Source organism: Carassius auratus, chromosome 7 (assembly GCF_003368295.1).
Source record: "Carassius auratus strain Wakin chromosome 7, ASM336829v1, whole genome shotgun sequence".
NCBI classification, from domain to species: Eukaryota; Metazoa; Chordata; class Actinopteri; order Cypriniformes; family Cyprinidae; genus Carassius; species Carassius auratus.
The window spans coordinates 33,945,717-34,017,805 of record NC_039249.1 but is presented as its reverse complement, the minus strand read 5'-3'; the positions used below and the strand labels follow the sequence as shown (position 1 = coordinate 34,017,805).

Genomic DNA, 72,089 nt, shown 5'->3' with positions numbered 1-72,089 from the left:
CTCCCTGAAGGTGGGCTCCCACATATTGTGGTGGTCAGGTAGTAGGCTTTACTAGGCCTCCCTGAGGGTTTAATCCCACATACTGTGGTTACTAGGTGGCAGGCCCCACAGGCCTCCCTGGAGTTGAATTCCTGCTTCTTTGAACTGTCAGGTAGTAGGCCTCATAAGGCCTCCCTGAAGGCAAAGCCCCAAAGACAGTCAACTGGACTGCCAGTCTGGCTCACTATCAGCTATGGTTTTCAGGTAGTAGGCCTCTCCAGGCCTCATTGAAAGTAAGCTTTCCTGCACTGTGTTTATCAGGTAGTAGGCCTCACTAGGCCTCCCTGAAGTTGAGCTCCCAAATACTGTGGTTGTCAGGTAGTAGGCCTCACCAGGCCTCCCTGGAGTTGAGTTCCAAATGACTTTCAGTTTCCACTTAAGGTGGTTATCTGGTAACAGGTAGTTGGCCTCTCTAGGCCTCTCTGTAGGTGAACTCCCACATATTGTGGTTATCAGATAGCAGGCTTCACCAGGCCTCTCTGAAGGTGAGCTCCCACATACTGTGAGCTCCCACATACTGTGGTTGTCAGGTAGTAGGCTTCTCCAGGTCTCCCTGGGAGTAGTTTCACGGTGATGCTGGGTTTCGTAAGCTAGTGGCCACTTACTTTCAGTTTAGCAGTCCTTATCAGGCAGCTACCGGAGGTGAGTTTGAGCCCTGGCTCGTCTCAAGTTTTTATTCTCTGCTACGGGTTCCCTCCTGGAACCTTTTTATCCTGCTACAGCCTGGTTGCCTACCAGATAGATCTTATGCTCCCCTCACTGAGGGTCAATGTGAGTATGTGGTCTCCTGAGTCTGGTCAGTCGGTCGTAGGCCTCTCATGAGGCCTCCCAGTTAGATCAGTCCTTAGGCCCTCACAGACCTCCTCAGTGTTTTTTGAAACACAAACACTGGGTAGATCCGTGGATCGAGTAGAGAAACTCCCCTCGCTGGCAAGGGTTGTAAAGCACTATGCTGAGTCATACTCTCCAGGATATCCCGTCTCTGAGATCCGGGCCGAGTGGTTCACTGCCTGCTCCGCAGTTCCTCGGGCTGGATGCCTTCCTAAAGGCAAGTGTCCAGAGGCTCTGTCTTCGGACAGACAGGAAGTGGCCAGTCTGTAGTGTCTTATGTAGTGACACCAGGTCAGGCCTGCCTGGTGGCATTTCAGGTGGCATTCCCCTGAATAGTGACTGGCTGGGGTTCCCTCGGGTTCCCTAGCCACATTCCCTAGAAGGGACCCCTTCTAAGAAGTTGAAGTTGTGGTCCTAGGCCCTTGAGCAGGCCCAGGTAGACCTTTCACTAAACTATGTTTATGGAGGTTTTCTGTGGTATCATATAGCTTGGGCTATGACCGTAGGGAGTGCTGTCACTGACAGCCCTGTGTGACCTGAGGGTGAGTGGTTCTAGCGTTCATTGAATTGCTGGTTCTGACAGTTGTCACTGCCATTGGTCATGCACTCCCTTTAGCATGGCGGCGTGGGTATTTCGTTCCCCATAGCGTCGTTGACGTATTGTCAAAGTTCCCTTCGAAAGGGAACGTCTCAGGTTACAAATGTATCCTTGGTTCCCTGAGAACAGGGAACGAGACAATACGTCTCCCAGCCATGCCTCAGGGTCTGCCTGCCAAACAGTCCCTTCAGACGAAAGGATATTGTCATGGTTTCAAGGCGCCCTTTTTATATCCAGGTCGCACGCTCATCATTCAAGCTGATGATTCACGGCTGTCGCCGGTCAGCATGATTGCTGTGAGTGGATATTTGATTTCAGACACCTGTCACACCTGAGGCGTTCCCCATAGCGTCGTTGACGTATTGTCGAAGTTCCCTGTTCTCAGGGAACCAAGGTTACATTTGTAACCTGAGACGTTTTACTGTGGTATAGTAATAGCACATTAATCACCAAATTAACTATAGTTGTACCACTGTAATGGTAGTGTTTTAATGTGCTTTTATATGACTTATTTCACAGTAATCACATTTACTGTACCATGCTTGTAATACCTTTTTAATGTAAAAAAAAGAAAAAAAAAAAAGAAAACATTTTTCCCATCTTGCAGTTCAATTCATATTTGTTTATATCTTAAATATTTTGCTCACAGATCACTATTAACATTCTGTATATAATTCTGTTTTATTTTCTTTCCCCTTGTATTAATTTTTTAGCTGAAAAGACGTAAAGTAAGCAGTCTCCCCAGTGGTGTTTGTGGAGAGGTATTCCTTCAGAAATGGAGAAGACAGAAAGCTGCAGAGGCAGGTTGGTCTGTGATAGTTTGTCCCTTTTATCAAACATTCCTGTTGTTATCATTTGCACAGCATTTTGTTGTTTCTTAAACTGTTGTACGGTCCAAATACCCACACTTGCCATCTTTGCACATTTCCTTTATTTGGCCCAAGTGAGCATGAAGATCACAATGTGTGTCGATCTTAACATGACAAAGTTCGTTTCAACTTTGTATTTTAAAAGAAACTTCTAAATGTCTTTTCAATAGTCCCTAATAATACATTTTAATGCGCTTTTCTAGAACCCAAAGCGCTAAAATTAGCGCCCTATTAACCCTATTAAAGATGACAATTTATTTTGTGGTGCTTCTAATTAAGTGATAAAAAGAAGTTACAAATGATGTACAAAATAATTATACTTTTCTGTGCACCAAGAAAACATGCAGCACTTTGTTTTACTACTAAATTAGTCTCAATTTCTAATTATTATAATTAATATTTCACAAACATTGGAAAGTTGCGTGACCTCCTGTGAGATCTCTGCAAAAAGTCTCACATTAATTCCAAAACATGATGCATGATGGGATACACTAAGCGTTGTATAGCGCTCCGGAGCAGTATTGGAGAGGTTTAGTGTGTGTTAAGGACACTGTGCTTTGGCATTATTAAGACCGGGGACAGTCTCATAGTCACGTACACACACTCTCAAGTAAATAAGACCTCAAGTGTGGGTATCTGGAAAGGGGAAAAGTCTTTAAAATGATCCCTAAATACAGTCGCACATCAAAGTCTTAATAATTCACTAATTCAATTTAACACTTGTATGATATTTTACAAGCCCCTGGACAATCTCATCTGACACTATCACAATATTGGAAAATCAGTTGCCCCACACAGTCAGAAAGTTTATATTGTTCATTGGCTTCTCATTAAATTACTTTAAATAAGCCCCATCAGTTCATGTTCCCAATATACGTGATCTCCATGACTAGATATTGCTATTAATGACTTGCTTTTAATAATGGATGCATTTAACATTTAATTATACAGCATCTTTGCAGATTATGCTTTCATGGTCTGAAAAAAACACAGTAATGTTGCATTTAATTACATAATATTTCTATCCTTTCTGTCTTACAGGATTGTTTCCAGATAACACTGTAGTTCTCCGTCATGCACAAGGATTCACCTCTTTAACCCCCCCCCCACACACACACACACAGAAATGGTTCCTGGATCAGTGACTCAAGACTTTGCAGTGGTTTGATTTCTGCAGAAGATGTAACTTTGTTTTAATTAACCTTATAATGAATACATTGTGACCTTCCAGAAACCCATATACTGTACTGTATACAGAACCAGTGATGACAACAATAGTTAAAAAATAGCATTTATCATATTGATAAAGCATTGTGTTCTCTTTTTCAAGCTTCATACAGTAAACTTTACTTCTGGTGCTTTTATCATAAAAAAGCTTCAGTTCTCATCAGGAGTTTTAGTAAAGGACATATTCATGCACAGCAATCCCCTAGTTCCAGTCATGAAGTGAATGATGTTATTGTTAAAGTTATATTTCTGCATTTTTATGTAGCAGGTGTTTGTTTTCCTGAACACTTTATCTTTCTTCCATTGTTCGGACAATCAGTGTTTACTTGATGATTGAGTTTTATAGATTATATTGCACACTTGACATGCATGTCTTCATGATGTTTTTTTGTGAGTTTGAAACATTTACATTGTGTTGTATCACTTTTGGTCAATAGAATCTTTTAAGAAAATGTATATTTTTACGGTGTTCTCTGAAAGATATATACCATATTTATAATGTTTTGTTTTTTAATAAAATAATTTGCACACTGAAAATTGTTAACGTTTACAACATAACTGCCTTTTTTTTCTTCATAGTTTTATTTCTCAAAAACGAGCTTGGTGACAGTGCAGTAATATGCGCACTTTGTCTTTAAATGAGTTTGACATATCAATAAATACTGGAAAACTCTTACAAAATTATGTATGTTCATTATGCTTTATTTCAGTTTTTATTCCTAGAGATTAATTGGTAAAGCAAGGCAAATCACAGAAACAAATTTAAATAATTTAATAACTTAATAATTTCACTCTTTACTTTTTATTAGTAAATGCTCTTGTCTTTGGTCAGGAAAAAATGTATCTTTTAAATTGAATGAAATGAATCTATTGGTTAGATAAGATACAACTGTGACTGTGCAGTTCACATCACGTGTTGTACACACACATGTACACATCGATATTGCCAAATTGTTGTCAAGCTGAATAACAATAATTTCTGTATTTGCATTATTGTTGGAAGAAGGTGTAGACGTTAATAAAACACTATCTAATAGGTGGCAAATTTAATTTATTGTTAACCAATCTATCCCTTTAGCCGAAAAACGGAAAACAGCGTTCATGAATGACAATAAATGGTTAAGGAAGTGTGATGACGCTGCTCAGCTTTGATGTCATTGGCTGTGAATGTCTCTTGTCACCGCAGGACTGTCTGTGGTTGGATTATCTTTTAACCCATATTAAACAGCGGATCATGTTACAAAAGTATGTTTTGCTGCTATTATCACATTAGTAAATATATTAAGTCAACATTGGGTGTTTCTATGTTGAGAAAAATCACCTTTTTACCGAGATCCTAACACTAACCCTAAGAATAACTTCAATGAACTACAAAAAACAGCGCTTAGTATTCCCTTTCCATAGATAGAACGATGGAGGCTTATGGGTAATGTAGTTTAAAAAGTTTTATTAACGAAATGAAATAAATAATATATTGAATGGTAAACTAGACATATAAATATGTTCACTGTGTAAACCACTGTGATATATTTGAGAGGCATGGTGAAATTTAGTATTTTAGAGTATGCAATATGTAAAATGCCTTTATGCCACCTTTCCATTTATTTCTGAAAACTGTGCCCAACATTATTTTATCAGCATAGCATAAGTAATAATCCTGCTGATTTTCGCTTTGATACGTTAATTGGACTCTGATTTACAGCCATTTGAAATGTACAGTTTTTGGCTCTTCCGGGGGGTGCTACTGGGCCCATGGGGGTAGAAGGGCAGTAAAACCTACATATATGTATTCTCCTCATCATGGACAACAAACTGAGCTGAGTCACATTTATATCTGACAGTTTTCACAGTCCTCTGTTTTCTAATTCTTACATCATTGCTATTATACCTTTTGACAGGACATTGTGAGTCCATCTGATGAAACATGGAAAAATTAGAAAGAAATGATTTAATAATGAAAATAATAGATTATTTATTTGATTTTTGAAGTAAACATCAATAAATATAATGGATGAACCCAACATGCCATTATCTATTCCCCATTGTTAAGCAGTAATCAAGGACAATGTATACACTTTGTGATACTTCACTATTACACAAGGACAAATTCATTCATATATATATATATATATATATATATATATATATATATATATATATATATATATATATATATATATTACTAATAACTAATTAGCAGAAATCAGCGTAAAAATGTCCTCTCACCCCTGTATCTTGCTGCTCAGGTGCTGGACATCAGTAATGTGCGTGCTCTTGGTTTGAATGGAGTACAAGATCCACATTGATCATTCCTGCTACATTCTCAGTTATCCCTCAAGTGTTTGTAACTATAAAGCCCATGGCACCATCTTGTAATGCAAAATAATTAATCTCGTTAACTCCCTTTCTTTCACAAAACAATTGGCATTTGTTACTAAATATAAACAATAATAACTTTCTGGTGTACTGATGTCCCAGATGTCATTAATCTGATCAAATATTTGTATGTCTTAAGTAAAAAATAATCCCAATAATGATTATGTAGTTTTTCCAAGTCTAAAATAAACACATGTGAGCCTACCTAGTAAAATGATGTATTTAACAAGAATCTTCAGAACACAATATTCGTCATATTCATTTTATTGAAGCATAGACTATAAAGATGATAAAGTAGCATCAAGACAAATAAGATTCAAGGAAAATAATTATTCATAATCAAAAATACATTAACCTCATATATAAATCAGTTCACACAGATGAGTGATGAAATGTCCTTAAAAGTCACAGTCCCATCCAGTCAACTGTGATACAGATCATGTCATACATATAAGACATTTGATACTGTTCCAGAAAATAATGATTCCTTATCAACACATCTAAACTGGTTTAATCGTGATCTTCTCTCGTGTCTGGAAACAGCTTTTGGTTGATATCCAGCACTGATGTGGTGTAGCTTGTTCTCAGCCAGAAGATTAGATTAGATTAGATTCAACTTTATTGTCATTATGCAGAGTACAAGTACAGAGCTAATGAAATGCAGTTAGCATCTAACCAGAAGTGCAAGAATATAGTGTTTTATATACATAAAAGTGCAGAGTAAGTAAAGCTATGATATACAGAATTTACAGTGGAGTTGCTATATACAATATTGATCAGAGTATATACAGAATATAAATATGAATGTAATGCAGGGATTGTATGTACATTATGAACAGAGCAAAGAAGGATTATATATACATTATGAGTAGCAGGAACTTGAGAACTGTGCAAAAGTATAGTTTAACAATCTATTATATGCAAAATAACAGTAGTGGAATTATATTTATTGTAGAAATAGTTTACTGTGCTTGTACAGTAACAGCTTTAGACAGTTTATAGTGTAATGGATTTAACCATGTGCAGTCTGTGCAAAATATGAGTAGTGCAATACATGTATGTAAAGTACTGTGACCAGTGCAGTAAAAGAGCAGGTGCAGGTTAGATTGGTGGTGCGGTGTTCAGGAGTGTCACAGCCTCGGGGAAGAAGCTCTTCCTGAGTCTACTAGTTCGAGAGCGTAGGCTCCTGTAACGCCTGCCGGATGGAAGGAGGGTGAAAGGTCCATGGTTAGGGTGAGAGGCATCCTTGATGATGTTTCTTGCCCTACCCAGACAGCGCTTCTGATAAATGTTCTCTATGGAGGTTAACTGGGTGCCAGTGAGATCTCTCAGTCCTAAGATCCCAGACCTGGTCAAAGTGAAACAAACAATCCAGATGAAGTTGTTTAATGGACAGAGAGCTCATCTTATGTTCTGTGTGATTTTAGCAGGGTGAGCAACTATGACCCTTGTAGTACTGTACACTTACCATTCTTCAAGCTGTTTTAAGATCTTTTGAGAAGCTTTTTCTTTGAAGACAATTTACCACATCCTCTTCTTTCAGTCCTTTCAAGAGCATCACTTGGTCAAAACCCCTCATTTGGTTGATGAGATCATCTGTACAAAGTAAAATTGTTAAAATACTGCAATAAACAATTTCATTATGCAAGAATTTAGAAAAAGTTACAGAGGCAAAGGTCTTGCTCATGAGACTGCATTAGCATGTGTAGTTCTCAGAGACTCTAGAATTCATCTATTGTTGCAGTAAATGTGTTTTCTTCCTCTAGAGTCTTTCTCCAGAGCTAATGACTTCTCTCACAAATGTGTTTTAGTCTGTGCAGGCTTTGCTCAAACCAATCAACTATCAATTCACAATTTATAACACAACATTCACAAAACAGTGAGATAATGTCAATTGGTGTTTATATCAATTAAACCACTTTTATGACACTTGTATGCTTTTAAGAATAACAGGTGGTGTTTTTTAAAAACTTTAGATTAAAAATGTTCCAGTCAAACTTTGCTAACATGCTATAATTATTATAGCTGTATCAAATAAAATAAAATAAATATAAAAACATTGGAAAGAATAGTTACGGCTGACATGACCAGTCCTGTGAGAGATCATCATAAAGTCCTGTAACACAGCATTGCTTCAACACACACATACCAGAGGACTTCTGTTTGTTTGAGCACAAGATGACCATCTTCATTTCTCATCCTGAGCAAATCATTTCCTTGGTCTTCCTTCTCTTCTGTGAAACATGATAATCTTACTCTGTGTGCAATGAGCAATATTGCTCATTAAACATATAATTAAGTTAATTTAAAGTAAGATTCAGACCAGAGCATTTGATGAGTAAACAAATGTACCTGGGAAGAGCTGATCGTGGCAAGAGTCGCTGAGACTCAGTAATAGCGCTTTTAGTTTTTAGGAAGGTTTGTGAGGGTTGGCTCCCCAAAAACTTCTGAAAAAGAAGAACAGCATTATCTGCAAACAATCCTGTAAGACAGAAAGAAAGGAAATATTATTTCATTACATGCAACTTATACATTACTATATACTTTAACTTATACATTACTTACATACATTATTTTTTAGACCATGAAAGCATTAGTGAATTATTAAGACTTTGATGTGCGACTGTATTTAGGGATCATTTTAAAGACTTTTCCCCTTTCCAGATACCCACACTTGAGGTCTTATTCACTTGAGAGTGTGTGTACGTGACTATGAGACTGTCCCCGGTCTTAATAATGCCAAAGCACGGTGTCCTTAACACACACTAAACCTCTCCAATACTGCTCCGGAGCGCTATACAACGCTTAGTGTATCCCATCATGCATCATGTTTTGGAATTAATGTGAGACTTTTTGCAGAGATCTCACAGGAGGTCACGCAACTTTCCAATGTTTGTGAAATATTAATTATAATAATTAGAAATTGAGACTAATTTAGTAGTAAAACAAAGTGTTGCATGTTTTCTTGGTGCACAGAAAAGTATATTTATTTTGTACATCATTTGTAACTTCTTTTTATCACTTAATTAGAAGCACCACAAAATAAATTGTCATCTTTAATAGGGTTAATAGGGCGCTAATTTTAGCGCTTTGGGTTCTAGAAAAGCGCATTAAAATGTATTATTAGGGACTATTGAAAAGACATTTAGAAGTTTATTTTAAAATACAAACTTGAAACGAACTTTGTCATGTTAAGATCGATACACATTGTGATCTTCATGCTCACTTGGGCCAAATAAAGGAAATGTGCAAAAATGGCAAGTGTGGGTATTTGGACCGTACAACAGTTTAAGAAACAACAAAATGCTGTGCAAATGATAACAACAGGAATGTTTGATAAAAGGGACAAACTATCACAGACCAACCTGCCTCTGCAGCTTTCTGTCTTCTCCATTTCTGAAGGAATACCTCTCCACAAACACCACTGGGGAGACTGCTTACTTTACGTCTTTTCAGCTAAAAAATTAATACAAGGGGAAAGAAAATAAAACAGAATTATATACAGAATGTTAATAGTGATCTGTGAGCAAAATATTTAAGATATAAACAAATATGAATTGAACTTCAAGATGGGAAAAATGTTTTTTTTTTTTTTTTTTTTTTACATTAAAAAGGTATTACAAGCATGGTACAGTAAATGTGATTACTGTGAAATAAGTCATATAAAAGCACATTAAAACACTACCATTACAGTGGTACAACTATAGTTAATTTGGTGATTAATGTGCTATTACTATACCACAGTAAAACTACAGTTACTGTGGTAAAAAAAAAAAAAACATGGTAAATGTCTTGTTTACTGGGTTTTACCTACTTTTGTAGGTGTCATGGTTATTGATTTTACTACAAATACAACTTACATCTTTGAACCTGAAATGAATATAAAACGGATCCCAGGTCTGTGGCACGTCACGTCACGTGACCGATAGAGTTTAACCAGTTAGCAGCTGTGTTCATTTAACTAGTTAAACACAATGCAACTCAAAGACAGCCTCGGATGACCGATGTAATACAGAGAGTAAACATAAGGCGCTCATCTGATTAATAAAGAAGACAGAATACGTTTTATGACAGGCATTAAAAGAGCATATTTACTACTACTCACCATAGACTGCACTCAAAAAAATTATTTTTCACATTTGTTCACTTTACCTGAACAATTCATGTTGAATTAATGCCATTTTGGCTATTTTTCAGTTCAACATGATTGTGTCATGTTAAACTGACTTAAAACTGTGACTCGTTGGTTTAACATAAAGTTTTCATTTTGAAAGAACATGTTTCAATCAAGTACCTCAAAATAAGTTTTACACAGGACTGGATATGGGGAGAGAAAATGTTGAAATAAAGTGTTATTTTATGCAGTTTTTAGTAAAATGTGATAATAAGGAGACTTTTTCATGTCTAATGCTCTATTATATGGGCATTTTAAAAGACTTTATATTGGTGTATTTTGTGCGAGTTACCATTGTGGTGAAGTGTGGAGCTTGTGGTTGGGTTGAGGACCTGCCAAGTTAGCTAAAATTATAAAAATAGGGAAGTTGCGGCCCAATGGTTAGAGTCGAACTGGCAATCGAAAAGTTGTGAGTTTGAGTCCCGGGCCTGCAGGAATTGTGTGTGGGGGGAGGGCATGTACAGTGCTCTCTCCACCTTCAATACCACGACTTAGGTGTCCTTGAGCAAGGCATCGAACCCCCAACTGCTCCCTGGGTACCGTAGCATAAATGGCTGCCCACTGCTCCGAGAGTGTGTGTGTGTTCACTGCTCTGTGTGTGTGCACTTTGGATGGGTTAAATGCAGAGCACAAATTTTGAGTATGGGTCACCATACTTGGCTGAATGTCACGTCACTTTCACTTTAGTCACTTTCAATTACAACAATAAAGGTTTGAAAATGTAACATGTTTTGTCCATTTATTCAATAGAATTAAGAAAATGTAAGGTGCTTATATAAAGCAAGTAACAATAAGTTATTGAAAATGAGTAAAGTTTATGTATTATAAAATCACAATTCATCAGTTTTCATAAAATGTATTTAATTCATTTACGTTAACTGAACATGAAAAGGTGAAGCTTAAACAAATATTAACTTTTGCGTTGGATTTATGTGATTACATTGGATGGAAAATTGACATCTAATTGAATTAAATAAGTTTTAACTTTTGGGGTTAAATATTTTTTTGAGTGTGTATAACTCACCCAACCTGCGGCTCTTGCAAACTGATGGAAAGTATCGCGATGTGTGCTGAATGAGACTTCTTGAACGTGATTTCAAAGCGATAAACATCTCATGTCAGTGACGCTAGAGCGTCTATGCGCTAGAGGCGCTTGACCACGCTTCAGTTTTTGACGCTTTGGGGTTGACGCACAGCGCGTGATGCGCATGGTGGGAGGGGCGGCGCTGTTTATTAATTATTTATTATTATTATTTAGGTCTTTCTGTGTTTATTTGCTGTTTATTAATATTTTTAAAACTATAACGCTAAATCTATCAACATTTATTTAGATGTTATCATGTATTCATTCATTTCTTTATTTTAATTATATTATTTCGGTCTTATTACAGGTGAAATATTACAGTAAGCCAGAACACGGGCCGAGCGGGGCTCATTCTAAACCCATTAGCGGACATTCATATCACAGAATCTGACAGCGATCAGAGGCTCATCAGCGACAGCATTTTTAAGAAGCCTTTACAATAGCCTTAATAAAAACTTTTAACTTTAGAGTCTAAAGTAAAAAAATAAAAAATAAATTTAAAAAAAAATAAATCTGTAGGCCTATCGCTAATAAATAATTTATTTATTTATTTTTATATATTTTTTTGTTCTTTTTATTTAAACTAAATTGTTTCTTAATGTGAAAATGTGTTACAGTTATGTGTCAAGGACTTGATATTGAATTCTGTAATAAAAATAAAATAAAATCTAGGCCTATGAAAAAAATAAAAATCAATGAAAAAGTAAAAAAAGAACCATTGCGCATTTTACAGCTAAAAAAGTTTTAATGTGTTTTTGTCACCAGCAATACAGTATGTTGCTCAGTTTTGTACAGTAAGTTAAGCTCCGATTTTTTTTTCAAGTTTCAGTGAGTTTCTTCTGTTTTCCTGTGAAAAATAAAATAATAATAATAATAATTAACCAGAAAATATTGTGCTGATGCACGAAAGATGCCTCCAGTTGAAATGCATTAGTTTAAAAAAACGTGCTGCAATCACGAAAATAATGAAATTAACGTGCCTGCCACGAATAAATAGATTAAATTACGTGGCAAAATCACGAACTGCCGTGAGACTGGGTTTCCGTGTGTGGACCACGGAAGATGAGTGTCACTGACTTGCGTTAGAGTTATCCGTGATCTCAGCACAGACTCACTCCGTGCTTGTATCACAGATTTTAGTTAGGCTAACAGGATCAAAGTGAATTTGTATGATGGCAGGACAATGCAATAGTTACAATAACAGTCAGGTTGGTCATGGTATTTGGTGTTGAAAAAAATAAATACTTCAAATGTTGCGTTTCCAGATGAGATAGCACGTCCATTGAGTGAGGTCTGTACTCCATCACTGAAACGATCCGTGTTCGACCACGGAAGATGAGTGCCATTGACTTGCGTTAGAGCACAGACTCACTCCGTGCTCCTATCACAGATTTTAGTTCTGACTATAGCCAAAATGTGTGTAAAACGCCATCAAACTGGATTTTATGATGACAGGACGAGAAAAAATGCCAAGTTAATTACATGCCATTGCAACAGTGTCGACGAAAAGCTTGTAAGTTCCTAAACAAGTGAGTGAGGTCAGGTTGTGGAGGTCCGTGCCATCACGGGACTTTCTAACTGAAACAAACGTAATTTTTATGATGACAGGACAATGCAATAACTACAACAGCTGTCTGGTTAATGTCATTATGGCATTTGATGTTGGAAAAGAAACAAACACTTCAAATGTTGCGTTTCCAAATGAGAAAGCACGTCCGTTCAGCGAGTTCTGTACTCCGTCATTGAAACGGGTATCCGTGTGTGGATCACGGGAGGACAGTGTCATTGACTTGCGTTGGAGAAATATCCGTGGCCTGGTCACGGAATTTGGGGCAATTCCGTGATGGCTTCTTCACGGATTTTGAGTTAAGGACCCGTGGACATTTCACGGAATTCTGTGAGACCAGGTTGTTAGCACAGTGGCTAAGTTAACAAATTACCAGACGCCACATGATTCAAATATTCCACCAATGTTAAATAGTAATGACTTTATGAATTTCTTCACTGATAAAATAGATAACATTAGAAATACCATAGCGAATGTAGATTCTACAACATCTAACACTTCAGTTTCATCCATCGCACCCAAAGATAAACTGCAATGCTTTACAACCATAGGACAGGAAGAGCTAAATAAACTTATCACTGTATCTAAACCAACAACATGTTTATTAGATCCTGTACCCACTAAATGCACGCTCTAAGATGGTTTAGATCCTACCTGTCCGATCGCTACCATTTTGTTTACTTAAATGGGGAGTCATCTCATTTATCATCAGTAAAATATGGAGTGCCACAAGGATCCGTCCTAGGTCCCCTTCTATTTTCAATATATATGTTGCCCCTTGGTAATATTATTAGAAAATACGGAATTAGCTTCCACTGTTATGCTGATGATACTCAATCTAATGTAACAATATCATAAACTCGTCGTTATCTTTAGGACACGTCCCAAAACCATTCAAGCTGGCGGTTATCAAGCCTCTTATTAAGAAACCAAAACTAGATCCTAGTATACTGGCAAATTATAGGCCTATTTCAAATCTTCAATTTATGTCTAAAATTTTAGAAAAAGTTGTGTCTGCTCAATTGAGCACCTTCCTGCATAAAAATGATCTGTATGAAGAATTTCAGTCAGGTTTTAGGCCCCACCATAGCACAGAAACTGCACTTGTTAAAATTACAATTGACCTGCTCCTTGTGTCAGACCAAGGCTGCATCTCATTTCTAGTCTTACTTGATCTTAGTGCTGCGTTCGACACCATAGATCATGACATACTCTTAGATAGATTACAAAACTATACAGGTATTCAAGGGCACGCTCTAAGATGGTTTAGATCCTACCTGTCCGATCGCTACCATTTTGTTTACTTAAATGGGGAGTCATCTCATTTATCATCAGTAAAATATGGAGTGCCACAAGGATCCGTCCTAGGTCCCCTTCTATTTTCAATATATATGTTGCCCCTTGGTAATATTATTAGAAAATACGGAATTAGCTTCCACTGTTATGCTGATGATACTCAGCTATATATCTCAACGAGACCAGATGAAACTTCCCAATTATCTAAGCTAACAGAGTGTGTTAAAAATGTAAAAGATTGGATGACACACAATTTTCTCCAATTAAATTCGGATAAGACAGAGATACTAATTATTAGACCAAAAAACACTACACAGAATCTTGTAGATTACAATCTGCAACTAGACGGATGTACTGTTACTTCCTCTATAGTCAGAAATCTGGGTGTTATATTAGACAGCAATTTGTCTTTTGAAAATCATATTTCCAATGTTACAAAAACTGCATTCTTCCATCTTAGAAACATTGCCAAGCTACGAAACATGTTATCTGTTTCTGATGCAGAAAAGCTAGTTCATGCATTCATGACCTCTAGACTGGACTATTGTAATGCACTTCTAGGTGGTTGTCCTGCTTCGTCAATAAACAAGCTACAGGTAGTCCAAAATGCAGCAGCTAGAGTCCTTACGAGGTCAAGAAAATATGATCATATTACCCCAATTTTACAGTCTCTGCACTGGCTACCTATTAAGTTCCGTATCAGTTACAAATTATCATTACTTACCTATAAGGCCCTAAATGGTTTAGCTCCAGCGTACCTAACTAGCCTTCTACCACGTTACAACCCATCACGCACCCTAAGGTCAAAAAACGCTGGACTTTTGGTCGTTCCTAGGATAGCAAAGTCCACTTAAGGAGGTAGAGCTTTCTCACATTTGGCTCCCAAACTCTGGAATAGCCTTCCTGATAATGTTCGGGGTTCAGACACACTCTCTCTGTTTAAATCTAGATTAAAAACACATCTCTTTCGCCAAGCATTCGAATAATGTATCTTTTTAATTGTGAGTGTAGTTGCATCTGATCAAAGGTGCATTTTCATTCATTAGCTTGGGTTAAACTAATTTTACTTTGTTGGATCAGCAGCTATGCAAATGATGTCTGTATTTTGTTTCTATGTTTCGCCACGGGATTTACATCCCGTGGTAACTAGGATTTACACAAGTTCCAGTCTGGATCCAGAACACCTGAGAAGAGATGATGCTGACCCTCAGAGGACCTCAGATGATGCTAACCCTGAATCAACAAACAGAACTAACAATTATTGCTAAATGTGTGAGTGAATCATATAATAACTTAATTAATATTGATAGTTCATCGTCTAACTGACTACGTCTTTTATTATTATTATTTTTATTTTTTCTAAAATCCTGTCAAATGTGCACAAACTACTAGCTACTACTAAATATTGTAGAAACATAATTTTCTGTAAAGTTGCTTTGTAACAATTTGTTTTGTAAAAAGCGCTATACAAATAAACTTGAATTGAATTGAATTGAAAAAAAAAATTTTTGGGGTGAAAATACTAATGAGCCTAAGACTTTTGCACAGTACTGTATTTTAAAAATGACATTGTTGCTACTTTATAAAGAATGAGCATACAGTCATTCACAGAACTGATTAAAGACAGTGACAGACAGCACTCATGTTAACTAAATATCAGAGTGAGTGACAGAGATACAGTAGACACATTATGTGTGGTTTTGTATTAAATAATGACCCAGATTGTGAAATACATTTATTAGACTTAGATTAAGGGAAGCACAACTTGGGAAATGAGAGCATCAAAGGTGAAAGCTATGGATTTATTTTAAATTTTTGTAATGTTCTTTAATATTATACATAGTTTTTTTTTGTGTTTTTTTTTTTTTTTTTAAGTATCATTTCAGGTACCGTTTAGGTGTCGGTACCGTTTTAAAAGTATCGAAAAGGCACTGGACCCTACTTAAAAGTTATTATTTCTCACTGGCTAGTTTACCAAATGGGTGCTTTCTCTCTGTCCTCCACAAATTAAGCTACTGTAGGTAGATCGGTAGCGAGACGTTTTAATAAATTATTGTTTGTGATTGACAATGTTGTGATAAGTAGGCTATGCCAACTTTGTAACTCGTTCCAGCACTAAAATCCCTTGCAGTAGCTCTGCTAATATATTCATTTAAAAAATGGCTATCCTTGTACAGCTATGATCATCTGTTTCTCCATCTTAGCTTTCAGTATTGTTCCGGGAAAGAATGTGCATGACCAGCGGTGCACTTACTGCGACCTGAAAAGTTTAGATGTTTCTTATTTAATTTTCTACCTGTTAGATTGTGTTTTATTTACATCTACACCTAAATAGTCTTAAACGTACCCTTTACAATAACAAAATACTAATTATTGTTGTACAGTATAGGGGCTGCAAGACTACTGATTTCTACTAGTCTATTTTTTTTTATAAAAAATGCTTGAGTTACTCGGCTACTCGTGGTTCATGCTGTTGTAAATGAAAACACATTAAATAATATTTATCATGCAAGCAGAGAGATGTCATGACAAACGTTTAGTGATCATTTGAACACGACTGAATCCATTCAATGCGCACATTTTCATTACGCAGAACACTTTGAGCGAGTCTTAATGTTAATGAACTTCACTAAACAGATGTGTGTTTGTGCCGCGCAAACCAGCAAAAGGTAAAGATGCAAACATGTAGGACAAGTAGAAAATGTATCCGTATCTAAGCTGATTATTAGCCTACTCTTGAGAGAGAACTGATTTGGTTTTTGAGAGACTCAGACGCGCATTTCTGAGAGATGCACAGAGAGGCGACAACAATGCGGTGTTTGATTTGCGCTCTTTTCACTCATAAAGTTTACATTAATTCACTTCTGGCACTGATCCCCTGGCTCACCTGTTATCTAGCAAACACCAGACTCTGTCAGCTTTAGCCGAGTATTCAGGCAGAATTATTCCTTGTGCATTATTCGTTTTTTAAGCCATTATCCTTGCCATTCCGTATAAGGTATTCGGCTTCAGGCAGAACCCTAATTATTACATTACATATTTTATTTTTACATGCAACATAGATAAGGTCATATAGTAACAGCTCCACGCAATATTGTAATTCTAAAATTCACATTGTACTTGCAAACACTTTGTATGCTTTATGGTTAATGCATGCTGGAGTAGTCGATTGTTTCCAACAGCGCAGAGTAGTCTATGCAAGCACTAGTGCAGTAGGACAAAAATTTTGCTGTATTTATATGCGCATGCCCAGTAGAGCCAAACTTATCCCTTCTAGCCTTGCTGCACGCATTTGTCATATCCCGAGCTTTGCGTGTGTCTGTGCACTGTGCCAAGGCATCAGTCATATAAATCTTTGACCACAGACATAATTTCAGCAAAAGCAGCATTAAGTGAATAAAATGAAAATAAAGTACATACAAATTATTTGACCTTACAGTTCCAAACTTTGTTCTAGAGGGCCAGTGTCCTTTAAAGTTTAGCTCCCAGGGTCGGACTGGGGGTAAAAACAGTATTCATTAAAAGGGCCCTTGAAAAGTATGAATCTGAAATATATTTTATTTTACCTGGATATTTTCATGGGTGGGGGGCATGGGGGCCCATCAGGACTGCCTATGCATAGGGCCCGGGATCTTGTGTAACGCCCCAGTTAGCTTTAACTCTAATTATACACACTTGAACCTAATCAAGCTCTTACTAGACACACTAATCTTCCAGGTGTTTTAAGGCCAGTTGTAGCTAAACTTTTCAGGACATTGGCCATCCAGGATCTAGTTTGGAGATCCCTGTCCTACAGAGTTGTTACTTTGCACATGTTTTTTGATCATTACAAATAATAATGTAAAATTATTTTCTTAGAATAGGAGATATGTTGTCTCTCGCATCACAAACATTATCAGTAGTTAAGTATGTGGTCTTGAAGAGGACCCTTTTTTCTCTCATTTGGACTCGGTCTTGACTTGGACTCGAAACTTTTGGACTTGGACTTGACTTGGACTCGAACCTCTTTGGACTCGGTCTTGACTCAGTCTCGACTAGTCCTGGACTTGGACTTGACTTGGACTCGACAAAGCTGGACTTGACTACAGCTCTATTGTAAATAGACAACCATACAAGGCCCCTGTGGCGCGGATAAGCTTTTGTTCTTAACGGCATTTTTTTTTTCCCTTACATTACTTTTACTTTTATACTTTAAGTAGTTTTTTAAACCAGTACTTTTACACTTTTACTTGAGTAAAAAGCTTGAGTTGATACTTCAACTTCTACAAAAGTCTTTTTAAATCCTAGTATCTATACTTCTACTTGAGTAATGAATGCCAATACTTTTGGCACCACTGGTTATTATGTGTTTTGTGTTATGTTATGTTTTGTGGCCACGACAAAACTATCCTAAGTTAACTGAACATGTCCGCTTCTGTCACCCTTAATGCTTTATTCGACTTTTCAGAGATCATCTACTCTTCCCTGTGGATAACCTCTGACCTACTTTCTCTACGAACTGAATTTTTTGCGTATTGAATTTTGAATATTGAATTTGATTTTATGAATTTATTTTTCATATTCAAAACTTGAAGCTGTATTTTAAAAAAACTGGATATTTTCAGTCTAACAATTCAGAACAAAAAGTCTGCTGTTTGAAAATAAGAAAATAAATCTGTTAAATTTCAAATGTTAAATATTCAAGTAAAAAAAAAAAATTAAAACCATGTTTAATGTCACATAAAATTCAGTTTTGTTAAATTAAACTTGTCAATAATTAAAATTTGCACAATTCAAATTCAAATAGTATTGTCATATTATAAGATTTACAGAGATATTACTTTGGCGTTCGTTAATTTGCACGATTGTTAGTAAATCACCCGCAGACATTTTTACACCTTTCGGTGCAGTTTTGGAATTGTGCTCTCGTGCTAATTTGTCCTGCTTAGTAAAACTGTCCCATAATGTTAATATGGGCTTAAACTTTTTTTTTTTTTTTTGCTTTATTTTGCTTTTACCTTACACATTTGTTATAAGGTGAGATGTATGATGCTTTTTATTATTATTACTATTATTATAGAAATTACAGAAAATATCCAGTTGCAAAAATCCTTTTCAATGCAGATCCATACTGTGTGAGATGAGAATAAAATAAATTGGAGTGAAATCAAATAAGCATTGCTTTATGTTATTGCACTTTATAATTATAATATGTTGTATATAAAATATAAATATAAAGATATATTATGGGCCCAAATATGAACAGGAGACACATGTGCTGAACACATCTAAAGTAAACTCATCCCAGAACAAAACCTGCTCCAGAGCCAGTAATGTTCAGAGAATGGGTTGCTATGGCTACATACTCTGATAGTTATTTCAGTTTTAGGATCCAAACATTGAATTATTTGTTTATGTATTCATAATCTAACCCAGACATGTCACATAACCTGATTTCTGGAATACAGCAGAGTTCACTTTATAATAATTTTAACATAAATAGAGCCTTTTAAGAGACTTCCGAGTTTGACAGCAGTATATGCACAATTCGTAACGTGCATTAAATAATAAAACAGTATTTACTCCACATGACCCTGAGATAACAACTTAATGACTTAATGAATTTCATAAAAATAAAACTGTGCATATTCAAACTCCAGACACTATGTCAAAGTAATTAAACTAAATTGTTTGGACAGATGGTTATCCACATCACACACATATTTTATCTTATAGATCATAAACAGATGTCTTTACCTGTGAGAAGTGCACAGAGAATGATCCGTCCCAGCAGATACATGTGACACTTATCAGCCATTTTCTGTTTCTGTCAGTCTTTCTCTTCACTCTATAATTAAAGCTCTTCTTTTTAACACCATCATCTCATCCTGTGGGTGTTAACTTCCTCTGATCACCAACTGACCATTGAGCTGCATTTCACTCACACTACACTGATGAAGAAAAGTAGATTCTATAAAATACAGGGTACAACGGGGCTCTTTAGCCCACCTTAAGAAAAAATGAACACCTACAATGTATAATTGTAGAAAAAAAAAATAATAATAATAATAATAAAACTTGTATTGGACATTAATCAAGCAACAGATTTTGTGAAAATAAATCATTCATGTTGTTTATTTTGTTTAAATCTTATAAATGTGTGAGGTGGTAAAGAGGGGCCTTTAACCCACACACGGGGCACATATTATTGATACAAATACTATTCAATCAGGACCACTTCTGTCAAGTATATTTATGACAATTATATTGCATACAGTTAGTGTTGGTGGTATGGTTATGTTCTGGGCAACACTCCACACGCTTGTCCATGCAGCCATGCTTGGACAGAGCAGGGAGAGCAGCAAGACAAAACCCCCTGGGGTACAGAACAGAACCATTATAAGCATACATAATTACAATTCACAATTACATGAGTTGTAAACGAAATGTAATAGAGACTGCTTCAAATGAAGAGACTGTAAAGAAAGAACCAAGTTAGATCTGATTACAGGGTCAGTTGGTGGAGTGGGGATTGGAGGAGGGAGTCCGCGTCCACACTGGCCGTGTACATGTCCCGATTGCTCATGCGGGAAAGTATAATAACACAGGCTTTACAATTCTAACTTCATTGTACGGTTACTAATTTCGAGCTGAACTTCACAAAATTGGTCAGCTCCTGACAGCATCAGGTGTTTTATTTTATACGCAAGTATACACCATATGATTACTTTATTCCATTTGCATATTACGACTTCTAAAGGTTCAGTTTCTGCATATACCCTTGGTACACCCACTTTGTTGCTTGGCACTCAGAGGCCTGATGCCTTCACAGACATTTTCGACATCTCACTTAGTCATGGTTGTTGTTCCCACATGTTTCAAAACTACCACCATTATTCCAGTCCCGAAGAAGCCATCTCCATCCTGCTTCAATGACTACTGTCCTGTTGCACTTGCAGTGACAACAATCTCGCTCTAAATGTGGAGAAGATGAAGGAGATTGTTGTTGACTTCAGGAGAGTGCACACTCAGCATGTTCCTCTGACCATCAATGGTGCGACTGATGAGAGAGTGAGCAGCACTAAGTTCCTGGGTGTGCACATCAGAGAGGACCTCTCCTGGACCGACAACACCACAGCACTGGCCAAGAAATCACAGCAGCGTCTCTACTTCCTCTGCAAACTGAGGAAAGCCAGAGCCCCCCCCCCCCCCCCCCCCCCCCATCATGAACATCTTCTACAGAGGCACCATCGAGAGCATCCTGACGACCTGCATCACTGTGTGGTATGGCGCCCGCAACGCTTCCTGCCGAAAGACTCTGCAACGCATAGTGAGAGCAGCTGAGAAGATCATTGGTGTCTCTCTCCCCTCCCTCCAAGACATTTGTGGAACCCGTCTCACCTATAAAGCCCTCTGCCTCGCAGGTGATCCCACCCACCCATCACACAGCTTCTTTAGTCTGTTGCCACCAGGGAGGAGACTGCAGAGTCTCCAGGCCAGGACCAGCAGACTGAAGGACAGCTTCATCCATCATGCTGTCAGGAAGCTGAACTCACTCCCGAACTTGCCCCACCGTCCCTCTTCTGCTCCAGGCACCACTGAACTATGACCCCCCCCAGATCCCACATGCCCCTCCCACTAACATATGATGACATGCGCCAGTCACTTTGTGCAGCACTGGTCTGCTCACTACCTCATTCAGCATGGAAATTAAGTCATTCTACTACCTCATCAGTCAGTTAAATAAAATAACTGCTCTTGAGCCCTTTGTCACTTTAATCAGACTTAAGTTTTTTTTGCACTAAAAATCTTTTTATCTGCACTGTTTGTTCACTTCACTGGTTTGCACTCTCCACTGCGCGCCACTGAGTGACGTCTGTACTTCCTGGTCAGAGAGCACCTGTCCATCAAAAGCTGTGTAGATCACATCAGTGTAGATCACTGTTAAGCCCGCCCTTACAAAAAGTTTGTGTCAAAACACCAAACGAAAATCTGCGACGCATAAGCAAAATATGTAGCAATGAATTCAGAATCCACGATTAGCGAAAACAAAATGTAAAAAATTATTAACAAGCAATGAAGCATATTTGATGAGCATCTGAGTTAATTATTATTTCATTTTCATTGTGTTTTTCTTCTTTTGTTATGGCATATTTTTGATAGTTTCTGAAAAAGTTAAGTTCAGTTTTATAAAGTTTCGTTCATTATTATTTAACCAAATGTAATTCCATACAACACACGACTCCAGAGTGTGAGAACTCGTTAGTTTTCCCACACTTGTTCAACCCACAGTGAACAGTGCAGTCATCTCTGAAGCCAGTTTAGACTGATGGCTGTGAATTCTCACACATTCTGATGACATTTCCTGTTTTTTTTTTTCTTTAAGTGTTTTTTGCTTTTTATATACTGTGACAATTGCTATATGTGGATGTATTCAGATAATTTTATTTTGAAGAGTTTTTTTTTTTTTTTTAATAAACTGAGATCGGAACTGATGTGAATTTTACAGAGCCTGGGAGGAAAAACAAAATACAATCCGTACAGACGGTTTTGCAATTCATCTCCTCAGTTTGTAAACCATATGCCTACTCATGAATTACCAAGAAAGGGAAAATGGATAATTTATTTGTTTTTCCATTTAGTTTAACAAATGTAAACATTTCATTTTGGCTTAATTTCTCATTTTTGTTTGGGGTTTACAAATCGGTTTATGGCTTCAATATTTCATTCGCACTTGTGGGCGGTGTTGAAACAATCCTTTCATCTGATTGGTCGAACTGCTCCACCTTCAGCATGGTCTTTTCATTCTTTCAGGCAGAAAAAGACTGCCTAACTTGCAAGTGACCCCTTTAAATTATTTATTAATAATTATTATTAATAATAACTGGACAAACTTACCTTTCCAAATATTCCTAGTGACTTTATTATCTGAACAATGAAGGGCTTAATACTTAATGTCCACTAGAGGGGGTGACATGATTAAAAAATCCAGTCTACTTTTTTTCTGTCTACATCAGTTTAAGTGAAAAATAAATACATGAATTTCATGTGTACTGCCATTAATAAAATAAACTTCACACTTCAAGCTGTACAACTACTTAAAACTTCCCATTCTGGCTTTTTCAACCTACTTCCAAATTTCTTTTAAGATATAGTTTATCCACACTGGTTTCCGCATTTATAGTTCCTGTTTACTAGATGCACTTGCATAGACATAAGAATTTACCACAGACTGTTGGTTTAACTGAATATCATCTGAACTTGTGGGCATTAGAGCAGCAAACAAAGAGATTAATGATTAAATCATAAAATGACTCCCTAGACATTATTTTTTTTCTGTTTCTTCATATATTGCAACATATTTACAATTAAAAACTATTGAGATTTAAGTCCCTCACAGACACAATCTGCGCACTAACAGAAATAGTTTTGCTTTGAACACATACAATCAAGAGGTTTTTATATGATGTCTAACAAATCTGTACAAGAATAATTCACTGTTAATGTACATTTGACAGACTGCTTCATGTCTTACATTTATTACTGACAAATAAAATCTGATATTACAAGTGTTACTGAAAGCAGCTGCTCAAGTGGTTCAACACTACATTATCATTCACGTCTTATTGATAAAAATGTAAATCATTAAATAACTCTTTCTGTATTTAGATAACCAGTCTGCAGTAATCACTCAAGAAAACAAATGATTAAATGAGAATGATCTAAGAGAGAAAATGTATTTTATTTTATTTGTACAAGCACAGAGGTTGATGCACAATCCAGAATTATTAATAAATGCACTAGCATTAATTCAGCAAGCAGACAGTTAATTTGAAATAAACATCCCAAATTGACCAAAACATTTCAATCAGATCACCACTTGGGAATGTGTGTTAAAATGTGAGACAGTATTTACAATGGGACTGAATGAAACCTTTAGGAGTCAATAATATAAGGTTCATATTTCTCTGTGATTGATATTAGGAGGTCTTTGTATAATTAATGACTGTTTAACTTATTTCTGATGGTTCTTGTTCACAAAAGCAGTCATCCTGAGGTTCAACTGTTGCTCGTGTGATAAAAGAATAAACCACTTCATAGTCATGAACCTGCATGAACATCACAAATATTGTCAAACAAGATGCAAGTGTTAACACACAAATATTACAGCATGATGTTAGAGCCTAAGAATAAAACTTGTGTCAAACTGTTAAGAGAAGGTGGATGGCGATAGTGAACATCAACAGAAGAACAGGGAAGTTTTACTCACCTTGTTATTTTTGGCTCCGATTTTCCAGTTTGTGTCAATCTCAGTATAAGTTGCATCATCTTTCCGCTCCTAAACATTAATGGAAACAGTGAAGTTATGATTGCATCAGTTGGATCCATTTTATTTATTGTTATGTGACATTTAAAAAGAAACCGTAAATATACTAACTTTTCATTCAGCTGATGCATTTATCTAACCTGACTAATAAAAGTACAGAAATAACTGAGACCTTCTGCTCTGGAGCAGTGATTATAGACGTAAAAGCTAGCTAATGTATCAATCATGAGTCACTGTTATTATGATACTTACCACAAAGTCATTAGTCCCTTTTCTGTTATCTGAAAAATAATAGGAATATTTATGATAGCTCGCCAACAAAAATAATGCAAACGATAAATTGTAAAAGTCAGCAGATTTCTGTGATGAAACTGACACTGATGAGGATCTCTAAATACGTGAAGTCAGTCAAGGTTTTAGTGTAATGCCTGTAAACTCTAAATACTCACCAGCTCTTTTTTTGCGAACCACCCAAAGAATAACAGCAGTAACCAGAACAGCCAACACAACAGCAACAACAATCACGATCACTGATGGAGAGACTATATAGAGAGACACATTCAGATTCAGATAAAAACAACATCAGAACATCTACTGTTTATCACTGTCTTTGAAATCAAATATATAAAAACAACTAGTACGACAGATACATAAAATCATAAGTAACATGATTGTTTTGGTTGTTTGGAGACTTGATATCTCATTGACATGATGAAATAATTCTGGATTGGTGGATTGGTGTTGATGTACAAGAGACATGACATGAAGTCAAAGTCATGATCAGCTGTTCTATCATCTCCACAGATAATTTGTTGTATATTTAGAGACTGATTCTAGAAGAACAACAGGATGTGAATAAAACCACTGAAATCACTCACAAACACACATAATGATTTTATAGAGAAATGGTTTTTAGTTCAGATTCGCCATACTCAAAAACTATATTTTAATGCATGAACACAAAAATCTCAGTTGAGGTGCTGTGTAACATAGAAAGATTATTAATACGAGTTCACTATGATTTTGATAGTTATGCCCTGAAATTAAAAGAACCAAAGACCCATTCATCTTTGTGAAGAAAGTGACCTAGCTTTCACATTGATTTGCTTTTTGTAAAAGAGAAAAACAAGTGCTTGAGGTCTACTGATTAAACAAGAGCAGTGATAAGCTTCTCTTAAAGTCTACAGTAAATCATTTATGTGAAAACCAATTCTACTGTAAGAGTCACATTAAACCACTGAGATGAGTAAGACATATAGAAATACCTCTCTGTGTAGCTGTTGTCTCGGGGGTTTGAGGAGTCTGTGTCTCTGTATAAGGAGGAGGATTTCAGTTCTGATGCATCATATTTCATCAAATACATCTTAGCTCTGTTTGACTTCATTGTTCATCGACTGCTGATGTGTGTCAGTGATCATGTACCTTGTTTTGTAGAAGCTGCTGTAGTTTGACTTGATTTCTTCTCAGAGTTTGAGCTGCTGACTGGAATCAGTGTGGAATCAGCTGAAGCTGCAGAAGAGGAATGATCAGAACATTATTATTATTATTCTTATTATTCAAAATACACTACTAAAAACTGAAAGTAAGACTCAGGCAGATTTAGCTCACATATACAGTTAAGGAAAAGGTGTGGGTTTTGCACTTTGTGGTGAAGTCTGTGTGTTTCGCGTCTCCGCACTTTCACAAAGCATCAAGACTTACCTTCGGCTGTATTCCCCGCAGTTCCTGTGCCATCCTCTCCTGCTGCCTTCTCACCATCATCATCTGGATTACTCACCGTCTCCCCACCATCTTGGATTGTCGTCTTCCTAGCATTGTTTTTGTACTCTTGTTTGTTTGTCTAATTCTCATTATATTGTTTACTCACACTTGTTTCCAGCTCCTCCTTCACCCAGTCGTCACAGAACGTTCTCACCACCATGGAAGCAGCGAGCACCAACACTCTCACAGACATTATGCACCACAGCGATAAACGCATGGATCAGCAGCAGGAGAGCATCTCGAACACCGGGCGCGCTATCCAAGCGCTGGTGGCACAGGTGTCCAAGCTCACCCAGCAGATCCATCAGCTCACTTCTCCCACTGCGTCCATCGCCCGCTTGCACCGACCGTCCCCAGGAGACCCCCCAGGATCACTTCCAGGCAGAGCCGCGACTTCCGGTGCCAGAAAACTACTCCGGTGAGCCAGCTTTCTGCAGAACTTTTCTAAATAAATGTTCTATAAACTTCGCCTTGCAGCCTTGCACCTTCGCCACTGAGGAATCAAAGGTGGCATTCACGCTCACTCTACTGTCGGGCAAGGCCGCCCTATGGGGGACGGCGGTGTGGGAGAATCAACATCCGTGTTGTGCCTCGTTCCACACCCTCTCGGAGGAAAAGAGGAGGGTATTCGATCAAGCAGTGGCCGGCAGGAAGGCCGCTCACCAGCTCTCAGACCTTCATCAGGGAACAGCTTCGGTCACGGATTACTCCATTCAGTTCTGCACCCGCACCCTGTGGAGGCTCAGGACATACCATTTTCTCTTGCCCGGTAAAAGAGCCAGCCCGGTAGTAATCTTGAGGCTACTATTGGGATCTCCACTGGGAAGTCCTCAACTACATCATCGACTCTCCTTCTGGTGAAACTGCGGTGGGCGAATCACTCTCACGACTGTCACGCCTTTCTGGACTCTGGAGCAGAAGGTAATTTCATCGACTCACTCCTTGCACATCACCTGAACATTCCTGTCCTACCTGTGTCTCTTCCCATCCATGTCACCGCACTCAACGGCCAGGAACTGCCTCACGTCACACACTACACTGAACCCACCACACTGCTCACCTCTGGCAATCATTGTGAAACCATATCCTTTTTCCTCATGGACTCTCCTGTAGCTCCCATTGTGTTAGGTCACCCCTGGTTAATTAAACATAATCCACGAGTGGAGTGGGGTTCCAACACAGTCACATTGTGGAGTGAAAGTAGTCATGAGTCTTGTCTGGTTTCTGCTTGTCCTGTTGTCCCTGTTTCTGTCTTTCAGAAGGAGAACATGGTATTGCCAAATGTGCCCGCCGAGTATCTGGACCTGAAAGAGGTGTTCAGTAAGTCCCGTGCTGCTTCTCTTCCTCTGCATCGTCCCTACGACTGTGCCATAGATTTAGTGCCAGGTAAGTCTCCGCCTAAAGGCAAGTTACACTCCCTTTCTATTCCTGAGAGGGAGGCCATGGAGAAATACATTTCTGATTCCTTACCATCTGGGTTCATCCGTCCTTCGTCCTTCGTCCTTCCTCCTTCCTCCGGCGGGGGTGGGATTCTTTTTTGTGGGTAAGAAGGATGATTTTCTGCGACCTTGTATTGATTACCAAGAGCTGAACAACATCACTATAAAGAACACTTATCCATTACCACTCATGTCTTCAGCTTTCGAGAGGTTACAGGGAGCATCCGTATTCACAAAATTTGATTCACGTAATGATTATCATTTGGTGCGCATCAGGAAGGGGGATGAATGGAAAACTGCCTTTAATACCCCTAGAGGGCATTTTGAATACTTGGTGATGCCGTTCGGGCTGTCCAACTCGCCAGAGTGCTTTCCAAGCACTCATGAATGACATGTTGAGAGATATGGTGGATCAGTTTATATATGTTTACCTGGATGACATACTGATTTTTTCTTCATCTCTCCAGGAACACGTTCAACACATCAGACGAGTGCTCCAGAGGTTACATGAAAATGGGCTTTACATATTCCATGCACATTCTGTCCCCTTCCTAGTGTATATCATCTCTTCCGAGGGAATACGTATGGAACCTGACAAGGTTATGGCTGTGAAAGTTTGGCCATCTCCAGATTCCCGTAAGGCCCTACAGCGGTTTCTGGGGTTCACTAATTTCTATCGGCATTTCATTCGCAATTTCAGCCAACTAGCCTCACCTCTGACAGCTTTGACCTCTCCCAGTACTCCGTTCAGGTGGTAGGACGCAGCTGGGACTTTGTTCACTAACCCCAAAAGCCGCTTCGTTTCAGCTCCCATCCTAGTGGCCCCTGATCCCACATGGCAGTTCGTGGTGGAGGTCGACGTGTCAGAGGTGGGGGTAGGAGCAGTGCTGTCCCAACATGCTGTTTCGGATGATAAGGTACATCCTTGCGCATTTTTTCCCATCGACCATCTCCTGCTGAGGAGTGGTGTCACTGGAAGGCTCAGGGGTACCTTTCATTGTTTGGACCGATCATAAGAATTTAGAGTGCATTAGAACTGCCAAAAGACTCAATTCCAGGCAGGCTCGGTGGGCACTTTTTTTCGGTCGCTTTGATTTTACTTTATCATACCGTGTGGGTTCCAAAAATGTCAAACCCGATTCTTTATCACGTCTTTTTGATCCCCTCTGCCCGCCCAGTGACTCCAGAGTGTATTTTACCTGAGAAATTAGTGGTCTCAGCACTTGTATGGGAGGTCGAGTCGAAGCTCAAGACGGCCTTAAAAGGGGTAACGCCTCCGCCTGGTTGTCCACCGAACCATTTATTTGTGCCGGAGGAGTTAAGGTCCGAAGTCGTCCAGTGGGGTCATTGTTCCAACGTGGCTTGTCACCCATTGATAAGTCGAACTAATGGGTTGGTTAAACAATGATTCTGGTGACCACGTATGGCTCGTGACGTCCGCGATCTTGTTTTGGCTTGCTCAGTTTGCGCTAGTGGTAAGTCAGCTAACCGACCTCCTGATGGGCTCCTTCAATCGCTGTCTGTCCCTTCGAGACCCTGGTCCCACATCGCACTAGATTTTGTTACCGCCCTCTAATGGCATGATGGTCGTTTTGACCGAAGTGGACCGGTTCTCAAAGTCGGCACATTTCATTCCCTTGCCCAAATTACCTACAGCCAAAGGAGACAGCACTCACTGTCCTAGATCACGTCTTTTGGCTTCATGGCCTCCCGGTAGACATGGTTTCTGAAAGGGGATCTCAATTTATATCCAAATTTTGGAAAGAGTTTTGTAAATTGCTAGGAGCGTCAGTAAGCTTGTATTTGGGTTAAGTACTGGACAATCTGAGTGAGCCAACTGAAGTTGCGGTCCCCTCCATTCACGCGTTTGTCCAGAGGTGCCACCGCACCTGGACCAGAGCCTGCGAGACTCTGCTCCGGATGAGGGAGCGCACTAAGGCCAAGGCCGATCACCACCAGTCAAAGCCACCTGCTTACGTCGTGGGTCAAAAAGTGTGGCTTTCTACCAGTAACATTCCTCTCCGTTCCGTATCTAATAAATTAGCTCCCAAATTTATCTTTCATGTGTCCAAAATTAAACCCTGGTTTTATGCACGTATTAATCCGCCTACTCCGGTTCCACCGCCGCCGCGTCTCGTAGATGGGGAACAGACTTATTCGGTTAATCGTATTCTGGACTCGAGATGGAGGGGACGAGGATTCCAGGACTGGGAAGGTTACGGTCCGGAGGAGAGGAGTTGGGTACCTGCTAGGGACATATTGGATCACTCCCTTATTGATCAGCAGGTAGGCCCTTCTGGGAACTCCAAGAGGAGTTCTTAGAGCGGGGGCTACTGTCACGGTTGGTAAACCGTGATCTCTGGGTTTTGCACTTTGTGGTGAAGTCTGTGTGTTTCGCTTCTGCACTGATTAGTTTGTTGGCGTCTCCGTTAATTGTCATCAGCAGCAGCTGTCACTCATTACACACTCCCTATATATTGGCTTGACTCACATCTTTTGTTTGTGAGAACGTTGTTTAATGTCTGAACCTTTGTCTTTTGCTTCTGTGTTGTTTGTTTTGGATGTCCGTGTCTTTCCTCGGAACCTCATCCACTCTCCGCACTTTCACAAAGCATCAAGACTTACTTTCGGCTCTATTCCCCGCAGTTCCTGTGCCATCCTCTCCTGCTGCCTTCTCACCATCATCATCTGGATTACTCACCGTCTCCCCACCATCTTGGATTGTCGTCTTCCCAGCATTGTTTTTGTACTCTTGTTTGTTTTTCTTATTCTCATTAAATCGCACTTGTTTCCAGCTCCTCCTTCACCCAGTCGTCACAAAAGGAGGAGAAAAACAGTAGGATATAATTTAAGAAATGTAAGGTTAGATGCTGTTTATGTGTCATGCATTAAATGTAAAAAAATTTGCTAATATTTTGCAGTTTTTCAAAGGCAAGGTTTGCTATCTATTTAAAGTGACTAAAGTGTAGACAACACAAGACATAGTGTATCTCTGAAGGCATCACTGATGAATTCTGTTCAGTGATAATGGAAGTAAGACCTTGCAGAAGAAACTCTTTTGATCAGAAACAGCCCTGATTACAATATAAACACATTAAGTTATTAATACCTAATTTATATGAGAGTGAAATACAGTGAGCTGCAGCCAATAAACCTTCAGTTTGATCTGAGTCAATTACATATACAGCCTTTCGAAATTGATTAACCTCTTAACTGCCCCCCTCTTAAAGGGATAGTTCACCCAAAAATCAAAATTATGTCATTAATTACCAGTCACCCCCCTTTTTTGGCGTGGAGACAGAAATGGCATACCCAAAATAAAAAGGTTTCTGCTCATGATTCTTTCTGACTAGATGCATATTCAAAAACACTTTAAAGACACTTTAAAGTTTACTGTTCAGGAATCAGAATCACTCAGATTGTTATCATAATAGAGATATATAAGCTCAAACATAAAAACAAAAATAAAAATATTAAAAACATATTTTTTAAATGTATTAAAAAATTGTTGATGTAAGATATGAGTTTAGAGATACAGTGTAGCTAAAGCCACGAGTCTTTCAAAACTTCATTAGAAATTTCATAATCTATTCGGTAAAACTGTGAATTTTATGAAATATTTTCTAAGGCCATGTCATGTGTGTTTTTAGAGAAGGCTAATCAGATTGATTTATGGCACTTGTCATCAAGATCTCTCATGTAAACACTGCTCTCTGTATGTGTGTTGGCTTTGAAAACTCCCCGTTTTCATGTTTCAATTGTTCTCACCAAACGAGTATTTCACACCTCCGCCAAGTATGACACATAATCTGCATTATTCTTTTATCATTATTCTTTTGTTTTTATTCCACCTTTATCAGCCTTTTTTTGTGGAATTTCAATGTTTACAAAGCAACAAAGCAGCGTGCTCACTTCAGTCTCAGAATGCATTTACTCCTTATTTATCAAAACTCTTATTATAAAAATACAACAAAACATTTTCTTACGACCTTACATGAATTATTGTGACAGAAAGGCATTACCCAGCTAACAGGGAACGTTCCCATAACTTTAACTAACATTATGTAAAAGTTATGTAAATGTTAGAAAAAAAACGTTCCTGACATAATGTTTCTGGACAGTCTTATAATGTTTTCATAGTTAAAATACATTGTCGCAACGTTGAGGGAACACGTTCTCATAACAGCGTTCTTGTAACGTCTTTATGGTGTTTTTTTGTACTTGACTGATGTTCTCATAATGTTGAGGGAAACGTTCCCATAACAACGTTCTTGTAACATCTTTATGTTTTTTTTTTTTTTTTTAACTTGACTGATGTTCTCATAATGTTGAGCAAAAACGTTCTCATAACAATGTTCTTGTAACGTCTTTATGAGATCATCAATCAAGTAAAAATAACATCATAATGTTGAGGGCAAACATTCCCATAACAACGTTCTTGTAACGTCTTTATGATGTTTTTTTTTTTACTTGTCTGATGTTCTCATAATGTTGAGCAAAAACGTTCTCATAACAACGTTCTTGTAATGTCTTTATGATGTTTTATTTTTACTTGATTGATGTTCTCATAATGTTGAGGGCAAACATTCTCATAACAACGTTCTTGTAACGTCTTTATGATGTTTTTTTTTTTTACTTGACTGACGTTCTCATAATGTTGAGCGAAAACGTTCTCATAGCAAAGTTCTTGTAACGTCTTTATGATGTTTTTTTTTTACTTGACTGATGTTCTCATAATGTTGAGGGAGAGCGTTCCCATAACAACGTTCTTTTAACGTCTTTATGATGTTTTTTTTTTTTTACTTGACTGACGTTTGGTTACAATTGGTTTATATTATAATATACCTTTGCAATAAATCATCATGTCTTTGATGAACAAAATGTATTTTTTAGAACAGAATATGACAAAACATATAGCCTTATTTAAAACATATAGCCTTATTAGCCATATATAATCTTATTTTAAATATATATAGGCATAGGCTATACTGCAAAGGTTATGTCATTTACCACTGCATTTTTCACATATTTTATTACAAATGTTTCCTGAAGAAGGTCTACATTGTGAATAGATCTTCAGGTTTTGTACACCACAGGCTTTATTTTATTTTTTTTTATTTTTTTTGCGCTGAAGTGGACAGGACATAAAAGTGTTGGGTGGAGAGAGTGGAACAGGAACAGCATATAGAGTCAGGATTGGAACACCGGTCGGCTACCTAACCAGTAACAATTAGGCCACTGCAGCCAAAGTACCGCAAGAGAATAGATCTCACTACCAAACCAGTGTTGCCAAGAATTTAGCTACTTTAACACTGCTCCGCGGGTTGTTTTTCATGTCCGCGAGTTTAAGCGACACCAATAACATTATATTTAACTGTAAAATGCTCTAAAAACCCTCACCAAAAATGTGTATTTTACCTCACCGGAATGCGATTTTTATGGGGGATCCCTAGAAACATGAGTGGACTGGTGTTGTTGTGAAAACCTGGCAACCCTGAAACAAGCTTCTTTCAGGTTCTGACGTCAACACAGTGTGTATGCTCCATGCAGCACCGTTTTCAAACCAATGGAATTCAAAATCTGCAGCTCACCTTTATATATGTCTACTTCTTAGGCCAGATCACAGCCATTCTAACAGGTGAGTTGATTAGACATTAGGTTGTGTTTTTTTCTTTAATATGCAAAATTTGTGTGACCAGGTAGCTAAATAGTTTAGAAGCTTGCAGTTATTTATGCGGGAGACAATTAACTTATAGGCTGACGTTATTTGTTGTTGTGTGGAATTTACTTTGAAGGCCTTTGTTAAATTGAACTCCTATTTGTGTGCAGACAAGCTTTGCCGCTTTTATATTTGATAAATTACTGAATCTTACACGCTTCATAACATTAAGTTTTAACGCAAAATATGTATTAGTAAACATTAGCCGCGTTTCCACTGTTGGGCCAACAGCAAGTGCATGCCAGCATGGCGGTGTAGCAGTCGATTATGTTCCCTTTGGAATGTCTGTTCATCTTTACGCAAACATACTATAATTCTTGCGTAGTTGCCAAGTTACTATACATACGATCAGAACTAGCGCAAAGACTCTTTGACTAGCGTGTGCAAGAAGCACGACTGGATGTTCGGCAAGTCAAATGGTTCAAAATACCGTCCTAAATCCTAAACTTTAAAATAGTTTTAAGACGAAAGGTTTTTCAACTTTAAATGTATTTCCTTTTTATTCAATCAGATTTATTACCGATTACAATTATGCTTGAGGCTTTGGCAATTCTGCTTTAAACTGTCGTATACTTATTCATTTATGCTCGTTTATTTTTACTTTTTTTATTATATGCCTTTCTGTTGTTGTATTTATGTATGCACTTAAAGCTTAAAAAACTGTGTGTGGTGTGTGTAAAAAAACATACATTAGAATGAGTATACAATGAACCATAAATGTTGTGTATAAATCAGAACCCTATGCACACATGAATTTTATGCACACAAATTTTAATGCATAGTGATTTTTCCCCCTTTATTCAATAAACTATAAACCTGGTTAACAGACTCTGTGCCTTGGTCAGAAAGAATTATCTTTGTTGCCCCAAACCTATGAAATAAAGTAATGCAGTACACAACTGCTTCATATTTAGTCAGAATAGCATAGGCTATTTTGTGTAATGGTCAATAAATGTACTCATTTACATTGTTGGTCCTTGTGGTGACTTTTCCCACTAAATTCATCCTCGCTGTTAACATAATCAGTTTATGTCTCACAGCAATGTTGAAAAGGAAAATACTTAGTAGCCTTTTTAACCATTTATCAACGTCCACCCCCATTCCAGGCCAGTAGAATCTACCTGAAATGGCAAGCTTGCTTTTTTTCTAATTCTAAAATGAAAATTGGCTGGCCTCTTGTTGTCCATCAACCACTTCTTCTGAACTTAACATTGTTTTTGAGGAGATGTGGTCAAGTTTGCCATCTATTGAAATAGCTGTATTGTTAAAATCTAAACAAATAACCTGCAATGAGGTTCCAATTGAAGGAATATACCCATTTAAACTGAAATTAGAAAACAGGTCACTGTCAATGTGCTAGTTCCTTTAAGTCAGTTAAGTATAGTGTCTTGACAAGCACTGACTTTTTGTTTTGGTGTATCACACTTTACTATGAGAAAACGTGTCAGGGTAGAGAAGTTATCACTTAAAATACTTTCCTTACCATCAACTTGGAAACTGGAGGAACATCTGCAAATGAAATATTTATGCTCTTTTTTTAAGACAAATGGATAAACACCTTGAATTTTGTAATTTAGAATTTCCTCATATCGGTTTGACTATATTCCACTGTATCAGTAAGACGGTAAACAGATTAATCAAATAGAATATTAGTTCAAATGTACTGTTGCTCTATATGGAAACAGTAATATAATTCCCTGAGTTTGGATGTCAGCACGGACAGATTACACTAAATTGCAATGGAAAAATTAAACTGCAAAAACTCGGACATAAGACAAAAATAAAGGAACAATTGCAAGATGAATAAAAAAACAATAGAACATAAACGGGAGTGTGAGAATCATTTTACTATGCTGCAATGTAGCAAGAAATTTGTCCCTTTTTGCTTTCCTTACATCCAGGTGTGTTTGGTGTATTTGCATGTGACAGTGTTGCCAAATCGACGGAATTTAGGCTACTTTGGGGACACTGGCGGCGCCAGGGGGGGTCCTGGGGGGTCTCAAGACCCTGCCAAAAAACACCTTGACCCCCCATTTGACCCCCCACCCTCTTCCTGATTATAAAAATACAAAAATATCTTCAAACTACGCAGAATAATAATAAATAATTATTATTTCGACATTTATTCGTAAACTGGACAAGAACCGTTTCTGTCGGATGCGTCCGATTCGAAAACCGAGGAGCTGATGATACTGCGTATGTGTGATTCAGTGTGAAGCAGACTGACTCACAGCTCGTCTGAACTGAACTGATTCTTTTGGTGATTGATTCTGAACCGATTCTGTGCTAGTGTTATGAGCGCGGGTAAACCGAAGGCTTGAATGAAGGGCGAATGACATTACACCAGTTTTTCAACTGGTTTTATTTGATTGAATTGTCCGAAGTTAATTTGATGTTTATTTACTTATTATTATTTTACAAGAATGATGTGATGTGAGAACATGCTGATATGTTGTTTATATTGCTGTGTGTAGCCTGTAGTGTAGAAGTAACACTAGCGTGCTGTTTGAGGGAGAAAAGTTTCACATCGAAGGGTCTGGTCTTTTTTATGTTATTTGACTAAACTATTATTATATTACAGTACTTATTTATTTTTTAACACATAGAGTGCCTTAAAATAATTAGCACAACACTGGTAAGGCTTATTCAGATTTTCTCATTCTCTGAATTATCATATAAAAATAAAAACAATTCAGAAATGAATTAAAATATAATTATATTTTAAATGTGACGCAAATATATATATATTTTTTTCTACAATAGCAACAGTATTTACCACAGCAAGACCTTTAAGTCATTTGTGGATTAATGCAAACTTTAATTAATTAATTAATTAAAAACAAAGTAGTTGATATGCTGTGTTGTTTTTGTTGTTTAGTAGCAGTAATATGCAGTTATTAGCCGTGTCCACTGTATTTTTTGTTGGTTTTCATGAGACCCCCCTTGAAATGACCAGGACCCCCCATTGCCCACCCAATCAAAATTGTCTGGAGCCGCCACTGTTTGGGGATATGTTTGATTAACTATTTGGTTGGGTTTATTATTGTGGAAACAGGAATTCCAGAGGGGAACCGAATCGACTGCTACAACGGCAGTCTCGTTTCCACTGTCATTAAAAGGGCTTCTTCGGGCCTGGGTCCAAAGTAAGCCCGGTTTGAGGAGTGGTTATGAGCAAAGTTTGAGTCAGGAGAGGCTCAACACTGCTGCTTATTTTCCATAATGTCAGGATAACAAAAAAATGAAAGATATTTAAAACAATTACCAACATCGAAAATTTTGTGGGCAAAGCATGGTTCATTTTTTTTTCATAACGTAATACTGTACATATTTTAATAACAGAGACGTATGCTGAAGGAAAGCGCAAAGTTCAGCATGCCATGTTTTCATCAAATTTGGAGAGTGAAGATGAGCCTGCTGGAAGACTATTCTGTAAACCCACACGTTACTGAGGTGATGTTGATGACGGTGAGTTTAATAACTTGACAAGACTGTTGTCATTGCGAAAAACCTGCTGTTATTTCTCTTGATAACTCAAAATATAAAAATATATTTATTTTTCTTAAATGATGTACTGATTAAAAGGAAAATACCTGAGAGATTTCCAGGGACAAAATTCATCCCAAGCAGACCTTCCTGTGAGTAATGTTTTATCAAATGGTTTTTAGTTCGCTATTAAAATGAAATAATTCAGGAATTAAAATAAAAACACATGTACTTGCACACATAGAGTAAATGATATGCATGTAAACTGGTTAAATGGGCTGGCATTGTAATTAGTAATCATATTGTAATCAGTTATTATGTGACTTATGAAGTGTTTCTGGCTGTCCTTAAGTTTCTTTTCTAGTTATTCCATCTGCAAAATATTTTTCAGCGCTCAAGACAGTGGAGCCAGATGAGAAGTCAGTCTTGTATTTATAATAGATCTATAATTGTATTTATAAGAAATAATAATCTTAAAGCTAAAGGAAGAAAATTCTACTAGATTACTGTGGCTCAGGTGGTAGAGCATGGCATGACTAATGCCAAAGGTCTTGAGTATGATTTAGAAAACAAAACAAAAAATTCCCAATACGTGTTATTTCTATAACGTTCACGTAAACATAGAAAAAACGTTCCTAATACATTACAAAAATGCACATTTCAAACATTTAAGGAACATTCCCTAATAACATTTTCATTATGTTTTCAAGATGATAGAATGGAATATTTTTATAACGTTCAAATAAACCTAGAAAAAACGTTCCTAATACATTACAAAAATGCACAATTCAAACATTTAAGGAACATTCACTAATAACATTTTCATAACCTTTTCAAGATGATAGAATGGAATGTTTCTATAACATTCACATAAACCTAGAAAAATTTTTCCTAATACATTAAAAAGCACATTTCAAACATTTAATGAACATTCCCTAATAACATTTTCATAACGTTTTCAAGATGATTGAATGGAATGTTTCTATAACGTTCACATAAACCTAGAAAAAAATTTCCTAATGCATAAAAACTGCTAATTTTAAACATGTAAAGAACATTTAGTAATGTAACGTTTGTATAAACCCCACAAAAAATGTTCTCAATACATTAAAAAAACTTGCCGTTCTCAACGTGTACAAAACATCCCGAAATAACGTTTTCATAACTTAAGGGAAACGTTAGTAAAACGTTCTGACAACTCATTTTTGTTAGCTGGGTATGAAGAAGAAATGCACCTGCTATTAGTAGCATTAGAGCTAACATCAGCATCAAGCTACATCAGACAATTTATTAAATTATTAGTAAATTTTACTTAAAAATCACTTTGAATCATGATCAAGTGTTTGTAATAACATCCTTTTGCGATCACGGGTGGAATTTGGTCATTTACTATTGTAAAAATATGCTATTTGTAGCCTTTTTCATCGCTGCACAAGTTAGCATTTCCAATGTACATTTTTTCTATTTTTTATAAAATGCCCTAGATCTCAAGAAAATCTCATACCAAGCTTTTCTATCATAATCGCGGGTTTATTTTTCGGATATTTTGTGTGTACAGAGGTGTTTCAGTTTTATTGTGAGCAGATATGAACCAGGTAGTGTTCTCGAACCATGTGACACGATCTGACGCTGTCCGGTTTTGGGACTGTAAGATTGACAAGCTGAATGTCCAAGCAAAGTCTGCAGTTTAACGTGCTGTGAAAGTGAAACAATAATAGACTGGGGCCATCGGCGATGCTTTCACGTAAAGGAGATAATAACTTTTCATGTCGTTCCAAACCCGTGAGACCTCCGTTTATCTTCGGGAACACAGTTTAAGATATTTTATATTTAGTCTGAGAGCTCTCAGTCCCTCCATTGAAACTATGTGCACGGTATACTGTCCATGTCCAGAAAGGTAAGAAAAACATCTTCAAAGTAGTCCATGTGACATCAGAGGGTCAGTTAGAATTTTTTGAAGCCTCGAAAATACATTTTGGTCCAAAAATAGCAAAAACTACGACTTTATTCAGCATTGTCTTCTCTTCAGTGTCTGTTGTGAAAGAGTTCAAAACAAAACAAGTTTGTGAAATCCGGTTCGCGAATGAGTCATTCAATGTAACTGGATCTTTTTGAACTTGGGTGAGTTATTAATGACATAATTTTTTAAGGGAAGTCGTGGCCTAATGGTTAGAGAGTTGGACTCCTAACTGAAAGGTTGTGAGTTCGAGTCTCGGGTTGGCAGGAATTGGAGGTGGGGGGAGTGCATGTACAGTTCTCTCTCCACCTTCAATACCACGACTTAGGTGCCCTTGAGCAAGGCATTGAACCCCCAACTGCTCCCCGTGAGCCGCAGCATAAATGGCTGCCCACTGCTCCGGGTGTGTGTTCACAGTGTGTGTGCACTTCGGATGGGTTAAATGCAGAGCACAAATTCTGAGTATGGGTCACCATACTTGGCTGAATGTCACGTCACTTTCACTTTCATAATTTAGATTTTTGGGTGAACTATCCCTTTAACCCCCCTTTCTGAACATAGACTTAAAAGTGCACTATTCAAACATATTCATGTATGTTTTTTTTGTAATATGAAAAGTGGAGGAGCCTGCTAATAGATTTTAAAGTGTAATTTGCAAGTTAATGAATTGTCTGATTTGAAAATTGGAACATTCGTTTGTAGATCTTCAAAAGTGGATTTACATTTAGCTGATGCTTTTATCCAAAGCAACTTACAATTGCTATATAACGTAATTCCTCAAATAAAAGCCAGGCCTTTATTTGCCTGAACTGCATAAGGTAACAGGCTTTTATTTGAAGCAGGCTTTTATTAGAGGCAGGCGTTTATTTCTAATTCCATCTGTTTGGTAAGTAATTGTTTTAAATAACCCATTTTAAATTAAAAGCAATAGCGTTCCAGTGGACAGAGATCATAACACTAGCACATAATCAGTTCGGTTCAGATGCGCTCTGTGTCAGTCTGTCAGTCAAGCGCAGTTTCATCAGCTCCTCGGGTCTCGAATCAGACGCGTCCGACAGAAACGATGTACTGGTGATCCGATAACTGATGTGTTTATTTGACTACCAGTTTTTATTTGAGGAATTACGATATGTCAGAGGTTGCACGCCTCTGGAGCAAATAGGGGTTAAATGTCTTGCTCAGGGACACATTGGTGTCTCACAGTGGATTCGAACCCGAGTCTCTCACACCAAAGGCATGTGTCTTATCCACTGAGCCAACACCACACCTCTATTTCGGATGACCGATATTTCGGATAACCTCTATGGTGATGTGAAAGACTACACGAACCAGAGATGTGTAACCTCAAAAAGCCATGCAGTGACTGTGGTGGAATACATCTACAGGTGCTACACCATAAAGCACATGATGATTCAAGTAACACAGCACGTACAGTATTGTTCAAAATAATAGCAGTACAATGTGACTAACCAGAATAATCAAGGTTTTTCGTATATTTTTTTATTGCTACGTGGCAAACAAGTTACCAGTAGGTTCAGTAGATTCTCAGAAAACAAATGAGACCCAGCATTCATGATATGCACGCTCTTAAGGCTGTGCAATTGGGCAATTAGTTGAATTAGTTGAAAGGGGTGTGTTCAAAAAAATAGCAGTGTGGCATTCAATCACTGAGGTCATCAATTTTGTGAAGAAACAGGTGTGAATCAGGTGGCCCCTATTTAAGGATGAAGCCAACACTTGTTGAACATGCACTTGAAAGCTGAGGAAAATGGGTCGTTCAAGACATTGTTCAGAAGAACAGCGTACTTTGATTAAAAAGTTGATTAGAGAGGGGAAAACCTATAAAGAGGTGCAAAAAATGATAGGCTGTTCAGCTAAAATGATCTCCAATGCCTTAAAATGGAGAGCAAAACCAGAGAGACGTGGAAGAAAACGGAAGACAACCATCAAAATGGATAGAAGAATAACCAGAATTGCAAAGGCTCAGCCAATGATCACCTCCAGGATGATCAAAGACAGTCTGGAGTTACCTGTAAGTACTGTGACAGTTAGAAGACGTCTGTGTGAAGCTAATCTATTTTCAAGAATCCCCCGCAAAGTCCCTCTGTTAAAAAAAAGGCATGTGCAGAAGAGGTTACAATTTGCCAAAGAACACATCAACTGGCCTAAAGAGAAATGGAGGAACATTTTGTGGACTGATGAGAGTAAAATTGTTCTTTTTGGGTCCAAGGGCCACAGGCAGTTTGTGAGACGACCCCCAAACTCTGAATTCAAGCCACAGTACACAGTGAAGACAGTGAAGCATGGAGGTGCAAGCATCATGATATGGGCATGTTTCTCCTACTATGGTGTTGGGCCTATTTATCGCATACCAGGGATCATGGATCAGTTTGCATATGTTAAAATACTTGAAGAGGTCATGTTGCCCTATGCTGAAGAGGACATGCCCTTGAAATGGTTGTTTCAACAAGACAATGACCCAAAACACACTAGTAAACGGGCAAAGTCTTGGTTCCAAACCAACAAAATTAATGTTATGGAGTGGCCAGCCCAATCTCCAGACCTTAATCCAATTGAGAACTTGTGGGGTGATATCAAAAATGCTGTTTCTGAAGCAAAACCAAGAAATGTGAATGAATTGTGGAATGTTGTTAAAGAATCATGGAGTGGAATAACAGCTGAGAGGTGCCACAAGTTGGTTGACTCCATGCCACACAGATGTCAAGCAGTTTTAAAAAACTGTGGTCATACAACTAAATATTAGTTTAGTGATTCACAGGATTGCTAAATCCCAGAAAAAAAAAATGTTTGTACAAAATAGTTTTGAGTTTGTACAGTCAAAGGTAGACACTGCTATTTTTTTGAACACACCCCTTTCAACTAATTGCCCAATTGCACAGCCTTAAGAGCGTGCATATCATGAATGCTGGGTCTTGTTTGTTTTCTGACAATCTACTGAACCTACTGGTAACTTGTTTGCCACGTAGCAATAAAAAATATACTAAAAACCTTGATTATTCTGGTTAGTCACATTGTACTGCTATTATTTTGAACAATACTGTACAGTAGGTTGACAACCAAAATGGGTAATACTGCCACAGCATTAACTGCAAGTCAGTCACATGTTAAAATAATTAGCAAAACTACCGCCAGGTGTCGCAAAGAGACGGATTGTGGACTGAATGTAATTGTAAAATGAAAGGAAGACGTAAAACAACAATAACGTTATAATATACATTATAACATCCTTGAAAGCCAATAAAAATAGGATAGTCTTAGGCTACAGTATACTCATCAAAAATGTAAAGAAAGACCTTTACACAAAGGGTTTTATGCATGCTATTGTTATATGCAGTGACTGTGGTGCACATGATGATCCAAATAACACAGCAAGTATGTCAGAGAATCGTATCTACAGGTGTGTTCGACATCGGCTGCGGCTGGATGCAACCGATCTGCGAGAGTAGCCGCGTGCAGGTGGGGAGGAGCTGAAAACTGAGATATGAATCTGGACACGTTGTGGCTCCCGTAGTTTGCTACAATTACGTCAGTCATGGCAGATCACGTGGCGTTTGCTTACTTGATAGCGTTTAAGATGTGTGTATAAGTGGTGTTTTGGAAGGGTGTCTTCCAAAACAAGATAAACTATTGAATATATACCTTAGCAGTATGACATGGGTGTTTCTGCTAATACAAAATGATAAAAGTAACCTATAAAAAATTCCCTGGTGGGTATGTGTTTTTTAAGAAGGTTTCAGCAACAAGATTTACAGTACCCTCCTGCTGAGCTCTTTTTAACATTTTAAACATAACACCACTGGTTTTCATATACAGAAAAGCACAATTCTGTTGGATTTATATTGTGATTTAGACCAACTATTTCACTATTTCGAAGTGAACAGAATGTTGTTAAGTTGAAGTTACAGCAAGTTGTTAGCAGTTTGCCAACCACATGCAGGTGAAGTATAAACACAACAAAATAAACTAGACAATATGAAGAAACCAAACAAATGGAGGAACATAATGTATTATGTATCATTTGTATAGGAGCATACATTTATGACCACATTAGATTGTATGTTTTTAAGATTAACATATTATTTATTAAAAATGCTCATTCAAATAGGTTATGCTGCTGAATACTGTAAAAGGTCTGTATAAAAAAGAAAGTCATGCAAAATAAACATACACAAACTTTATATCAACAATAAAGTAAATACAGTAAAACAATATTTAATAAATATGATTTATAAGATGAAGACGACATAAAAACGTATTGAACTGTTTTAAAAGTCCATATGAGAATTTCTGAAACTGAAGTCGTGCAATAAACTTGAAACGCACGTCATCTGTGTTATCAGTGAATCCAGCCAATCGTGGATCAGTTGTGTCGACATCAGAACTTGTGCAGCCGCTCTTCAGAAGCTGCGCTGGCTGAGTTCTCCGGCTACTCTCGAATCGCTCTCGCGGTACTTTGATGGCACACATCACAGTCCCGTGGCATCAGCGCTGTATCAAGTCGGACAAAATTTCTAACCGGCATGTACTACTTCAAGTCAGCCGACGATCGGTCTGTGCAAAACTGCATGAAGTCGAACAAGCCTTACCTCACACCTACTAGTGCATCCTGCAGAGTATTTCTTAAAGTGCTACCAGTGTTGCTACACCGCAAATTCAGGTCAGCGGAGACCAGGGGCGTAGATTACGCGGGGGATGTCTCACCCCCACTTTTAATATAATGGAAATTTGTTCCCCACACTGTGTTCTCATAGAGGTTTTCTAGAGCTGGTGTGAATAAATATAGATTTAAACTCAAAGAGACAGGACCATCTGCGCATGACATGATTTTTTATTTGGACCCAGAAGGCGAGATGAACGTCACGGAGCGCTAAACTCTCCTGCAGTGTGTGTTTTATTCATACTCGAAGCCGGAGGGCGTTCTCGCGCAGAAAGTCATATCAGGAAACTCCTAATATGGGCAAAAGCATCCAGCTATGCTGTATGAAAACAGTTGTTTTCACAGAAAAACAGACACTTTTGGAAACACGAACACATTAAACAAACAACTGTAACAATATGGTTTTTCAAGTCATCTCCACAAGGTGATAAAGTAAATGAAAAATACAGTGCTATTACAGTATAGAAACTATTCTGCCTTATTATGTGATAAAAAAAAAAAACGTTTGTAGTATATAAACAAATCATTATTATTTGTTGTTGTCCAGCAGTTATAGATTTCTAAGCCAATTCAAAGCTTGAAATTATAGAAAGATTTAAGTTGCCCATACACTACCAATCAAAAGTTTTTGAACAGTAAGCTTGTTAATGTTTTTTTAAATAAGTCTCTTCTGTTCACCAAGCCTGCATTTATTTGATCCAAAGTACAGCTAAACAATAACATTTTGAAATATTTTTACTAGCCTATTTAAAATGTTTGATTTATATTTGAATACATTTCAAAATGTAATTTATTGAGATTTCCAAGCTGAATTTTTAGCATCATTACTCCATTCACATGATCCTTCAGAAATAATTCTGATATTCTGATTTGCTGCTCAAAAAAAAAAAAAAAAAAGTTATGATAATGTTGCATTTTTTTTTCTTTGATAAATAGAAAGTTCAGAAGAACAGCATTTATATGAAATATATATAGATATATTTGTAAAATGACATCTTTATCATTACTTTGATAAATTTAAACAAAGAATCCTTGCTAAATAAAAGTATGAATTTCAATATATATTTTTTTCCCCAAAAATAAAAATGATACTGACTCTAAGCTTTTGAATGATATGGTGTATCATGTTGCAAAAGCTTTTTATTTCAAATAAATGCTGATCTTTGGATCCTTCTATTCATCAAAGGATACTGAAAAACTTTACTCATATGTTTTAAATGTTGATAATCAGCAAATCATCATATTAGAATGATTTCTGAAGGACGAGACAGTGAAGACTGGAGTAATGATGCTGAAAATACAGCTTGGAACACAGGAATAAATTCAATTTTAAAATATATTCAAATAGAAAACGGTTAGTTTAAATAGTAAAAATATGTCACAATATTACTGCTTTTGTTGCATTCTGGATAAAATAAATGAGGCTTGGTGAGCAGAAGAGACTTCTTTAAAAAACATTAAAAAAAATCTTACTGTTGACTGGTAGGCTATATAGATTACAGAAATGTTATATAGTAATGTTTTATATTATATTGTAATGGCAGCAAAAAGTGTGTATATGTACAGTATATATATATGTGACCAATCATGGAAAGTAGGGACACAAGTCGGTTCTGGGGCATTTTGAGTTATTCACAGATTCTGAAAGTGTAGTCTCCAAGCTTTCCAATGATGTGTAACACATGGAAATCAGATAATATATGGAAAAGTTGTGGCCATTTGAAGGTAGGCACTCAAAAATCCTCAAATAGCAGAAAATAGCCTCTGAAGATTTGCAGTTATCACTGCTGCGAGTGACAATGGGGCTCATTTACATCTCATTTAGATAAGCCATACCCCCTGCATAGCAACGACAGACACAACTGGAAAAATCGGACCGCACACAAAAATATTTAGAGGCTGAAATATGTGAGTTTTATCTTTTTATAAAAAATCTTTAATCTTTAAAATGTGGCAATCATTTTTAATGTTATTATTTTAATGTTTATGTAAACAAAAAGTACATATTGATGCTAATTCTATTTGTTATTTGCTGGTTTTCTACATAAAACTTGGTGAATTGATTTCATTGTGTAGCATTAGGACTTTTTTAACAGGATTCTGTGATAACCGATGAGCTAGCTAATAACAATAGGTAGATATGGGAAGGTCTAAACATGGACTAAACATGAGATAACGTGTTCGTGTTCTTAGAATGAACACAAAACGACAAACTTTGATGTTTATGAAAACTCACCCCATATGAAACAGAAAAGTATTCTTGCAGATCCGAAGTTTGCACTGTGCGTCTGTTTGCCTCTAAATGTTACGGATTTTCCCCATTTCTCTGTCTTTATCCCCATCAAATGTTACTATCGATATAGCCTCTGATATCTTATGGTCCAACTCGTCTGACGCCAGTCCAATACATTCTTCCTCATCGTCATCTTCGCTCAGTTGGAGATTAGGGATATTATACAGTCTTATTATGCCACTTTCATCGTCACTCAGATCGTCTTAAGAATCAGTGAGCGCTTGTTCATAAGCATCCGGCTTGTCGAATAAGTACTTCAAAGCATTTTCGGTGTAACGGCCACGGTTCAGCTCGTCTGCGTTCATCTTTGCGGCGTACATCTTCATTGAATTCTGATATCAGCTAGAGCCGGCCAGAGCGCTGCATACTAAGTAGCCACGCTTCCCTCGGAGGGCGGGTGCAATAACAAAAGAAACAAAAGCCGGCTTATACAGTATGGAAATACAGACAGACAATGAAACGTCCCTACTGCGTGCTAGAATCTCCGACAAACTAGCTGATTTCAACCTCAAAATGTACGCTTTTAAATATACCAATACTGCTACCTCAAACACGGAGAGGCTTATTTGTAATATCAACTAACAGATTCTGCAAAAAAATGAAAATCACCAATTTTGAAAAAAAAAAAAAAACGCTTCTTTATCATTTTGCTCGAAAGTATATGTATATGTAATTTCTGTCCCCCTCACTTCTGAAAAGATGGCTACGCCCCTGGTGGAGACTTACGCTGTACTGGACGATGGAGCACAGTGAACCATGATCTTACCAATGGCTGTACAAATGCTTCAGTTGAGAGGTGAACCTGAAACATTGGCACTGCACAAGGTACGTTCTGACATCACTCACCTTTTGGGGTCCAAGTTTAACTTGCAAATCTCCCCAAAGAGGCGCTTCCAGATACGGCAGGCCTTCACAGCACCCCAAGCCACAGCTCAGTGCATCAGTGTCTTTTCGTGTCAACTGCCTGTCCCAATGTCAACCGTAATGTTGAGAAGTTATTGCAACTTGACTTCCTGCAATTAAAACTTCTCGAATGCAGGACACAGAGGATCTAACATGATGTTCAGCCTTATTTCACCCCCCTCCTGTGCAAACCTGGTACTCTGAAACTCACAAGCCCAATTCAGTCTGTCATGCCTGGTCTGAGGAGTACAGAGAGGACGCTTCAGAGAGACCCAGAGAAAGCTGCTTTGTACTCTGGTAAGATTAATTAGCTCATTAAGGCAGCCTATGTTTCTTAGCCTTATCCCAAAGAGTCACCAAAACACAGGAGGCCTGGTGCATTCCCCATCACCTGGTTGTCATGAGTCCGGACCCGGTGTTCCTCCCTCTCACCATCAGAGGGTGCCACTTCCCCATCCCCCGGACTCATTCACTGTACACTATACACCTGGTTCACTCGGTACACCTGTTGCATCCACTCACTCACTTAGACACACACAGCTGTTCCCCATTTGTTCACGAACATATATTCTCCTCATTCACAACACTCTGCCTGTCTGGATTGTATGTCAGTTGTATTACGCATGTTTCTAGTGCTTGTGTTATTTCGGCTTGTTCCCTGTGATTGTTTCTGTTTTGTTTTTGTCGTGTTGGCTTTTTAGTTCTCGTTTATAATAAAGTGTCTCTTCCCTGCACTTGGACCCAGACCTTGCTCTTTCCATGGCGCGGTAGAGCGCCGTCCCTACCGCGCCGTGACACTGGTGTGTCATAATGATAAAACAGGATTGTTCTTCAATTGCTAATTCAGTTATCAAGGTCTGTATCTGAATGATCAGCTTCTGCCAGGGCCTGCACTTGGCCAGACACAATTTATAAGAGACATGCCAATTCCTCAATCCTCAATACAACTATATAAGTAAAATCCGTAACGGCAAAGATAGCAGTTGTATGCACATGTCCCGCCCCTCCCGCTGTAAAGCCAATCATCTGCTTTTAACAGTCAAGCCGGGAAACATTTAAGCCTATCGTCTGGTTCCACTGACGTATGCGCACAGTTGAAGAACCCTTGCATATGCGTAGTAAAAGTATAACCTGTGGTGAAAAGAGCATTTTAAACCTTATTTTTGGGGCAAAGTCATCAACATTTTTCTGAGATTTTTATCATATTTTACTGCTGTTTCTATGCATGCAGTTTTTATGTCCCGGTGACCAGTGAAAGTGCAGTTCTGACTCTATGCTTATGCATTTAGATAGGAGCCTGGTCTTGTTCGTCTGAAATAGCTGCTCGGAGGCATTGCCTAGACGGCGGCCGAGTGGCACGACTTGCCTAAAAGGACTTTGACTTTTTCCATCATTGTTGGGCGTTCTCTTGAGATTCCGTCAACACCATGTGGCTGTAAGTGCAGATATCAGTGGAATGTTCCATCAGGTCCGCTTGCTGCCTGAGAACAGACCTCTTCTCCACTTCAGGCAAGATCTGCACTATCATAGCAGTCCAGAGGTCTATGAATGGGTAGTCTTGCTGTTTGGTACAACCAGCAGCCCATTTTGTGCCATTTTTGCTGTGCGACAACATGCTCGCAATAACCAAGAGAGCTACCCAAATGTTTACAGGTAGTGAAGCATAGTTATTGTATGTTGACAACTTTCTAGTGGGCAACTATTTGACCTGTAGGATTATCCTTGAACAGTCCATTTCAGTAAAGGAACCTAACACCGCATTCCACAGTTCAGAACGATTCCCCATCGAACTATTAGTGTATCATAAAACACAGTCATGGTGCCAAAATGCCTAAAGGAGATGTCACCGCCCTTTTCCTTCTCGTGTCTGTCTAATCTCATACCAGCAGACGTCAGGACAGCAGGAAAAGATTTCTCTTTGTTGCCCAAACTTAAGACCAAATGACCAGGAACCCTGTGGTGACCCCAATGCATAAATCCCCAGCCAGGAATCAGGAAGGATGCTAAGGCATTCCTTTGGCCCAGGATCACCAAAAAACGTAAACCAGGGAACACCTCCTTGCTGCAGCTGTAAATTCCAGAGACTTTTTCTCCACATTTAAATTTAACCCACTTGTGGTTTAATACAAACAATGGTTCAAAATTGCTTCCAATAATCTGAATTGATTACAAGTATTTACCTCACACATTTCTTAAGTATCATGTATTTTTTATTTAACCTGTGGAATTATTTCTGTGTGTTTAAATTTCCTTACAGCCTATTCGTAGGGTTTTCTACCTCAGTTATAGGAACTAATCACCAGAAGTTGCCTCATACATGTGTATTCTCTGTATTTTACATGCTTTATATTACTCAAGTAATTTGTGTGTTAAACACTTATCCCGGCTAAATCCTTATTTACTTCCACCTGAACTATGGGAGGTATGTAGTTTGCACCATATTTAAACTATAACGTTTGCTTAATTAAGCGTTTAAACTAAACTCTCAGAAGTTTGGACACACGCGATCACATGGACATTACGCTAATAACATGCAAGAACCGGAGAACGTGGCGTAGGCCCTGCCCAAGACAATATCTGATTGGCTGTCACACTAAGAAGTACGGGTCAGATAGACACGCTTATAACCCAATGACAAGCAGCTATGCGTTGCTTTTTGCTTTTAGCTTTTCGCCTCAGCTTTGCCCTGCTTCGCAGTGACTTAGGCTCTTGCCTATGTTTTGTGCTGACCTTTCCATCGTCCAGCGTGTACTCTTCAAACCACCAAGAGACCACTCAAAACTTATCAACTCTTCCGTAAGATCCTTTGTCTAACTTCGTCCAAGAAAACCCCCTCAGAGAAACTCCGTTGCATAGCAACCCGCAATCCAGGAAGTCTCGCGAACGAAGTGCCACCCGGCAAAGCCAACCAACCACTCACCATCGATTGCTGTCCCTCAGAACGCAACCCTCTGCCAGCCAATCAGTGCCAGAGAATCCCTCTCCAACAACTTCATTACAGAAAGGAACGCGCATCCAAAGCCAACAAGGAGCATCCAAACTCAAGTACACAATATCTCCTAATTCTGGATGAAACTGGTGCAAATCTTATTAAGAAAATGAGCTAAGATTAAAGTGCTAGTAGATTGATTCTCTCAGGTTGTGGTGGAGAAATAGTGCCTATCGCTAGACACTTGGGACTCCATTCACCCTCCGTTAATAACATCACTTTTCTCTGTCACTGTTTGAATGAATGTTTGTGTGTTTTCGTTAGTTTAGTTTGTGTGTATTAGAGTTGCTCAATAAAGCCTTGTTTGATTTTACATACCTGTGTCTTGTGCTGTGTGCTTACAAGACACTGCCTTAAACTGTAGATTCTGTTACCTTGCTCATAATCAGTTATCATAATTTTATTATATTATTACCATGGGCCAGGGGATAATATTTTGTCCAGAATTGATAAAATACCCTAATCTCAATTTATCAGTGGACGAATAATTGATGTGAAGTGTTAAATATTAATTCTGAATCATTTCATTACTTAATTTTCATACATAGTTTTGCATACTAATTCAGTTCTTATTCACTGTAACTCAATCCCCTTTGAGTTATATTGATTTATTAATCTTACAGACCTCAGACAATGGGCTAACAACCAGCCATCAGTGATCTCTCGCCTACCCAGATAAGCAAGGTCGTCAGCTGCAAAACAATGGCTCGAATAGAACAGGACTGATCCAATAGAATCCAGTGGAATTGTGCTGCTGATACACTAGAATACCAATATCATCCCATCGGACATGCCACACTAACAACGAGAACAACCTATTATGTGCTAGCAATACAGTATGACCAATTGGGTTCATTGTGCCTTTCACCACATGGGCAAAAGTGCCCATTCAACAATTATGGTCCAAAATAAGAGAATGGGATGACCCGAATCTGCCACAAGAGCTTTATGCTGCCAGGAACACATGGGAAAGTGAGTCAAAGTATCTCAGCACCATAACAATTCCTCGCTGTTACTCATCAGTTCCCAATGATGTACAAACCACGATCTCCATGTGTTTTGCGATGCATCAGATCGAGAATATGGGGCTGTGGCTTACTTGGTAGAGTACACACAAGATGCCATTCACACCACTTTTGTTATGGCTAGAGCACGAGTTGCTCCTAGGATGCAACAATGTCACACCCAGGGGCGGCTATGCTTTGACTAAGCCACACCCCTTCTCAACTTCCACCTCGAGGAGGTCCCCAAAGCCAACCCAATGGCCAAACAACACGAGAACAAGTAAGTGATAAAACAATCTTTATTTAAATATTTAAAAATAGCTTGGGGAATAGGGAAAGGGCAATTAAAACTAAACTCTGACTCGGCCCTCCAGATGGACTATGGCCGGGAAGAGGTCAGGGAGCAAGGGGGCCACGGGGATCCGGGGCGTGGGACTCGGGGCCCGGCCAGAGTCTTAGGTATCCGTAGCGCCCTCCTTCTTCCTCCTCTTCGCTGAATACAACTCACGGTAAGTACTGGTTCACACAGTTCGTTCTCGGGGTGCTCACTCTCTTTCTCTTCCTCCACAGGCAACGGCTGGGACGCAAAGGCACAGTTAATTCGGCTTGGTTTTGCTCTCACCTCTTCGCTGATTGCAGCTCACAGTAAGTACTGGTTCACACAGTTCGTTCCTTGGGTGCTCACTCGCTTTCTCTTTCTCCACAGGCAGCGGCGTAAGTACAGGTTTCCTCGGTCTCTCCTCGTGTTACCCACTCTCTCTCCTTTTCTCTCCACAGGTATCAACTTGGGCACAATAGCACAGTTAGTTTGCTTTGAATGGCTCTCACCTCTGGGCTGGACACAGCGTACTGTAAGTACAGGTTTCGCTCTATTTCTCCTCGCGTTATCCACTCTCTCTCCTCCTCTCTACAGGTATCAACTTGGGCACAATAGCACAGTTAGTTTGCTTTGAATGACTCTCACCTCTGGGCTGAACACAGCGTACTGTAAGTACAGGTTTCCTCTGTTTCTCCTTGTGTTACTCACTCTCTTTTTCCTTTTCTCTCCACAGGTATCAGATTGGACACAAAGCACAGTTAGTTTGCTTTGAATAGCTCCCACCTCTGGGCTGAACACAGCGTACCGTGCTATCTCCGGAGATCTGAAGCACGCTCACAACATATACTGTACTGAACTAGGCTAGAACCAGCAGTCTCCTTGTCCTCCCGCGACGGAGTGCGTGAAGGCGGGGGTTTATCTGACAGGACACACGGCAATACACAGCAACCCACAGCAATATACAGCACCACGTCAAAATTTTAGGTTTTCACAGCACGAAGACTCACCCACCACACTCAGTGTACGAAAAGGACACCCGTCTTCCTTCACTTCGCTTGGTTCGGATCTGGCGATGGAATATGCGGCCTAGCTAGTGATGTCGTCGTTGTGACTACTTCAATAAGTATTCCTTCGGCTCTCCCACCACGCTATATTAGGGGTAGGGCCGCCCTCCTCCTCCTGGGGAGATCTACACAACGCCAGGTCAATATACAGGGCACTTTCGCCTTGCTCTTAGTACTCACATCAATGCCGCTTCCAATCCCCTTTTTCACGTCGTCTCAATTCGCCGTATAATTCGTTCACTTCTCAACCTTTAAGGTTCGCGATGTCTTCACAATCATACAATTCCAGCCTGAGGGAGAGAGAGAGTTAGACAGCCACCAGCAGCGCACCAAGACGGGCACGACACAGTGCTTCACACACACCAGAAAGAGCTCCCAGACTGTGAAATAACTTGGCCTTAAGTACTGCCTTGTCCAGTGTATCCTCCAATCACCAACCGCTGTCCCTAACTAGGCACAGGTGCATCAAATTGCCTGATTTTCCCTCTTACGGCGCTACCGTCAGTTTCCCCTTCCCCTGCCGCCGATTATCTCTCACCAACACCCTCTCTCCTGGCAGTAGAGGGGCTTCTCTAGCAGTCCGATCATACAACCGCTTACTTTTCTCTCCTGCCGTCTGTATCCTTTTCGACACCTGCTCGTAGGCGAAATGCAAGCACTGGTGATGGTGCCCCACCCACTCCGTTACACTTGCTTCCTCTTGGTCGGCTGTCACTCCTAGGACCAGGTCAGTAGGCATTCGTATGTGTCTGCCAAACATCAGGTACGTGGGGGCGTAACCCGTAGTACTATGTATACTGTTGTTATAGGCCTGTAGGAGGTTTGGCAATGCACTCACCCAATCGTCCTGCCGTTGTTGGTCCAAGGTCCCCAGCAGCCCCAATAGGGTCTGATTGAATCTCTCGCAGCCGCCGTTCCCCTGAGGATGATACGAAGTGGTGTGAGTTTTCGTGCAACCGTACAACTGGCATAGTTCTCTAATTACCCTGGACTCAAAGTTGGCTCCTTGATCGGAGTGCAGAAACTCCGGGCATCCGAACGTCTGGAAGACGGCCCGCCATAAAACTGTAGCGGTGGTGGTTGCAGTCTGGTCGAGGGTGGGGATAGCCCAAGCGTACTTTGTGAACAAATCCGTTATTACCAAGATGTTCTGGTAGCGATCTCGTGGTCGGCCCAGTGTCAAGAAGTCCATAGCCATGATATGAAGGGGGGCCTTCGCATGGATGGGCAAACAGACCTGAACCACCAAGGTCATAAGAGTTACTTGAACTGAAAGGTGCCACTATCTGCGGCCTAACCATTGTGGAAACAGATCACACCCTTCTTAATGCCAGTCAGTTTAGCAGATGGAAAGAGTTACTGGAAGTGACACATTAGGTATGTCAACAAGTGACGGATGATTCAGCAAACACTTAGCTCATCGATCCTTGTAAAGCTGATTTGATTCTGATTTGAGCCTGGGTACAGCCATGTCCGAGCCTGACACTTAATTCTGTAGCCAGGCTTTGAAAATTTGTCCAGGGCGTTTCTATAATAACCCCCTTATTATAGAATTGTGATATAGTACAACTAATAAAACTAATTATATACACTAGAATTAGAAAGATTAGAATTAGATTTAGAATCCTTTTTATTGTCATTGTGCACAAGATACAACAAAATTGCAGAGCTTCTGCGCAAGGTGCGTGGCATACAATAGACAAAAAAAGAGGATACATTGTCAGTGCACTAACACTTGAAAAGAGACAGAAATGCAGATGTTTTGGAGGGATGCTCATTTTTAAATCATACCCTATTTATTACATCAAGGTTTGCTAATTCGTTACTATATTTATGGGGCGGATAATTTTATCAGTTGTTTATTATTTATGCAAGTTGCAACCATACATATTGCTGTTATAGTTTTGAGGAATAATTTTTAGTTCAGATTCACCTTACAGACATTCCCTTCACAGTACTGAATTTGATTTATTTAACTGTTAGTTTACAGCCGCTCCATATCAGTGTAACTCTCTGTTGAGATGCTATATAACATAGAAAGATTATTAATAAGTGCTCACTATGATTTTAATGTTTACATCCAAAAAAACTAAAAGAACCAAAGTCCCATTCATCTTTGTCAAGAAAGAACAAACTAGTGAACTAGCTTTCACATTGACTTGCTTTGTGAAAGAGAAAACAAGTGCTTGAGGTGTCTCTCTCTTTTTTTTTTTTTTTTTTTTTTGTACGGTCATCGACACAATTGCATTTTTAAGTAGCATATGTTACTCCCCTTTGTCACCCCTAGACACAGAGGGGGACGTAAAATATTTTGTGGCTCTGGGTTTTTTTTTTTTTTTTTCTCAAAGAGACTATTTCTTTTGGTTTTAGACTTCCCTCTTCCCCTGCTAGTGTGCAAACCACTTCTTCATCAGGTACTCAAGAGTCTCCCTCCACTTTTGATGTGACCAAGCACATAAAGCTTGTACCACCATTTAAAGAAACGGAGGTGGATTCTTATTTTATAGCGTTCGAGCGTAGAGCTTGGGTGGCCAAAATATATATGGGGGTATTGCTCCAGTGTAACTTAGCTGACAGGGCACAGCAAGTGTGCTCTGCTCTGCCAGTTGAGCAGCGTTTGGACAATGAAGTGGTTAAGACAGCTGTTCTCCGAGCTTATGAGCTAGTGCCAGAAGTTTATCGTCAGCATTTATAGAAAATTAACAAAATATGTATGAATTTTTAGGTTTTAAGCTTTCAAATTATATAAAATTTGATGATTACGAAAATGTGATAGGGAAAAAGTAAACAAAAATAAAATTTTGAGACAAAAGGACAGAACTCCTGTCATGATGTATATGTTTTGATATCCACTCTTGTCATAATGTATTCATCTATTTCTGTGTCTATCACATTAAAAACAAACAGTTGTAAAATATCTATTTAGAAGTCTTAGACATTTCCAATGATAGTTTGTGATGATCAGATCAGGATTTAATCATAACATAGTGAAGTAAACTTGTGTCAGTTTGCGGGGTTGAAGAAATGTAGTGTTGTTATCTGAACACATGTCAGGCTGAGTCCACACGAAGCCGGAGCTTAACCCAATTTGATGTGTTTTTTTTTTTGTTTGTTTGTTTTTACTCTGGGACCCGAATTAAAAAAAAAAAATAGCGGTTTCAAATTCCGAAAACATTGGATCCGTGTAGAGGAAACATCTATCGAATAAAAAATGTGTTCGTATTCACAGAATCCTGTCTTTGTGTAGATAGATTAGCCGCATTTCCACTGTTGGTCCAGTGCGAGCCAGGGCTTAAAGCGGGCCGGGCAGGGCTCATAGCCCCGGGCCAGTAGCACCGAGGCCAGAATAGCACAGGGTTTCCACAGTGGAGCCTGAAGCACCGCTGCACATCACTAAAACACGCCCTTTACACGCCTCTCAGAACAACGCCATGCAACCTCATAATTTCACCAACAAAGAGAAGTTATCAGAAAACTAAGAAATAATTCACTGGAACATGCGCGATCACAAAACGAACATGATAAAAACGGCCGTTTGTTTACATGATTCGTTATATATTCAAATTCAAAAGCATAGATGTTTTACTATAGAATAAGTGATACAATGATCATATTGATTTAATTTATCAGGACTCAAAATTAATCACACATAAATACATTTATTTATATTTTATTTATTTATTTTTAACGCTCATGAAAATAGCCTGCTTATTCAGTCGAGTCTGTTTCTGTTTATTAGCCACAGTAGCCGTCACATTTAGAATGAATGATAATATCTCTATTTTTATAAAAGCTCCTGAACAAAAAAACATTATTAGGCTAAATTCTTTTATGATAGACAACGTGAGAAAAACTCTCGAGACGGGGCTTGTGACAGATAATACATATTTTACCATGTTTACTATGGTAACAAGTTTAGCGTGCATCTTTTTCATCGCTTATAAATATGTCTGCCTTGTATGGTGATTATAATCCAGATTGGATCAAGTTATTTCAAACACTCGCTGCTGACTGAAAGAGAGTTTTGAGCTTGATTTATTTAAAAAAGTGTTTAATGCTGGTGTTAAAGCTGTTATCTTTCTGAAATGATCCGCAGCGCAGACTCTCTATTTTTATAAAAGCTCCCAAACAAAAATCATTATTATATTTTGATGATATGCAACGTGGAGCTAAACTCACGAAACGAAACGACAGATAAAATGTTACTTAATAAATACACAACTGTGATAGAGAATAAGAAGCTGACGTCTGATTTATCCAAGCGGTCATATTTACCATGTTTACTAACGTTAATGTTTAGCGTGCATAGTCTTTTACATCGCTTATAAATATTTCTGCCTTGTTTAGTGATTATAATCCACATCGGATCAAGTTATTTCAAATACTTGCTGCTAAGTGTGAGTTTTGATCCGCGCTGACGCTCTCTAGACACGGAGAAACTCTGCCTTTGTTTATAACCCCTCCTCTAGCCCCAGCTGGCCCGGGCCGTTGGCCCCGAGGAAGCCTTGGCGAGGCATGATCAAGCCCCGGAAGTGACAGTGGAAACGCGACTGGCCCTGGCACGCACTAGCACGCCCGGTCTTAGCTCGATAGTGGAAACACGGCTAGTGTATCTGCGTGAGGTCTTCAGGAAAAAAAAAAAAAGTTAATTGTGTATAGGTAAACATTTTATATACTATATTTATAGTCAGAATCTGTCAGTAGGTTAGTTGTGTATATGTTTATATTGGTTTACTAAATTATGTCTGTATTTATGTAGCACCATGGTCCTGTGAGGCAAGAAGTTTCATTCCACTCTAAGTCCACAAATGTAGCAGAATAACAATAATGTTCAACTTGAACTTGATTAGCAAAAAAAAAATCATTAGTTAAGCACTAGATTAGGAAATTTTATAATGACTAAATAGGTGTCTTTTAATCACAAAAATGAAAACAATGCAGTTGTATTTTTTTTAAATGTTTTACTAAAGTATTAAAACATTGTCTAATTCAGTGAACCAAGTTTCAGATTTTGTCTCATCTTGTGAGCCAAGTGTATTGTCACACCCCTAGTTCTATGAGCGTTATAAAAAGCCCATAATTTTCCAAGTGTATGATACAGCTTTCATTCTTCAGGTCAATCATATGAAAAAATAGAAAAAAGAAATCAGTTTGAAAAAGGAAAGGATAACTTTGCCATAGTATCCTTTCAAATGTTAAAGTTGCTACATTCTTTGCATATGCTGCACTTTGTTTTTACCATTTGATTTTTTTTTTCATTTATTTATTAGAATTTGAAAGATAATATTTTATATTAATTCCCCAATATTTGCCTTTTTTTTTTTTCTTTTGAACAAAACTATTTAAGAAATTTCATGTTTTAGATTGTAGGTCAAAGACAAAGCTAACCAGCAAAACTTCCTACATGTTACATGTGCTTGCAGCATGTTGTAGTGAGTAACCTTTCCTGGTATTGCTGTTTCAAATGTCCCTCCATAATCTGTTGTCTGAGCTGTCAAGGGCTAATGACAATGGCAGATAGATAACTAATTAATTATTAAGAAAAATGTTTATTTTTTGCCGAATGAACCTGTGTATGTGTCCGCACCCAGAAAAAAAAAAAAATGGCTTTTTTTTCCTTTAACCCCTAATAGAAAGATTATAAAAAATTGCTCACTATGATTTTAATAGTTCCGTCCAAAAAAATGAAAAGAACCAAAGTCCCATTCATCTTTGTGAAGAAAGTGAACTAGCTTTCACATTGACTTTCTTTTTGTAAAAGAGAAAAACAAGTGCTTGAGGTCTACAAATTAATCAAGAGCAGTGATAAGCTTCTCTTAAAGTCTACAGTAAATCATTTATGTGAAAACCAATTCTACTGTAAGAGTCACATTAAACCACTGAGATGAGTAAGACATATAGAAATACCTCTCTGTGTAGCTGTTGTCTCGGGGGTTTGAGGAGTCTGTGTCACTGTATAAGGAGGAGGATTTCAGTTCTGATGCATCATATTTGATCAAATACATCTTAGCTCTGTTTGACTTCATTGTTCATCGACTGCTGATGTGTGTCAGTGATCATGTACCTTGTTCTGTAGAAGCTGCTGTAGTTTGACTTGATTTCTTCTCAGAGTTTGAGCTGCTGACTGGAATCAGTGTTGAATCAGCTGAAGCTGCAGAAGAGGAATGATCAGAACATTATTATTATTATTATTATTATTATAAATGCACTTCTAAAAACTGAAAGTAAGACTCAGGCAGCTCTAGCTCACACAGACAGTTAAGCACAAGGAGGAGAAACACAGTCAGACATAAATGTAGAAATGTAAGATTAGATGCTGTTTATGTGTCATGCATTAAATGTTAAAAATCTGCTAATATTTAGCAGTTTTTCAGAGGCATGTTCTGATATCTGTTTAAATTAACTGAAGTGTAGACAAGACACAGTGTATCTCTGAAGGCATCACTGATGATCTTGTCTCCTGAATTCTGTTCAGTGATAATGGAAGTAAGACTTTGCAGATGAACCTCTTTTGATCAGAAACAGCCCTGATTACAATATAAACACATGAAGTTATTAATACCTCAGTTATATTTATATTATGTTCCTGTAGCTCAATTGGTAGAGAATTGCGCTCTCAAGCGAAAGGTTGAGGGTTCGATTCCCCGGGAACACATGACAGGTAAAAATTGATAACCTGAATGTACTGTAAGTAGCTTTGGATAAAAGCGTCTGCTAAATGCATTAATTTAATTTAATTTAATTTTATTTTATTTTATTTTATTTTATTTTATTTTATTTTATTTTTATTTTATTTTATTTTATTTTATTTTATTTTATTTTATTTTATTTAAATATTACCATTTCCATATTAATGCATTATCTGATTAGAAAATTGTTTTATCAGGATGATTTTTTGGGGTATTAAGCTTTCAAATGATATATAACTTATGATGATTACAATAATGTGATAGGTAAAAAGCAAACAAAAATACAATTATTTAAAACATAACATTATTTTATGGTAAAATATCTATTTAGGAGTCTTCAACTCTTTCTTTTTTTTTTTTGCGGGGTTAAAGAAATGTAGTGTTGTTATCTGAACACATGTCAGTGTATCTGAGTGAGGTCTTCAGGTCACAGTAAACATTGATCTTAACAGCTGATTCTGGACCTGCTTGTGTAGGAGCTGAAGCTGATTTAGAGCTGGTGACTGGAGACGGTGGATTTGTTTCGCTTGGAGCTGGAAAAGATGAATGTTCAGATACGTCATAGACTACCATCATATTTAAATGACTGATGATTAATTGTTCATATAAATCATTTACTTGGATACTTGACAGTATATGTGGCTGAGGTCTTCAGTTGATCTCTGTGTTTAAGCTGACATCTCCACTCTCTGTTGTGATCTTCATTCAGGAGTGTTGTAGTCAGAGAGATGTTACACTGTCCTGAGGAGAATGAGATCTGAAATCTGGAGTCTGTCTGCAGATTCACACCAGCCTGATTCACCCAGATCAGATGAAGACGCTCAGAATGGACTGAAGTATCACAAGAGACTTGATCATAATTATATAACTGACAGAAGAGAGTCAGAGAGCAGCCTGATCTGATCTCAGACTGTGAGGATGATGAAGACACTGAAACAGAAAATCAGACAGAGATTACATGACAATATTACTGTTTAATTCAACATATAATCATAATATTCACAGAAACACTGACCATGAAGAACATGCAGAGAAACACGTGCATCATCTCCATGTTGTCGTCCATTCACATATTGTCTGCAGAAGTAACGTCCACGATCTTCTTTTGTGACTTTCTTGATGTTCAGAGAGCAGTCAGAGCCCAGACTCAGTCTCTGGTGTCTCTCTGTGTCAGTTTTCTTTACTCCTAAAGCAATCAGTTCAACTGTCCCTGTCCCTGACGGTCTGCCATAGCTCCATGTAGTTGATTTGCAGCCAGGAAGAGCATTATTACAGGACAGACGGACATCTTCACCAGAACTAAAGAACACTTCAGTCACTTCTGCTCCACTGATACCTACAGATAATAATAATAATAATAATAATAATAATAATAATAATAATAATAATAATAATAATGTGGGTTAGTGACTTGATTATGAAATCACTGATTCTTGAGACAAAACATATCTGTAACTGTGGGTTTAAAAATGAGAATATTTTAAATTTAAATGTTTTGAGGGATTGATAATATAATATATTTAACACAATTAACCCCTTCAATGTAATTTTATAATTATTATATCAAATCTATGACTCTTATTGTCTTCTCATTACATCTAAAACTGTGTCAGAGAAGATATATATATATATATATATATTTATTTATTTATTTATTCATGATGAAGAAGAGCTTGTTTTTTCTCAAAAGCAACACTAATATTTCATATTAAAGCACGGTTGTTTTTCAAGCACACGTGTGTTTCATAAGGTTTTAAAGTCGTGTCTTCTCTTTCTGTCAGCAGCGTCAGATCTTGATTAAAATGTAAAATCATCAGGGAATCTGAGGGGCAGCTGTCTCTCTGAAGGACCCTCGTCACATTCCTCCTCTGCAGAGTACATCAGTGTCACTTTATAGTTTTACAATATTTTAAATCTAATGTTAATATTTCCTGTGTCACAACCATGATACTTCAACACCATCCTCCAGTTTCTGATAATAATATTAGAAATATTTAGATCATTGTATTCTCCTGAAGCAGGTTCTGTCAGCATCAACAGAGAAAACAACAGCTGCTTCATCAACTCTATTAGTTTTGTGAAAGAAATGTCAAATTTGTCACCACTATCAGATGTCACCAACACCATATGATTTTCTGTCTGACTTTAGTGACGAACCAATGATGGAGATGACATTCAACATGAAGTGATCATATTTTACACATAACACAGCTGATTTATATTCTGATCATGTTCTGATATTCTTTGGATCATGTTCAGATGTTTAAATGTGAATATTAAGATTCTGCTGAATGTATGCGATAAACAACTAATGGATTTATTTCTTCATGTAACTGTTTTAAAAGTTACTGTGTTACCATAGCAACATACATAATGTTCAGAGATGAGAGGAAGATCGGTCGTGTTCCAAAAATTATAATCAAGATTCTGAAATGTGAATCTTGAACAAAGTGTAATAAACATTAACATACTCACTGTTAGTTGTGTTTGTTATAATACAGTATCTGATTTGATGTATGTGATGTTAAAATGACTACAAATGCAGGTTTTTGTCACCATCGTCAGATGAATATTTTGATAATATTTCATTATGATATTTTATATTTGTTGAGGAATTGTTGTCACGTGGAAATGTAATCCGCTAACATGAGAATGTGTTTGGAAATGTTAAAAACATTTGATTGCAAAATAAGTGATGGTAAAGTGAAAAACACATTTTGATAAAAAAGAGAAAAGTTGGGAGGTTGAATCAAAGCATAGCACAGGAGTTTAGTTCATGTACGACACAAACATTTAGTTTCATTTATCTGAGTACAATGTTTTATTTTTTTTCAATATTGCACCTAGTCTCTTATTCTTATCAACATTTACTTCTTTTCTTTTACTTCAGTTTATTTTCTTTTCCGTTGAGTTTCATGTTCTGAGTTAAGTTTGTATCGCTGTGTCTCCGAGTCTGACCTCGAGCACCTGCCTAAAACTAACCATCAAAACAAGCACAACCCATCGTCAGACTACACCCAACCACGGGCTTCCCAAGACGACTACTGAACTTCCAGCCAATCAGAAACCTCGGGAAACACCCTTTTCAACAATGACAACAAAAGAAACCTGCTTTACAAAGGCAATGAGACCTAATGAGAGCAGTGAACACACACGCACACACACACACACACACACAACAGTGAGAAGTGAACACACGGTGAACACACACCCGGAGAAGTGGGCAGCTATAGATACAGCGCCTGGTGAGCAACTGGGGGTTCAGTGCCTTGCTCAAGGGCACTTCAGCCGTGGGTATTGAGAGTGGAAGAGAAAAAAAAATGTATGTATGCTAACATATACATATTATTAAATAAGTAAACATTATGGGGGGGCCATACAAGCCATAATTCATTCTGGCACTCTCACACACCTACACTCTCCTTACACATACATACATTTCTACTCTCACACACTTACATTCTCCATTCACATACATATATTCTTGCTTTACACATACACTCTCCTTACACATACATTCATTTTTTTTTTTTTTTTTTGCTTTCACACACATGCATTTTCCTTTTACATATATATATATTTATACCTTTTTTGGTATCCATTACTTCCTGTTTAAGCAGGAAGTCACTCTCAGACCAGGAAATACATGTGTAAGATCTGCTCAGCTCTTCCTCACAATTTTACAGTTATGTTATTCAAAGTCATCCTGTGTTCTTTTCAAGTACATATTTTAAGTTTTTATTTTTAACATATCATTATGTAACTACATGTTCTACAGATCTGTGTACAAGTGTTAAGACGCTGATTTTGATCGTATTAACAGGGCTTAATGCTAAAGACATTTTCTACTGGTCTGGTTCGGCCAGTGGTTTATTTTATTTTTTACTTGCCCTGGCAAAATTTTCACAGGACTGGCCACAATCAGTCAATCAATCAATCAATAAGACTTATTGTTTTCATTTTTCACTGTAACATTGTATTGTAATAAATAATTTTTCACAAATAGGTACAATAGTTCAAAGATAAAACTAAAATAAACCATGCTTTTTCAGGTCTTTCATGTAGGCCTAACTATTCCAGTTAAGGATGCACTGATCAGGATTTTATTTATTTTACAATCAAATGAGTTGATTCCCATTCTCATTGCCAATTTATTTAGTTCTTATTCTTTTTTTTTCTTCTTTTTTTCACATTTATTAAATGTTTATTTTGCTCTGTTACTGGCCAAACTAACCTTGAGCAAACAAACAAACACTATATGCAACATGAAGCAAGTGCACAAAACAAAAACATAAGATTGTCTGAATTAATTTTTTATTATTACTATTTATTATTATTCGTTTAATTTGCTTAATTATATGTGTGTCTGCACTATGTTTGTACTTTCTGTACAGGAAGCTCCTGAAGAAATTTCTTCTGTGTGTAAACACGGCAATAAAGCGCTTTCTGATTCTGATGAAAATGCTAATTCAATCTCTGACAGCAGGTGGCGCTTATAGAACACTAGTCTAGCACTGAGGTATTGCTGCACGCAGAGCTGCAATTGAAAAAAATAAATATGTAAATAAAAATCTATGATAAAAAATTTTAGTAAATAAATGCAAATAAATAATATTAAATAAACAATAAATAAACAGCAACGAGTCTTGAGTTTTTTAAATAATATAAAGATATCGCTGTCCCTAACTTGCAACCTCCCACTTAATTCACTTCCTAAAAAAAAAAAAAAAAAAACCTTGGAGGCTTATAATACGTCTATCTGGCAACACGACTGAGGCCAAGCACCACTCGTTCAAAGGATGAGGCCATGTAACCTTTTCACAATAATAATATTTATTTATTTTTTAAATCCCAGATAGCTTGTTGAAATATTCTGTGGCTATCATATCCTCATCTGCCTCCTCCATGCTGATCAAGACCTGTCACGGTGATCCTGATCGCGCCTAACCTGCCATCAGTTTCCACAATACTCTCTCTCGCACATACATACATTCTATATATGTATGTGTGTATATGTATGTGTAAGGAGAATGTATGAGTGTAAAAGCAAAAATATATGTGTTTGTAAGGAGAATGTATGTCTGCGTGGAAGCAAAAATATATAAGAGTAGAAATGTATGCATGTGTAAGAAGAATGAAAGTGTGTGAAAGCAAGAATATATGTATGTGAAAGGAGAATATAAGTGTGTGAGAGTGCCAGAATGAATTAAGTCTTGCACGGCCCCTCATAAAACATAATTATATTTTAAAAAGTGTTTTATGGTGAAGACAGTAGACAGGTGAAGAACACGTGACACTCCGTTCCCGCAGCCGTGCTCGCTCTCATGTTTGGGGCTGACTGCAAATGATCATAAATGATGTACAACTATGCCAACTATGAACAACTTAATATTCTCTGAGTTTCCATGTTCCTTTCCAAAAATGGACCATAATTTTACTACAAAAAAAGCTAAAACAAACATGATTCTTGTAGCAATGGCAACTACAAATTAACAATGGCTTTGATACTTCAAATCCCTTCAAATAATACATTTACAAAGTACTCAGATCATTTTTGTGGTAATAAAAACAGACCTAAGTGAACAACAACCTTTTAAAATGCCATAAAATGCATTATATAAAAACAATGAGGCTTAAAAAAAATTATTTGATTTAAAGCCCTACTGGTTATTTAAATGTTTTATTTGTGTGCTGTTCTGATGTGCTTAAAAAAAAAAAAAAAAAAAAAAAAAAAAAAAAAAAAAAACTAAAAACCCTTCAAACTGTGCCTGATTACTGAACTAAGTTATGTTTTGTGTTAATACTGTCAGAAAACACAAGTTTAATGTATAGCATCAGTTGGTTATGTCTTAAATGAAAGAAACCGATGCATGTCTGTATAGTAGATGTGTGCAGGTCTTAAAGGTACAGTACTGAACATGCTGTCGACTGTAATTAAAGGGATAGTTCACCCTAAAATTTTATTTCTGTCATTGTTTATTCACTCACATGTTGTCCCAAACTTACAGTATATATTTTTTTTTTTCTTGTGCTGAACACAGAAGAATATATTTTGAAGAATCTGGATAACCAAACAATTGCTGGCCACAGTGACATTTTTTTTTTTTTTTTTGGAAAAAAATACTCTGAAAGTCACTGTGAACCAGCAACTGTTTGGTTTTCCACCTTCTCCAAAATAGAGTTTATGTTTAGCAGAAGAAGGAAACTCATTCATTTAAAACATGTACTCACTCAAAAATAGTTTTAAACAAATGAGTTTCCTTCTTCTGATTAACATAAACACTATTTATTAAAACACTAACCTATTTACATTTTTGGGTGAATTATTCCTTTAATGTTAATAAAAAAACCAAACACGAGAGAAAATCACTCAATACTGTATATAGTTCATAAACAGATGTCTTTACCTGTGAGAAGTGCACAGAGAATGATCCGTCCCAGCAGACACATGTGACGCTTATCAGCCATTTTCTGTTTCTGACAGTCTTTCTCTTCACTCTATAATTAAAGCTCTTCTTTTTAACACCATTAGCTCATCATTTGGGTGTTAACTTCCTCTGATCTCACCAACTGACCATTGAGTTGCATTTCACTCACACTATACTGATGAAGAAAACAAGTTCCTATAAAATACTGTATAGCAGTTAGGTGTTTTTTGATTCCATTTTATAAAGTGATCACTGAAACTCAACTCTGCTATTTTCAAAAGTGCACTGAAATAAACTGATACTATATAACTGTAGTCATTATAAACAAACACACTGTAAACACATCACATCAACATCAATAACTCAACTACCCCCCCCCCCCCCTTCTGCTTGATAACTCCAACTGATGTCTCCTATCATATTATTTTAATATTTTATCTAGATTAAGAACACACTGGTTTGTATGTCAAACAGTTTTACGGTTTACTTCACGTTGTTATTCTCTCATTATTTACCTATAGCGGCTAGTGAAACTGAAAACTCACCCATAGGCTTATTTCCACTAAAGGTGGATTAGCTGTTAAGACTTCAAAACGCATGACTACAGAGTGTGACTCGTTAGTTTTCCCACACTTGTTCAACACACAGTTAACAGTGTGCTCATCTCTGAAGCCAGTTTAGACTGATAGCTGTGAATTCTCACACATTCTGATGACATTTCCTGTTTTTTTGTTTTTGTTTTTAACGTGATTTTCCTTTTAGAAACTGTGACTTTTTGCTATATGTGGAGGCACTCACAGAATTTTATTTAAGAGGTTATTTTTAAAGGGACAATAAGTAACTTTTTAGGTATTTTATTATCTAAAATCAATATTTTTATTCATAAATATGCCCTCAATGGTGTACAAATACCTATGCCAGTGTTTAAACTAATCCTTGTAAATGAAGAATTTATTATCTTTATATACATGGGACGGGTAGGTCGACGGAGGCTTCCATGTAGTTCCGCCATCTTGCAAAACTATAATAGCAGAGAGGGACAAAAAGTACTAAGCCAACGCGTTTCCACAGCACGTTTTCGGTCAGAGCCAGAAACGCAGGTGCAGAGCAGTGAGAGGCGCTTGAAACTGCACCGGCAAGTTTAAAAGTCTGGATTGCATTCTTATTATGGACCATACATATGCCGCGCCACAGGAGAAGAAAACATCGTCGCCAAAACAGTCAAAAATAGAACGTAAAAGGAAACGTGACCGTAGATTACAGAAAACAAGAGTTAATGTCGGGGAAGCTTTTTCTAGGTGGAAAGAGCTAATGCTTGATAAAGATTTCAAAAGAGACGCTGAAGTGGCCAGTTTTCTTCTCGACAGGTAAGTCAGTGTTACAATCTATATTACAATATTTTTTTTATATCTAACAATGCACATTATTCAGAAAATATAACGAATAAAGAAGACATAACTACTAATTACAATATTTCATGTTTTCCACAGTCAGTAATTCATAGTGTAACATTTGTTTGTTTATGGTCATGTTGCTGTTTGTTTGAAATAACACACCTGTTCACCTGAAGGAAAACTCGACGAAGTGCTATTAGAAGACATCCCGTCAAAGCTTCTTGGTACATATCGCCTACCGTAGATGCAATGCGCATTTGAAAAAGCGAGGCGCTGGAGAGCAAAATTAGTTTGAATGCAAAATACAATTTCACCACTAGATGGGAGTAATTCCTACTTAGTGTCCCTTTAAACAAACCGAGATCATAACTGATGCGGGTGTGACTGGAGTGAAAACGAGTGGTAGAAAAATAATACGAGCTTGAGGGGCGCACAACGGACGAATGAACGATATTACAGTGCAAGTTGGAGTTACTAGCCCTTAAATGGGCAGTAACCGAGAAATTTAAGGAGTACATGGTGTTTGCAAAATTTCAGGTTATGACTGATCACAACCCTCTGCGCTTTCTGGAAACAGCCAACCTTTGAGCAGTAGAGCAGCATTGGGCAGCACATTTAACAGAGTTCAACTTTACAGTTTGTTACAAGCCCGGCAGACAGAACACCAATGCAGACAACCTTCTAGGATTCCTGGGGTATGGAACCTGAGGAGGTTGACAGAAAAAGACTTCATTCGGTTGACCTCAGATGAGGTACGGGCATACATGCCTGTGACCAGGTAAAGAAGAGGAGGATGACAAGTCTATGGTCAGGGTGCCATACAGGCATGAAGAGGGGTGTTGATGGTTATAACTGGTCATCCATCAAAGAACAACAGAGGAAGGATCCTTGCATAGCATGTTTTCAAGACTGTGCTCAAGAACAGGAAGTTAGTGACACATAGTTTCTGAGGTATGAAACTTCAGCAAAGGAAGCTAGCTAGACAGTTTGAGTGTCTGAAGCTAAGACATGAAGTGCTATTCCAAGTGACTATGGATCCTAGGGATGGAGAGGAGATTTGGCAGTTGGTGCCAGAGTCTTTTTGGGAGAAAGTGTATGAGGGAATGCACAAGCATGGAGGACATTTTGGAAGAAGGACTACATTTGAACAGATGCGAGGGAGTTATTGTTTGCCCTCAATGGCCAATGATGTACAGGCATGGGGGTTGGAGGTGTACCTTAGCAAAGGATGTGTTTCCCAAAATTTGTGCTCCTATGACCTGAACCAAAGTAACCGCACCTAGAGGAGTCATTGCCATGGGTTACACTGTGCTTTAGAGATCAGCAGGGGCCCATGAGAATGTACTGGTGCTTATGTACATGTTTACGAGATTTACAGTGACAGTCCAGACTAAAAATCAGACAGCACTTACTACCACCAAAGCTCTTGTACCATACTGGTTTGTCTGCTATGGATGTCCCACTCAGCTACACTCAGATCAAAGGAGGAGTTTTGAAGCAAGCTCAAGGAGCTCTGTAAGATGTATGGGATCAGCAAGAGCTGCACCAGAGTACCCGGTCAACCCTGACGCATACAGCGCTATGATTTCCTCGAAGCAGAAAACGCAGATGGAATCTCAAAATCCAGACATGAAAATGAAACTTACATGTTAATATGGACAGTCACAGAATTTGCTAGTATGAATTAGGGCTGGCACAACGCGTCGAGGTCATCGATGACGTCGACGCAAAAAATACGTCGACGCAAAATATGCGCATCGATTCGTCGACCTGTTTTTATTTCTCTAAAAAAACGTTTGCAAAACGTTTACCTTATGTGCGCTGAATATACGCAATGGCCGGATCAACATTCTGTCCAATGTTATATAACCATTTTTTGGCAGCTGTCAAAGCCTTATTTGATCGCTGTGCCTGACGAGGCGCGTACGAGAGAGAGCCCCGGCTGTGCGCGCGCACTCACAGTCTTCAAACAACATGAGCACTTCTTGCTCTTTCTCTCCCTTGTGCATATTAATCAAAATCATTAAACACGATATAAAAAGGGCAAAACACCAACGTTTCACCCGCGCTTGCGCACTCACAGTGTTCAAACTACAAGAGCGCTGTCTTGCTCGCTCTCTATCTCTCTCTCTCTCCCTCATGCATATTAACCAAAATCATTAGACACAATAGAAAAAGGGTGGAATGCCAAAGTTTCACGTGGAGCATTCGGATATTTTTTTTTCTCCATGACAGGCTACTGGCTCCCACTGTTAATTTAATTTTTTTTTTTTTTTTGGAAAAGCACTCTTTGTATTAGCTTAAAGCCCTCAAGTTTACATTGGTTACTGTATTCTTTCAATTGCTCTAAACAAGTATTTTGGGTGACCTTTTTATTGAATGCTAGACATCAAGTTGTTGTTATTTTCATCAATCAATCACCTTTATTTATATAGCACTTTAAACAAAATACATTGTGTCAAAGCACTGAACAACATTCATTTGGAAAACAGTGTCTCAATAATGCAAAATGATAGTTAAAGGCAGTTCATCATTGAATTCAGTTATGTCATCTCTGTTCAGTTTAAATAGTGTCTGTGCATTTATTTGCAATCAAGTCAATGATATCGCTGTAGATGAAGTGACCCCAACTAAGCAAGCCAGAGGCGACAGCGGCAAGGAACCGAAACTCCATTGGTGACAGAATGGAGAAAAAAACCTTGGGAGAAACCAGGCTCAGTTTGGGGCCAGTTCTCCTCTGACCAGACGAAACCAGTAGTTCAATTCCAGGCTGCAGCAAAGTCAGATTGTGCAGAAGAATCATCTGTTTCCTGTGGTCTTGTCCTCTGAGACAAGGTCTTTACATGGGATCTGTATCTGGGGCTCTAATTGTCCTGGTCTCCGCTGTCTTTCAGGGCAGTAGAGGTCCTTTCTAGGTGCTGACCCACCATCTGGTCTGGATACGTACTGGATCCGGGTGACTGCAGTGACCCTCTGACCTGGAGGCCATGGTGACCTCGGAACAAGAGAGAAACAGACAAATATTAGCGTAGATGTCATTCTTCTAATGATGTAGCAAGTACGGTGTTATGTGAAGTGTTTCCGGTTCCGGTTTACCTAATTAATGCAGCCTAAAAATCCTTTAACGGATTTGGATATTAAAAGCATATTAGTATGTTATGTGTATGCCAGGTTAAAGAGATGGGTCTTTAATCTAGATTTAAACTGCAAGAGTGTGTCTGCCTCCTGAACAATGTTAGGTAGGTTATTCCAGAGTTTAGGCGCCAAATAGGAAAAGGATCTGCCCCCCGCAGTTGATTTTGATATTCTAGGTATTATCAAATTGCCTGAGTTTTGAGAACGTAGCGGACGTAGAGGAGTATAATGTAAAAGGAGCTCATTCAAATACTGAGGTGCTAAACCTTTCAGGGCTTTATAAGTAATAAGCAATATTTTAAAATCTATACGATGTTTGATAGGGAGCCAGTGCAGTGTGGACAGGACCGGGCTAATATGGTCATACTTCCTGGTTCTAGTAAGAACTCTTGCTGCTGCATTTTGGACTAGCTGTAGTTTGTTTACCAAGCGTGCAGAACAACCACCCAATAAAGCATTACAATAGTCTAACCTTGAAGTCATAAATGCATGGATTAACGTTTCTGCATTTGACATTGAGAGCATAGGCCGTATAGGCCGTAATTTAGATATATTTTTTAGATGGAAAAATGCAGTTTTACAAATGCTAGAAACGTGGCTTTCTAAGGAAAGATTGCGATCAAATAGCACACCTAGGTTCCTAACTGATGATGAAGAATTGACAGAGCAACCATCAAGTCTTAGACAGTGTTCTAGGTTATTACAAGCAGAGTTTTTAGGCCCTATGATTAACACCTCTGTTTTTTCTGAATTTAGCAGTAAGAAATTACTCGTCATCCAATTTTTTATATCGACTATGCATTCCATTAGTTTTTCAAATTGGTGTGTTTCAATGGGCTGCGAGGAAATATAGAATTGAGTATCATCAGCATAACAGTGAAAGCTAACACCATGTTTCCTGATGATATCTCCCAAGGGTAACATATAAACCGTGAAGAGTAGTGGCCCTAGTACTGAGCCTTGAGGTACTCCATACTGCACTTGTGATCGATATGATACATCTTCATTCACTGCTACGAACTGATGGCGGTCATATAAGTACGATTTAAACCATGCTAATGCACTTCCACTGATGCCAACAAAGTGTTCAAGTCTATGCAAAAGAATGTTGTGGTCAATTGTGTCAAACGCAGCACTAAGATCCAATAAAACTAATAGAGAGATACATCCACGATCAGATGATAAGAGCAGATCATTTGTAACTCTAAGGAGAGCAGTTTCAGTACTATGATACGGTCTAAATCCTGACTGGAAATCCTCGCATATACCATTTTTCTCTAAGAAGGAATATAATTGTGAGGATACCACCTTTTCTAGTATCTTGGACAGAAAAGGGAGATTCGAGATTGGTCTATAATTAACAAGTTCTCTGGGGTCAACTTGTGTTTTTTTATGAGAGGCTTAATAACAGCCAGTTTGAAGGTTTTGGGGACATATTCTAATGACAATGAGGAATTAATAATAGTCAGAAGAGGACCTATGACTTCTGGAAGCACCTCTTTTAGGAGCTTAGATGGTATAAGGTCTAACATACATGTTGTTGGTTTAGATTATTTAACAAGTTTATACAATTCTTCCTCTCCTATAGTAGAGAATGAGTGGAACTGTTCCTCAGGAGGTCTATAGTTTTTCATCTGAAAGAAGAACTTTTTTAGTACGCTAGGCCCTATGTGTTCAGTAAGCTTGTTTCAGTAAGCTATGTGTTTTCAAGGCTTCAAGGTTTTATTGAATGCTATCTCTATACAAGTGCAAAGTAATGCATTCTTAGTCCGTCTTTTATTTTGTAATTTTAAGAGCAATAAACATATATTGCAGTGTTAAGGAATTCATGTTTTTTTCATTCAGATATGTAAATCAACATGTATAAATTGTTAGTAGTCAATTAATAGGGAGATAATCGAAATCGAATCGGTCTGAAAAAATTAATCGTTAGATTAATCGATGCATCGAAAAAATAATCGCTAGATTAATCGTTTAAAAAATAATCATTTATCCCAGCCCTAGTATGAATTCATCAAATCAAATCTCCATATGGACCAGTATCTGTAAATCTTAATCCGAAAAGTTGTTTGAAATCTGAATCCTGCATCTTCTTTGCGTCTCTGTGTGAATGAATGAATGGCAGAGACGTGCGCTTTTGTTCACTACATAGACTGAAGTGTGTGACGCTTGCAGTAATTTCAGCATCTGGAGTCTCAATGAGGACATAAATACATTAACAACATCACCAGAACTGTTCTGAGTCACTTCACAAGCATTTTACCATTTCATTGGAGTAAAACCAATGTCAATTTAAAGGTATTCACAGAAACCCGTCAAAATAAAAGTTCATTTTTATATAAAGGTATTTTGCTAGATATACTGTATAACTATTTATTAGTAGAACGTATGTGATACTGCTACTACTGTTGGAAAACAATTATAAAACTTGATTTTTTAAAGAAATAAATCACACAATATTTATTCC

The 72,089-nt window shown here is 37.9% G+C and overlaps 2 protein-coding genes across 2 annotated transcripts; both read right to left on the bottom strand.

The window, feature by feature from the left end:
* Positions 1 to 52,461: 52,461 nt before the first annotated feature.
* LOC113105338 (uncharacterized protein K02A2.6-like) lies at positions 52,462 to 53,369 on the bottom strand. The gene is made up of 2 exons (XM_026266380.1): positions 52,645 to 53,369; positions 52,462 to 52,586 (listed from the first exon to the last, which is right to left on the bottom strand). The coding sequence occupies exons 1-2, from the start codon at positions 53,229 to 53,231 to the stop codon at positions 52,511 to 52,513; spliced, it is 663 nt and encodes a 220-aa protein (XP_026122165.1). The 5' UTR covers positions 53,232 to 53,369; the 3' UTR covers positions 52,462 to 52,510.
* Positions 53,370 to 57,834: 4,465 nt separating this feature from the next.
* LOC113105337 (uncharacterized) lies at positions 57,835 to 65,246 on the bottom strand. Its single transcript, XM_026266379.1, has 6 exons — positions 65,073 to 65,246; positions 59,681 to 60,001; positions 59,284 to 59,595; positions 59,130 to 59,198; positions 58,041 to 58,127; positions 57,835 to 57,928 (listed from the first exon to the last, which is right to left on the bottom strand). Exons 1-6 carry the CDS (start codon positions 65,131 to 65,133, stop codon positions 57,843 to 57,845), a joined length of 936 nt encoding a protein of 311 aa, XP_026122164.1. The 5' UTR covers positions 65,134 to 65,246; the 3' UTR covers positions 57,835 to 57,842.
* Between the last annotated feature and the right edge of the window lie 6,843 nt (positions 65,247 to 72,089).

Bases quoted from the DNA above. Each gene is read 5' to 3' on its own strand.
- LOC113105337 (XM_026266379.1), bottom strand. From the start codon at position 65,133: ATGGCTGATAAGCGTCACATGTGTCTGCTGGGACGGATCATTCTCTGT. The intron at 60,002-65,072 runs GTAAAGACATCT...TATTATCTGTAG, and splicing joins TCTCTGTGCACTTCTCACAG to GTATCAGTGGAGCAGAAGTG. The intron at 59,596-59,680 runs GTCAGTGTTTCT...TTTCTGTTTCAG, and splicing joins TTCTCTGCATGTTCTTCATG to TGTCTTCATCATCCTCACAG.
- LOC113105338 (XM_026266380.1), bottom strand. From the start codon at position 53,231: ATGACCTTGGTGGTTCAGGTCTGTTTGCCCATCCATGCGAAGGCCCCC. The intron at 52,587-52,644 runs CCATCACCAGTG...ATACAGACGGCA, and splicing joins GTAACGGAGTGGGTGGGGCA to GGAGAGAAAAGTAAGCGGTT.